Here is a 60,948-nt window from a genome sequence, read left to right as displayed (position 1 = left end):
GGCGAAGAGTGGGCGATAGCTATGCGAAATCAGCCGGCGAAAATTTTAAGCAAATTAGGGCATCTCCAACGCCGACCCTCAAACCGCTTACATACATCCAGACCGCATGGTCTGGACGCCGAAAGCCATCCAACACAGGCATGTATCGCTCCGCCGAGCGGTCCAGGCCACATTTTTTCCACAAACTGAAACCAAACATGGGGGGCTTTGCGGGAGTCCAGACACGAGACTAAGTCAGACTTTGACACCCATGACCCTCCCAAAAGGAAAGCGGAGCCCGCCCTTTTGTAGCTTCCCGCATTATTTCAGCGCCAAATCCCCCACTCTCTTCTTTAGTCCCGCCGCCTCCACCTAATTCCCGCCCTTTTCTCTCATTTTCTTCTTCGCTACCGCCGTCGACGCATGGAACTAGATGAGGACCTGGCGGAGATGGAGGTGGTAGAGGAGGCAGAGAAGGAGGTTGCATTCACGGCGACAACGACACCTTGAGCATTGAGAAGGCTCGAATTGCCGGTCCGCCAAGGCAGCACTCAATTTTTTGCACGGACTGATATTCTTCTGTGATTGGGCATGTAAGAACTTAAACATACTTGTCTCTTTTTGGTTGTGATCGAACATGTGATCCAACGCACGCTATGGATCAAACTTGTATTTGAATTTCAATGTGCCCTTTACTTGCTGATCCGTGTTTGAATTTCAATGTGCCCTTTACTTGCAAATCCGTGTTCACGGACTTTGTCCTCTGTCAAACGGCATCCAACCAGTCCGCATACGGATGCCGGAGTAAATTTGTGGGTCAGCGTTGGAGATGCTCTTACAGCATTTCCTTTCCGCTGTTGATCAATTTGGATTGCAGACATGGCAAAGCAAACCAACAAGGTACCAAAACCCCGTATATGATTAAATGAAGAAACAAGTAATCATCATCCCGTTTGTTCCTCAATCCATTGGCCTGATAACAGGGCAGGGGAGAGCTGAGACCTAGGATCAACAAACATTCTGTTGCTACAGAACAAGAAAAACATGCAGCTATGTCAAGCGACTGGTTATTACAGAAGAAGTGGATCAAAAAATTACAACACTGCAAAGACCTGGCAGGGCAGAGACATCTTGAGCCTCGGTGCCCGTCGACCCGACGGATTCTACCGCCAACGGAGTTCTCAATGCCAAAGAGAAGGAGAAGAGTGTGGGAAATTATCATCTGTCCCGCGCCGCGGAGCTCTACGCCTTCATCTTTCTCTTCCTCTTGCTCTTGCTCTTCTTCGACTGCGCCTTCGTCGGCTGGGTCTTCTTGTAGTCGGCCGCCTTGTACTCGGGCGTGTCGCGGAGCCCCAGCTTTGACAGGACGAGGCAGTATGAGTCCCAGTCGGTCCTGCGCAGGTACTTGAGGTACTTCTTCCTCCTCTGGACCATGTCCTGGAGCCCCTTTCGAGAGTGCTTATCCTGCATCACAGAAGAGTCGACGGGGTCACTTGATCAAACTGGAGTTTGTGCAATTCCAGAGGTGGTGCCAAGGTAAAACAGCAATACAACATCGGTACGCATAAGGTTATATTCAACATTGTGCATACCTTTTTGTGTAGAACGGATGACAAGTGCTTGATTTTTAGTGTCAGTTGGGCTACTGAAAAAACAAACGCGCAGCATATCAGTGGTGCAAACAGAGCCAGAATGGCATAAAATGCTCTACAGAAAACATCAGAACTGCTTACGACCTTAGCTCTAGACAAGTGAAGAAACATAGGAGTAGCAGGCATAATGATCTGTTAGTAAGCAAGACTTCCTAGCCAGACATCTTTTCAGACTAATCAATTACTAGCTACAGAAGAATATGAAGAAAAAAACATGCTACTGTCAAAAAATGAAACATTGAAGTTAACTGAGCCGTAGCTCCATTGTATTGGCTCACAGAGATACTAGGTGTTCAAATGCAAATACTGAATACTCTATACTGCAATCTCTAGCACAGGCTATATCAGCTCCTCAATCAAATTTTGTCTTTGGGTCAATCCTAACCGTCACATCAAAATCATGCAAGCCTTCATTGCCAAACACAATGGTGACTCAAAATTTAAAAATCGCTATTTATCAATATTACACTAGTCATGGAAAAGTCACAGGGCATTGAAACACTACATTTGCAAGTCAGTGTATTCTACTAGTATTATGCAAGTAAGGGATAAGATATTTACTTTGAACTCGTGCGGAACCACAGTCATTCTCGGACATCTTGAACTCATCCCTGACCTTCTGAAGCTCCAATTTCATCTTCTCTTCGCCTGACATGTGATCAGGATGGAAATACTGAAGACAGCAGGCACCGATAATCATCAGTCAATCACACTCTCACATCAGAAACAAACAGGGGAGAAGTCCTCCCACCAACAGAAAATAGACGAAAAAGCAAAAGGCCAATCTCACCCTCTCTAGCAACTCCTCCTGCGGCGGAAGATTGCTCAGCATGTACTCCGGCAGCGGCTTTCCACCGATGTTTGCAAATAGTGACATATGCTGGACTGCTCCCGATCAAGAACAATACAGCACAAGTTTGTCAGTTCCATTGCCCCTCGGAGGTAAAAGAGGTGAATGAAGAAAGAAAAACAAGCAATGCTGGGCGGGATTACCAGTGCTGACATGCTTCTTCTGCCCTTTCTGATCTTTATGGAGGCTCGTTAAGGTCTGCCGGAGCAAACCAAACTCGCCGCCATACCGCGGGTCAGCCTGGCCCCTCTCCTTCTCCGCGATCTTGGCGATCCGCCCCTGCAGCTCCTGGAGAGAGAACCACTCCTTCCCGTCCTTCCCTGCGTCCGCCGGCCGGAGCTCCCTGAGCATCTGCCCAAGCTGTTCGGGAGTGTATTCATTAGCGAGAAAAACGCCGGCGTCCTCGTCTTCCTTCCCCTCCCCGGGCTGCGGCTTCCCGGCCCTCTGGCGCATCTCCCTCCCGAAGATGTTGTCCGGGGTGTTGTTCAGGAACCGCAAAGGCGGCTGGCGCTGCCTCTCTTGCTGCGGGTCGATCTTGCGGATGCTCTCGCGGATGGACTCGAAGCTGAAGCTGAACGGCTTGCCGCCGCCGGCGTTGGGGGCTCCTCCTCCCTGGGGGCGACCCGCCGGGGAGGCGGCGCTGTTCTTGAGCAAGTCCTGGAACGACGGGTTGGCGCCTCCGCCGACACCGCCGCCAACGCCGGGGCCGGATAAGCGGGGGGAGCCGGCGCGGAAGGACTCGAGGCTGCGCTTGATGTCGTCGAGGCTGACGGAGGGGGCCGCGGGCGGCCCGCCGGGGCGGAGCGGGTTGGCCGGGATCCGGCGCGGCGGGGGCGGCGCCGGGGACGACTTGAGGCGCTCGCGGATGTCGAGGAAGATCGAGGACGCCGCCGGCCTCTGGGGGCCCTCGCCGTGGTTCGGGGGCGGGTGGCCGGGGTCGTCGGAGGGCGGCGGGGGAGGGGGAGGGAAGGGAGGGCTGTTGTTGGAGGAGGACGAGGAGGAGAAGGAGGAGGAGGAGGGGCGGGGCACGTGGAGGAGGGGCTTCCTGCTCGGGTTGATCAGCCGGAGCGCCATGGCGGCGGCGGCGGCGGCGGCGGGAGGTGGGGCTTCACTCCTTCCTCCTCCGCCTCCTCCTCGGTGGACGTGGAATAGGGTTTTGGGGGAGGGGAATGAATCAGTGGAGTGGTCGAGCGATCGCCCATTTGCGGCCTGCTGCGAACACACGTGCAGTGGGCTGACATCGGCCCAATACGGCCGCAGATAGATGCAAACCCACCGTGTCTGGGGGCCTAAGAAACCCACCGTGTCGGGCGGCCCAGCAGCAAACCCCTATTCAAGGCTCCGGAGGAATGTATGGTAGCATCGTAAAGGAGAAGATGCAAAGTTATGGCCGTTCACCATTTTCTCAAAAAAAAAAGTTATGGCTGTTCACCATGCATGAATCTTTACCACATGTGGATTTTACGTACATGGTTGTGACTTTGTGGGTGATATGGCACGCGCGTCGGAAATCAATCTACAAACACGTGTTCCAGCCACCCATGTCAACACAGCGCTTCATCGCAGAGCTTGAGGATCTTGCTCCAACATCATCAGCTGCCGGGCCTCCCAAGCCGGCGAGACAACCCTGGATTCGTCCACCTCCGGGAATCGCTAAACGTAACGTAGATGGAGCTACTTCTGTGCATGGAGACGGAGGAGCAGTTGCGGCTGTTTGTCGGAATGAATATGGAAAATATTCAGGGCAGGAATTGTTTAATGCTTAAAAAGATGCTGGTCTCATCGGATTGTTTTCAGGTAATTAATGATGTAAAGGCAAACACTGGAGGTGCACATCAGGCTATTATAAGGGAGATCAGAATTCGTGCACGAGATTTTGAGTTGTATCCCCATGAACGCTATTGTTGAATAAAGAAAGTATGTTTGGACTCAAAAAAAATATGGGAAGGTTTGTGGACGAGGCGAAGAAGGGCGCCAAATCAGTGACTAGTGATCACTCAAAAGAAATCAACGACTAGTGGTGGAGCGAGCGACGTGAACGTTTTGTCGCATCGCAACTTTTCCATCCAGTGCCTGATGCCGGCCGACCCCAATTACAGTGTGTGGACAGTAAGGATGAAGATTATTCTTCAAATCCTCCGAGCGAGGCAAGAAATCACGGGCGACGGCGTGGATGTGGAGTGCGCCAAAGGTGCCATGGCCGCCACAACCCAGTATCAGTCAGATTCCATGCTGGTGACATTGGCGGATATAGAAACAACAAGAGCGCTTGCAAAGCTAATGAGGATCGAAGAAGATCATGTCATGAAGGCTCGGGCAAGTGCCGAAGCGCCAATTTTCACAAGTTGCAGATGGAGGAAATTGAGTTGGTGAAGGAATACGCCATGCATCTCAGTACTTTGGTTGGGAAGATCCGTGCATTTGGCCCAAAACTTGAGGAAGTCGAGATTGTGGAGAAAATTTTCGGTTCGGTGACTGATAAAGTGACCAACTCCTATAATTGTGTGTAGGGAATGCGGGACGCTATGGAGGCTCGAGTCAAGCGAAGCGAGCGGATACATAAAAAAAGGCAAAGGAAAAGACAAGCCACAAGGTCGAGATAAGGCCGATCAAGCTATCAAGTGAAGCACCCAACTTGGATATTGTTTGGAGGCTAACAAATTGGAGATCAAAACAAATTTGGTTTAAGCAAGAAGACAAACGACTAGGTCTTTTGATGGTCCAAGTTTGTGATCTTGTCCGAGTGGTGGTTGTGAAACCAAACCGAAGGTGCTACTTTTTTTTGAGGGAAGGCCCATTACGGCTAGCTTTATTAATCTACGAAAGAAAGTACATCATCTACTAGACCAGAGACCAGACAACCCAGGGGCTCATCTGTCCAATTCATAGAAGTCTTATTAGAAAAGAAAAGTTAACTAGCACATGTGACGCTTGATTACTAGAACGATAGCAATGTCTAAAGACGATTTTCCCGAGCGACGAGGCCACATCCACACACTCCGCGAATAAAGCCGCTGTTGTATCCCACCATATGGACTGCCCATTACAGAAATTGATCATGTTTAGGGTATCTGATTCAGCTTCCACCGGAGGAAACCCTAGAGAATTTGCAAAGACATGGCCATTGTTTTAGCTGTCACCATATCTGCCACATGGGTGATGTACTTACATGTGCCGCTAGAAAGTTCCCTCTCTCGTCTCGGATAACTGTTAGAGTTAATTAATTGTGTTAATCTTGGGGTACATCTCCCCTTGTAATTGCCAGACGGTTAGCACCGTCGCATCTGTCTGGAACGGACGCATCCTCTGGTCGCGTCCCCCCAACTTGCATATAAGCATCACTATCAATGAAAGAGATAGACACTTCTATTCATTTTACTTTGATTTACAACACGTTATCAGCACGCTCTTCCTTGAGAGCATCTCCAACAGCCGCGCTATATAAGCGCCGCGCTGAAATATCAGTGTTTTTTTGTGCGCGCTACCGCTCCGGACGCTCTAGCGGAGGCGCAAAAACCGCGTGCGCGGCATATCTAGTTCAGCACGTGGGCCGAAACGCCATCGCGCGCCGCTTATTTGCTGCGCCCGCTCCCGCGTGCTGGACTCTCGAGAGCTCGCTCGCAACTCCACCTACCCTATACAGCCGCGGCGGCGCCGCTGCCCGCGCCACCCCATTTATTCCGGTGACCATTCTGGCGCTTCCCCGGCCTATCCCCGCACCGCGGCGACTTCCTCCGTCTCCCTCTAGTCACCGCCGCCCCTCGCGCGTGGCAGTCCTCCGACGAACAGTGCCCGGCCGCTCACTGCCGCTCGACGCCCGCAAGGTGTTCGACAAAACGCCCGCAAGGTGTCCATGAATTTGGTGCATGTTGATTGTAGCTTTTTATAGCCTAGTTTGTATTGAACATTGTAGATGAGTTCGTCGTATGATTCTTCCGAAGAATAATTTGATATGGAAGAGGAGGAGGATCTTGCAATGACCCTACCTATGCACATCAATAAAAAACCGAAGCACGGTTGTTCGGGTATGAGTCGGCAGAAAATTTGGAGGGATAGGATCGATGCCCACAACAGATTGATGAGGCACTATTTTGCGGAGAATCCCACATACCTGGAGTCGTACTTTGGTCGCCGGTTTAGGATGAGCACTGAGTTGTTCAGGCGCATTGCAGAGAAACTAGTGATCCATGACCGGTTTTTTCAGCAAAGGAGGAATGCCGCCGGAGAGCTTGGGCATAACACCTTTCGGAAGGTGACAGCCGCTTTGCGTATATTGGCATACGGTATCCCGGATGATCTAGTTGATGATCATTTGGCCATGGGTGAGAGCCAAGCCATCATGTGTGTCAAGCACTTCGCAGTCGAACTTGTGCAAGTGTTTGGCCAGGAGTATTTGAGATCTCCCAATGCTGAAGACGTCGCAAGGCTATTGGAGATGAAAAAAGCTCGCGGCTTCCCAGGTATGCTTGGCTCAATAGATTGCATGCATTGGAGTTGGAAGAATTGTCCAAAGGCATGGCATGGGCAATTTCACGGCAAAAAAAGGGTTCCACTATAATCCTTGAAGCGGTGGCCGATCAAGAAACTTGGATTTGGCATGCTTTCTTTGGAATGCCTGGATCTTTGAATGACATCAATGCTGTCAACCGGTCTTCACTGATGAATAAGATTGCAAATAGTGATTTGCCACCGGTGCAGTTTGTAGTAAATGGTCGTACATACAACTATGACTACTATCTTGCGGATGGCATCTACTCAAAGTGGCAAACATTTGTGAAGCCGTTGAAAAAACCGGAAGGTAAGAAAAATCTTGATTTCCACAATGCACAGGCGACGGCTAGAAAAGATGTGGAGAGAGCCTTTGGAATTTTGCAAGCCCAATTTGCTATTGTGAGAGGACCGGCTAGATTTTGGGATCAAAAGATGCTTTGGTACATCATGCACGCTTGTGTGATCATGCACAACATGATCATCGAAAATGAGCGTGACCAAGATGTAGACTACTCTCAGTATGAGCTCTTGGACATACCGTGCGAGTGCGGCGGATGGCTGAAAGGATGGCCCGTTTTGTTGCCTCCTATCATGCCATTCGACGTCCCGCAGCGCATGATGATCTTCAGAAGAATCTCATCGAGGAGTGGTGAGTTTGGAATGGCCGACAAAGGGTATCATGATTTGTGCGTTTGATGTTGATTGTTGAACTATTTGTTGTATTGTTGAATTATCTGTTATATTGAACGATAAACTATTTGTTTGAGTTGCAATAACGAAATTGAACTATTTTATTGTTGATTTATTGTAGTTGTGTTTGATCTTTGTGCTTGTGTTTGGAACGCATATATTGTTTGTGTGAGAGTCGCTCGTGCTATTGAAGCTATGCGCGCGCTGCATTTTAGCGCGGCTACTGAAGTCAGCGCTGCCTGCCACGTCAAACCAAACGATGAGCATGTGGCAAAATAGTTTTTAGCGTGTGATGTGTTGAGCGGCTGTTGGAGATAATGTGAGCGACTCAGGGAAGAGGAAAGCACTGGAAAGGGGACAGCCCTCGACCGGCGAAGCCACAGCCCGGCCCTGCGTGATTCCCGACGCGAAGTGAACAGGGCCTTGTTCACGCACAGGCCCGTTGCGGCCAGCGGCGGTTACCAATGCAGAAGAGTATCCAGCGCAGAAGGGATGGCGCATGGAACCGCTTCCGGCGAAACCCTCACTGGGCTTCCTTCCGAAGATTGCCGATCATGGCCAGATCGCTGGAGAAATCAGCCGCCCAGCGGAAATGCACCGCCGTTCAAGAGATCGATCAGGAGAAAGCAAATTTCTTGCCTTTTGTGATTAACATCAATGATCTAACAATTGATTTGATTGTTTTCTCTTCTTGGTTTACGCTATTCACTCACGTGAGTTACTTCCATCAAGTGCATACCGAAAGATCAAATCGAAGAAAGGAAATCATAGGTGTTCGACCAAAATCACAAAGATCATAGGTGTTCGTTCATCATCTCATGTCCCTCGGCGTCCCGTTGGCGAGCTCGCCGTCGAGCGGCCGCTCCGGCACATGGAGCCCAGCGGCGCTCGGCCTCACGAACGGTGCCGCAAATGGCGTCTCCACCGGCGTGGCTTCCAGACACGACCTCATTGGTGCTTCCTCTCCCGAGGAAGACGGTGTAGCACTTGGTCCCTCCACCCGTCGCCGGTGAACGACGTGGCTGCGTGGCGGCCATGGAACTAGTCCGGTGAGGATGGGGATTGAGTAATTGGGAATTTATTTCCTTGTCTCTCTCCTTATCTGTACTCGATTGACCAGACCGTGGACAGCCGCACATGCGTGTACTACTACGTGGCCTAACTGCATGCGGTTGAGTCATTAGCACTACCGTGATAGTATTTGCTTAATTGCTTTACTAGTTGAGTCATCAGGGCATCTCCAGCCGTTGCCCCCCCCGGACGCATAAAAATCGCCCCCTGGGGGTGAGCCGGCGATACAATCGGCGCTGGGGCGATTTTGCGCCCAGTCATCGCCCCAGGCGTCGAAATTGACCTACTTTGCAGCCCAATTTCGGCGAATAAAGGGTTCATATGAGCGAGAATAGGCCCATATTCGGCGTGGTTTCGCCGTGTTTCGGCGTTCAATTATCAACATAATTATTTCTTATCACATATTTCATCACAGAAAAATCAAATACTTCAACAAAATAGTACAACAACAAATAGTTCAATACAAATTATATAGTTCAACAAATAAAAACTCGTATTTCATCACACGGCGTCCCCCTTGAGCCTCCATAGGTGCTCAATCAGATTTTTCTGCAGTTGATGATGCACCTGTGGGTCTCGGATCTCCTGACGCATACTGAGATAGGCAGTCCAAGTTGCCGGTAGCTGGTGATCAACTTCGGCTAGAGGACCCTGCCTGTAGTATGGTTCAGTGTCAAACACTGAGTCTTCTTGCTCGCTCTCGATGATCATGTTGTGCAAGATGACACAACAAGTCATAATCTCCCACATTTGATCTTTGGACCAGGTCTGAGCGGGGTACCGAACAACAGCGAATCAAGATTGGAGCACACCAAATGCCCGCTCGACATCCTTCCTGCAAGCCTCCTGAACTTTCGCAAACCAGGCGTTCTTGCCTCCTGCCGCAGGGTTTGAGATCGTCTTCACAAATGTCGACCATTTCGGATAGATGCCATCTGCTAGGTAGTACCCCTTGTTGTATTGGTGCCCATTGATCTCGAAGTTCACCGAAGGAGAATGGCCCTTAACGAGCTTGGCAAAAACAGGAGAGCACTGCAGCACGTTGATGTCATTGTGAGTTCCTGGCATACCAAAGAAGGAGTGCCAAATCCAAAGGTCCTGTGTGGCTACCGCCTCAAGCACCACACTGCAACCGCCTTTGGCGCCTTTGTACATCCCCTGCCAACCAAATGGGCAATTCTTCCATTTCCAATGCATGCAGTCGATGCTTCCAAGCATCCCAGGAAATCCTCTTGATGCATTCTGGGCTAGGATCCGGGCAGTGTCTTCCGCATTGGGTGTTCTCAAGTATTGTGGCCCAAACACTGCCACCACTGCCCGACAGAACTTGTAGAAACACTCTATGCTGGTGGACTCGGCCATGCGCCCATAGTCGTCGAGTGAATCACTGGGAGCTCCATATGCAAGCATCCTCATCGCTGTCGTGCACTTCTGGATGGAGGTGAATCCAAGAGCGCCAGTGCAATCCATCTTGCACTCGAAGTAGTTGTCGAACTCCCGGATGGAATTCACAATCCTGAGGAAGAGCTTTTGGCTCATCCGATAACGGCGCCGAAATGTTCTCTCGCCATGAAGTGGAGCATCGGCGAAGTAGTCGGAGTAGAGCATGCAGTAGCCTTGGAGACGATGCTGGTTCTTTGCTTTCATCCGCCCCGGCACCGAGCCACCTCGCCGCGGCTTTTCATTGCTCGCCAGCAGCTGGCCGAGGGCGGCGAGCACCATGAGATGCTCTTCTTCCTGGACGTCGGCCGCGGCTTCCTCCTCCAGCAGCGCGTCGAGCTCTTCCTCCTCATCCGAGTCCATCGCTGAGGCAGGCAAAACGCCGAACACCTTGCGCTCGGTGGGCGTGTACCTGCCGTTAAACCGCGCCTCCGTGGCTGGAAACGGCGGCCGGAAACGCCCAGCTGCTGTGGGAAGGGCTGCCACGGCGAAGCGCTGCTATTTTCCGGCGGGGAATGGCTATCTAGCGGAGTAGGGCGGCGGCCGTCTCCGGGATATAGCTAGTGGTGGTCGAGGGCGCGGGGGGTGCGAGGCGAGTCGGGGGAAGAAAACCTTGACTTTTCCGCTGTCGGTGTGGGCCAGGCGTGCTTTTCCCTAGCGCCGGAGCCCAACTGCTCCCCAGCGCGCCGGGTTCGGCCTGTGACCGCCGGGCGGAAAAAAGGTCCGAACCGGCGATTTTCGGCGTCTTGGGGGCGCGACTGGGCCGTTTTTTCGGCGCCGGCGCCGAAAAAGTGGCCTGGGGGGGGGGCCTGTTGGGGGCGCGTCTGGAGATGCCCTCGGCACTCTTGTACTAGTATTTTCTTAACCTGAAATCTTAAAAGTGCACGCGCACTTTTTTATAGGAACGGGTGGCCGGCTTTGCCATTCACATGTGTGTCTTTTTTTTGTCAATTAGTGAATATTTTTTGTTAGTATTAAATGCATTCAGACTAGTCTGGGAAACAGATTAACGCACATTTATTTTGGGCTCTTAAATTTTGAAAAGTCATATCTTTTAAACCACAGGTCGGAATTCAGATCTGTTTTCATCGTTGGATTCATCACGACGAGATCTTCGAAACTAGATACCGCATGGGTATGTTTCGACGAATTTTTTGATGCCAACTTTGGTGTTATATGATGCAACTAAAGTACTGCATTGTGCAACTTCAGTACTACATGGTGCAACTTATTTTAAAACCAACTTTTGGGGCTGCATGATCTCACTTCATATGAGGTTGCAACCTACCAACCATAACAACTTGATGTGCAACCAGTCTAGTAGTTGATTGCAAGCCTTGTCCCTACTCGTGGATGTATAGTTTTTTTACAGTTGAAACACCCTGCCTCACCTCCGCTACTGGCGATATGTGCAACTTAATCTATTGTTCAGGCCAACTGCCTATTACTTGATGTTCAACTCCTTTCCCTCCCTACTTGTGAAAAAGTAGTTTCGGTTTGCGGGGTCAACAAACGGAGTTGCACAAAGTCTTCTAGGTAGTTGGCCGAAGTAACATATGAAGTTGCACATCTCACAAGCAGGGATAGTTGGATGATGAAATTCCACATACATGAGGGCAGTAAAAAATTACATATTCAAGGTAGTGAAAAGTTGCATATAAACAGGGCGCTAAAGTTGCACACCCCACTAGAGGGGTGGTTTGGACCGAGTGCTGCTAGGAAAATTACACATCCACGGGGTATGAGGGAAAGTTGCACATCATTGGTAGGCAGTTGGCCGTGGAAGTATCCGAAGTTGCACATCCACTGCTAGACAGTTAGCCGACGTAGCAAACAGTGAAAGCACAATCACTGGCAGGGGAAAAGTTGCACATCAACTACTGGGTAGTCGTCCTTGGCAGCACATGAATTTGCACATCTCACTAGAAGGAGGTAGTTTTGTGGGTGAATGTGCCATCATTGAAAACTGTACATCCACGGGGTAGGCGAAAAGTTGCACATCCACTCTCAGATAGTTGCACATTGGCTGCTAGTCAGTTGTAAATAACAGAGACGAAATTGCACAAAAAACTCATCGAAACATACCCATGTGGGATCTAGTTTCGAAGATCTTGTCACGATGAATCCAACGGTGAAAACGGATCTGAATTCCGCTACGCGGTTTGAAAGTTATGGCTTTTAGAAAAAAATGAAGTACAAATTAAACATGTTCACGCATCCAGGTTGTCACATTAATTACACTCTCTCGGAATGCATGCATGCATGCATGCGGAGTAGTTGGACCATGCGGTCATATGCATGCATGCAATTTATTAAACGGACACAAACTTTCCTAAAGTAGCAGGGAGACATAATCTTTCCTAATAAAGAAGGCTGCCACAGATCGCTAGCGGGCCGACGGCCGCCCGCTAGACGCGTCATTTGCTTAATTGCTTTACTGGTTTACTTTTTCTTTTCATAAAATTAGTTCTATCAACAACTTTTAATGGTGATTTTATCTCTGTTTTTAGTCTGTTATATTTCCACGTTTGTCATGTATTGAGATAAATTACATCTATTTGCAATTGAGATTTTTAATCTCTTGCAAAGATAAATTCAGTACCTCCACAGTACTGTTTCTCCATTGAGTACGATGTATTCAGAGGTATCTCTATGATGTATATATTTCCATGTTTAACACATGTTGAGATTAATACGTCTATTTGCAAATGAGATTTCCAATTTCTTGCAAATACATATGCAAAATTCAAGGTGGCATCCTTAGCAATTTGAGATTCAGACTAATGATTTCGAGCCACCTTCTTGAAATCTATCAATTTTGCAACATTAAGATGTATTTATATTACACAATCTGTAATATAAATAAATTACTGTTTTTTCACCGGAGATGATATGTTCTATGTGTTTACCACATTGTCATTCTTCATGAACATGTCACAGCGGTCGAGATTGATTTCTCCCGCACAACAAACTTGTAAATATTTGACAATAACATCTCCCTCATTATATTAGGAAAACACAAGGTAATGAGTTGGATCTACTGCCCATGTGCAGACTATCTCTATTACTGTGAGATCTATATGATCTTCAATGTGTTATATTCCCACAATTGAGGTTGAGCATTTTCATGTTATACACTTGAGTCAAAATTTTGCATTCTTATTACAAAACCATGATGGTTTTTAGTTTACTTCTTGTAAATTAATTATCTCTGGCTTGCCTCTATAAGTAATCGATGGCTAACAATTTGAGACTCTTGCCCTCAATGGCCACAACTTACTTAAGCGGGCCATGGACATCAAGATCAGTCTTGCATCCCATGGAATAGCGCGTGCAATCCAAGCCACGCCATCGGGACGCGAAGGACCTCAAGGGTAATGGTTTGAAACTCACTTCAAACCCTCAACATGACACCATCAAGCTGTCACGAGACCCTCTGAGCATGGAGAGCATGATGGTTGAATATGCATCAACCGACATGTTTGGAGACTATACATTTAGTCCCTTAGTCTTCTTAGTGATCTATTTATTTATGTCCATTTATGATGTTCTAATAAGAATATGATTATTGTTGTCATCATATATTGTATATCACAATATATCGTATCAGCACTTTGATATAAATACATTTGTATGTATTCTATATATCTGACATTGATTTTCATATTGAGAATCTTCATGTATATATATATATATATATAGATTTCTACGGGAGTCAATATGATAAAAATGATATGTACCTTGTGGACATATGCACCACAAACTTTATACTCAGGGAAGTCCAATGTTTCCACTCTCGTTGAGAGAAAGGAGATATTTAAATCGCTAGACGCGATGAGGTATTTGTTGGCTCAACTCGAGTCATATTTACTATCCCTATGGGTACCCGAGTAACATCGGGATGCTTTATGCTTCCCAGGTTTAACTCGTACCCTACTAAACTATGAATGTATCCGTTAAAACAGTTTCCGTAGCGAAACTTATGATGACAACAAAGAGAAATAACTTCTCTTTACCATATGCAACGGATATGGCAAGCACATTCTCTGTGTATGATCTAGATTGTACTACACATACGACACAACCCGTAGCACATGTTGTGTACGAGATAGTTTTCCAGAGTGTCATGTACATGACAAACTTGGCATACTCGCCTTGGTCATCGAGACATTGGGTTGAAACCGAAACTAACAGCAATTCCAAATAGTTTATGATTATTATGATGCTAAATTCTAATAACATTTGGATTTTATGTGCACTACAAGTCACACAAGGAAGCTAATTTTAAGGCTCGCACAACTTAAAGTCTACGCCGAACCACTCAGACTCCTCGAATGCATCAAGTCGAGGTAAGTGGCTCTTCCCAGCCATTGAGTAGACTATTCAGGTATTCCATGGTTCTAAAAGACATATCTACATGATGGTATTAAGTATGTGCTTTATTCACACGAAACCATTGGCTCATTATCCTGACATCGACTTCAAGCAAATCGAATAGATAACATTGCAGAATTCTCCCCGAGGGCCTTCTCTATGGCATTTGGATTGAAGTTTAGCAATTTGTCCTAATGTCTAGACTCAAAATGGGTTGGTAGAATCCTATCCAAAGAGTTAAGCTCGTTGCACTATATTTACTTTGGAATTGCAACTTACCAACTTTACGTTGGATTCATGCAATTTTACACGCTCATGACAGAACTGCATAATATTATTCCCCTCTATCTTTGATATGTGGATATCTACCAAGTATTTCCTATCTGCAGTAATTCGGTTGCATACTGATATCATCACCCGACATACATCATTGGCCCCTCAACATATAGTTGGGATCTATGTGAGGAATAACTGTATTTCCGTCAATATCTCAAGCCCCTCGCACAGGGAGTTATTCAAGGCCATTATGCTAATTCAATGAGGAACATTTCCAGACATTAAGGGGAGATTTCAAGTACCATAAAGAATGCCAGGAAATTAGTGGAATGTTCAACACATTTATTCCTCAAATCCATGTACTCAAAGATCTGAACCATGCGTTCAAAAGATTTGCAACACATTGCAAATAACTTGCCAGATTTATTTACTGACTATAAAGGTGTCACACAATCCTACAATCCCGCAAAAGTACGCCTGAAAAAGTGGAGGTGCCAGCAAAATCCACTCCACTCCCCATTCAAAACAACAGGGGGAGATGTATGGCAGAAATACATCAGGATTAGCAAGGATATCAAGGCATGTGAATCAATAAATGCAAGTCAACTTCACGTTGACAAACACCTAATGGGTAGTATACACCCAGTGGACGGGAAACCTCCACCAACCCAGGTCATAGTGCACACAATGACCGGGACATCGGAATACCCGACTCAATCGCATTGGGAAATTGCGAGCAGTCACGATGGGTAACGATATTTCCATCAACTATATATTGATATATAGATTCTGGAGAAACATATAACTGGAAGTCTACAATTGTCGACATACATTTCTCAACTAGATTGAAAAAATCTTTCAAGTGATTCAGATCCAAAGACCATGGCCATGGCAAAGTGTGAACAATATTCAGACTGAACTCAAGCAAAGGGTATAATCTAGGTAGAAATAATATTGCTCAATAAAGGGAAGGTATTCATAAGCAATACGTAAACCAGCTTTCTTCTGGAAACGGAATTGAGAACAATGAGGTGGTGAAACATAGAGCAAGTAATGTAGCACAAGGGTTCACACAGATACCCAACTATTCTCCAGAGGTGGAATCTCTTTCCGATAACTTATATCATTGGCAGTACAAAATCATCTATTTCTGCAGTTGATAGATGTAGTGATTACATATCCATGTGCATCACTAGATTCAGACATATATGATTGATTCCCGATGGAATCTCAATTCTGAATCGAAATACAAAATGCAACATGCATTGTGTAAAATCAGTAAGTCACCATACAACTTATTATTGTCGGTACATATGGTACAACTGACATAGTGAGATCCTTATACACAAGGATTACTCCTACAATGATGATTATCCATGTTTATGTGTCTGCAATGACGACACATGTAATCATCTAAATGATGGAGTTTAAAATGAAGGATTTGGGTAAACCAAAACACCGCTCGTTACTACAACTTGAGCACCTTCATTCATACATTATGGTACACCATGTTGTCTATATCCAAAATATATTGGAGAAATCCATCCATAACTCTCATGGTAGTTCATTCTCTAGACATAGAGAAAGATCTATTTAGACCAAGAGATGATGGAAATGAGATTTGGGACTCAATGTTCCATAATGCCATTGGATTCACCAAACACAATTGGTTGGTACTCAAGAATATCTTTCGATATCTCCAAGGCATCAAACATCTTGTTCTGGTTTTTCAGTTTCACAGGAATGTGAACACCGATATCATTGGATACATCGATCAGATCCCCACTATGTCGGATCGTAGACAAGCGTGTCCCTACTAGGTGTGGTAGCGCTCTCATGGAGAGTCTTCGAAACAGACCTCATGGCTACATCCACCAACCATTATCTTAACGATAATGTTTCTTGTGTTGCCCGGATGCGAACAGACTACATATTCAGCAATATCGCTATTTGCATATCTTGCAAGTCAAACCATACGACTGATTTGTTCACGAAGTCTCTACCAACTTCTACATTCCAGATATATGTTCTTGGAATTGGTGTGTGACAGCTTCGAAATTTGCAAGAATCAGGGGTGGTATCTTCCTGAATTGTTCCTGTTCAATGCATCATATTATACTCTTTCCCCTTCATGAGTTTACTATACATGTTCTCATAAAGGTTTTTAATGAGGTAATATCAACATAAGATCATATGTCATATTTTCAGTTTTCCCCACCGGGGTTTTTAGGAAAGTATATAAGACATATTTATTGTTCTGTAAATTCTATGAGTTACTCATATTAAGTTAAAAGAGACAATAATCATTATATGTTGCATCATTTTTTCTCCTTATTTTTCCCACCGGGTTTGAAGGGGTTTTAGCAACATATCAAACACTATACTCCTCACATATTTTCCCACAGGTTCTTTGGAGGAGGCTCTTCAAGATAATGATGCTATATGAACAAGTGTAGATTAGGGGGAGTGTTAGAGTTAATTAATTGTGTTAATCTTGGGGTAAATATCCCCTTGTAACTGCCAGACGGTTAGCACCGTCGCAACTGTCTGGAACAGAGACATCCTCTGGTTGCGTCCCCCCAACTTGTATATAAGCATCACTATCAATGAAAGAGATAGACACTTCTATTCATTTTACTTTGATTTCCAACAATAACAACTGATGTAGCTCCCACACCTTCCTCTTCACACACCTGGGTTCTGGTTTGCACCATCTTTGCACTTTGGTATATCTTTCTTTATTGTTAGCCTCATGGTAATTATTTGTAATTGCTAATACTGACATATGCCATCTCATAGGGGTGGTGGAGTGCCATCATGGGAAGAAAGTAATACCGAGATTATCGTGAAACCATGGGTAAAATTCAATGATGGTTCAGCTGTGGAGATTTGCGGGCAATGTTCTGTCCTCTTTCGAGTGTCTCACAGGCGAACAATACAAGACAAGCTTAAGGGTGAAACTGGACCAGATTCGAACAGATAATACACATACTATATCATATTTTGTTTATTTTGAAACGCAGAAATGAATACGGAATATGCCTATCAGGAACAAACACGGTACAGTAACGGAGAGGCAAACATTATATCAGACAATACAAGAAAAACAACCACATCTCAACATGACAAATGGTAATAAAAGGTTCTGCCTTGTCAGCCAAGGACAGATTAACTGGAATCAAGACGAATGGTTAGACCAGCGATCAAGGAAGTCTTTTATATATTCGATCTCGTGAGCCATACTCGAGTAAACAAGGGACGTACAACATGATGTGATCTGTAGTACGATGGCATTAGTCATTGGAGATCACAAGAGGAGATAAGTCTGGACAATATATATGAGTACAAAATCGTGAGATGCCAAGAGCTTGAGTAGAGGCCACACAAGATTTTTGTCGGATTTCGGGTTCCGGCAGACCCTTGAGGTTCGAACACCGGGGTGCACGCGAAGATCTCTCCCCTACCGATCTACGTCCAATCTCCTCGCGTGATCTAGCTGAAAACAACGAACAACATAAGGGACACAAGGTTTATACTGGTTCGGGCCACCCTTGTGGTGTAATACCCTACTCCAGTGTGTGGTGTGGTGGATTGCCTCAGGGGCTGATGATGAACAGTACAAGGGAAGAACAGCCTCGCGAGAGGTGTTGTTGAGCTGGTGCGATGAACTGCTTGGGTGAGTTCAATCGCCTCTCTCTCTCTATCTCTCTTTTTCGGTCCCTTCCTATCTGCTCTCTACTCTGTGGTGGCTAGCTCTATTTATAGAGGCCCTGGGCCTCTCCCCAAATAATGAGCGGGAAGGGCGCCAACAATTGGCCATTTTGAAGGGGAACATCTAGTACAAGTTATCCTGACCAAAGCACTGGTGATGACGCCGTCTTGGGCTCCACGGTGACCTTCGTCCTGCCGCTCGGTTGGTCTTGGTCTCGTTGCAGCGGAATGGTAACCTTTGCCCGGTGCCTTGGCCTGTGCTTGCCCCCTTTGCACCAAAGGGAGAACAAGGACACTGCGCAGGCCGACGCCCGCCTGGCGCCCGCCTGGTCTCGATCGTCATGGCTTGCGTCACGGGCTCCTCATGAGGTACCCCTGCCTTGATCTCTTCGCCTCCTCGCGAGCCTGCCTGATGAGGCTACCTCTGAGGAAGCTTCCGGTCGTCTGCCCCGCGAGGCTTGGCCCCTCGCGAGGGTCTTGAGCTTGAGCTGATGAAGATGGGCCGCGCTGGGCCCCCACTTGAGCCACGCCGCAGGCAGGCAAGTCTGGGGACCCCCGTTCCCAGAACGCCGACAGTAGCCCCCGGGCCCAAGGCGCGCATGGGCTTGGCCTAGCAGGGAAGCGAAGGGGCGAGCGCGAAGCGCCACGGGCCCCAACAGCTTGCGGCCTTGGGCGCCGTGTGGCGATTGATTGGTCGTGAGAGCATGCGCTTCCCCACGACGCCTCGGCAACCGCACGACTTGACAAGCCCCTGCATGCAAAGAAACCGGTCATGATTACCTGCGATCGTGGTGCTCGGCGGTTGGCCTTCTCCAGCTATAAGTACGGGGCTGCGCGAGCCTCTTCAGTCCATCCCTTCCTGCTGCTCCTTTCCTTCTTCTTCCTCGTTCTTGCTTCTCCTTACGCCAATGGCACCAATCCGCCGGTTCTCTGCAAAAGAGAAGGGAAAGGCCCCCCGAGAGGGTCCTGACCCACTTCCGCCGAAGAAGCGGCTGGTCCTCTACCACCGAGATGAGGGTGCTCATCAGGAGGTATCGAGGCCCTGGGTGACGCTGCGGCTGCCAAGGCTCGCTGCGAGGCGCTGGAGACCGAGCTGCAAGGCCTGCGCGACGAGCTCGCCAAGGAGGTCCACGGCCGCCAGGAGAAGGAGGAGATGAAGGCTCGGGAGGCTGCCGTCAAGGACCGGGACGCCAAGCTTGATGACCGCCACGGCAAATTGGAGACGCTGGAGCGGTCGGTAAAGGCGGAGAGGACCAAGCTTGACGCAAGGCGAAGGTCCTGGCGGAGGATCGGGTGGCCTTCGCGAGGATGGAGGAGAAGGATCGTGCCGCGCTGAAGACGCTTTACGAGAGCAGCTTGGAGGAGCCGTTGGCCGGTGCGGAGGACGGCCCCGCCAAGCTGCTTCCCTTCCTAGTTCGTGCGCTTGAAGATGTCGTAGACGGCCTTGGCCCCACGGCCGAGGCCAAGGCGCGCGCCCTGTCTTCTGCGGCGCTGACGCATGTCCTCAGCCACGTCTACCTGCGTGACCCTAACGTTGACTTCGACAGCCTGCTGGAACCCGTGAGTGGCGACCTTGCCGCCGCTGCCGCTGAGGACGTGAAAGGCCGAGCCGAAGCTTTGCTGGGGAGGTTCCGCGCCTTCAGCGTCTTGCCTGGGCGCGGTGCCGCCAGCTCCGTGGCTCCGAGAGGCGGAGCCATCCAGCATGACTCCACCACGGGCGGCGGCGCCACTGGAGAGTGATCCCTTCGCGGCTTCTGTCCTGTTTTTATTCCTGCAACATGCACCATGCCTCGTGGAGGCATTTAAACTTGTGTTTAGCGTTGTGAAACAATCTATGGCTTGTAATATTTTCTTTGAATTTCCTGGAGTTTGCATTTTTCTCCCCTACTTGCTCGCGCTCTACGTCGGCAGGGCCCGACCCCGCGCACACCGCACCCAGCGTTAGCCCCGACCGGAAACCAGGACGGGACTAAGGAGCGAGGGGCTACGTGGAAAGTTAGGCTCCTGAGTCGCGATGCTCAGGAGCCCCCCTTGACCCGCAAGCAACAAGTAGGAAAAAGGGGGGAACGAGGAGTGGATTGATCGTTCTGCATCGGTAGGGCCCGGCCCCGTGCATACCTCACCTAGCGTTAGCCCCGACCGGAAACCAGGACGGGACTAAGGAGCGAGGGGCTACGGGGCAAGTTAGGCTCCTGAGTCGCGATGCTCAGGAGTCCCCCTTGACGTTCAAACGGGTTTCCATACCTTGGCTCCGCTCGGGGAGGGGCGCGTGACAACCAGGTCCGAGGGACCTGGCTGGGTGGCGTGTGCTCGGGCGAGGCCCGGGCGTAGCCCCCGTGTCCAGCCCCCTCGTGCGGCGCTCCTGAGGGGAGGCATTGCGATGGTGCCAGACACTGAGCTCTGGGCTCACTGAGGTTGGTACGACCGTAGGCCGCCCTCAGTTGTTTATCACCAGCGCGGAGCATAGCGCTTCCGTATGTGTACGGGCATAGCCGCTCCTCGGCACTGTCGTCAGCCAGCGCGGAGCATGGTGCTTCCACTGGTACGTGGGAGGGGGCTCCCCTTCGGAAGGAGCCCCCGGGGCGTGTACAGCCCCGCCCTGACACGTGGTCGGCACGGTAGGGCTAGGAGAGGTGTATCTGGGCACTCGTGAGCCAGCACGGGATCACGAGGCCCTACCTCGAGGCGGGTTGCGCCTGGCTCTGGGCCTTTATCAATGGTGTGTTCCTGCAGGGTGGTTAGAATGCAAATGCTCTACGTCCTCAGGTCCCGGCCCTCGAGCTAGCTCGGCCACCGCTGGTATGACAGGTCGCAATGCCATGGGTCAAGGCCAGGGGGTGAGGGCTGGAGAGCCAGTAGGAGCCCATGAGTCGCGATGCTCAGGTACCCCCCCTTTTAACGTGCAAGCGCTTTGCATGAAAGCGGAGAAGTCCGCGATAAGCAGCAGGTGACAATTAAGCGCGAAAGAGCAAATTCATTTAAATAGACGCGAGAAAAGCAAACGCCGTTGGGCCAGGCCCGAGCAGCTCGGGGATGATGCAGCCCGAGGGGCGCCCCCAACAAGGTAAGTAAAGAGCATAAGCAAAACGGGTACATGCCGCAGGGACGGACCCACACGACCTGGGAACAACGCGTCCCTGTGGGCGCTCCCAGCTAAAAACGGTACTTAGAAAGATGTCACCTGGTGCCATTGAAGATGAAGTGATGTTGAAGAAGCGGGCGATGCGCGATGAAGACGTCGATCCTCATGAGCCCCCAGGCCCAGGAGCCTCGGGAGGCTCCGAGGGCGCAGGTGGGTCTCCGAGGGCCATCTCCATCTCCACCAAGACCGCACGATGCCTGACCTCCTGAGCCTCCAGAATGCTCCTCAGCAGGCACTGATGAGCGGCGACCGCGTTCGGCAGGCCGAGAGGCATGCGAACGTAGCTGTGAGGTGGACCCTCGCAATGCCCCATGCGCGAAGGCCAGAGGCGCTCCTGAGACGCGGCTCAGTTGAGCCCTGGCACGTTGATGCATATGCGCAGCCCACCATCCTCGCCTGGATGTGGGGCTACAGTGGGCAAGCGGCGGCTGCCGCGCATGACTCTCGACTCCTGTAGCTTCTGGGTGTTTCTTGCGATGAACTCCTGAGGGTTTGGTCTTCCTTGCCTTGTATCTTCATGAGGGAAACGTACCTGGAAGCACCCCTCCAAGTGGTGCCCGAGCGCCTCCCTCGCGACCTTGGCAAAGTCAGTGGCTCTCCAAGAAAGAGCCCCCGAGCCCTGCCTGAGGAGGGCGCCGGGCGCGTCTTCCTATGCAAGAGAGGGTGGCGCTTCCTGATTGGGCGCAGATCCTGACGCAACACCTCCGGAGGCGCCTGCCTCCTTATGGCTTGGGTCAGGCGAAACCTTCTTCTTCTTAAGGGTCGCCTTGGGAAGCCTTCCGTTCCTGTGATCCGGGTCTTCGATTGCTGTGGCTTGGAACGCGCGCTCGAGTGAACACACTGCGTCCCTTTCTTCACAGGGTACGGTGATGACTCCACCGCTTCCTGGCATCTTGAGGACAATGTATCCATGGTGAGTCACCGCCATGAAATTGGCCAGGGCTAGGTACCCGAGGATGGCGTTGTATGGCAGGCGGATGTGGGCGACGTCGAAGTCGATGAGCTCTGTGCGGTAGTTGTTGCGATGTCCGAAGGTGACTTGAAGGCGAACCTGCCCTATGGGAACAGTGGAACCGTCAGTGACTCCTGAGAAGGGCTTGGTCGGCTGGAGCTGATCGTATGGCACTTGGAGATTGTCGAATGTCTCAACGGATAGGACGTTGAGTCCTGCTCCACCATTAATGAGGGTCCTGGTGACCTGCACATTGCTGATGACTGGGAAGCAAAGCATTGGGAGGACTCCGGTCGTTGCCACGCACTTGAGCTGATCCGCTGAGCTGAACGTGATAGCGCATGCAGACCACCTGAGAGGGCGTGTGGCCTCAAGCTTGGGGAGGACTGCATTCACCTCGTGAGCAAACTGCTTAAAGATGCGCTGAGAGGCTGGGGCCTGCGCTCCACCCAAGATGCAAGCGATTGCGCGCAGCTCCTAGAAGCCCTCAGGCCCCTCGTCTTGATGTTGGTCTTCGTTCCTCCTTGGCGGTGGCGGCAGAGGAGGAAGGCCTGCGTTGCCGTACGGGCGATCCTCACAAGGCTAATCTCTCCAGCCTCCCTCATGAGGCTGGTCCTGCCAGCGATCCTCGCGAGGTCGGTCACGCCACCCTTAGCGAGGGCCACGGTCTTCCCATCGTCCGCCACCTCTTCCTCCTCCTCGGCCATAGCCCCTGTCGTTGCGCTCGGGGCGCTGGCCGACACGTTCACCCCTGAGCTCTTGACATTTGTTGGTGTTGTGGGTGTGGAGGTCGTGGTACACGCAGTACCGGCTGCCCTTGGATGACTCAGGCTGATCTCTGCCTCGCTTGGTGTCTGGTTCCGCTGCAAGCACGGCAGCCCCCTTGCGCTTCACGTCCTTGGCCTTGGGTTTCTTCTCTTCTGGGTCGACAGCCGGGAGTTCGAGGAGGGAAAGGCGCCCTTCCTCAGCCCTGGCGCACTTGGTCGCCAAGTTGAACAGCTCCAGGGATGTGCACAAGTCTTCATGGATTGCTAGCTCCTCCTTCATCTTGATGTCGCGTACGCCATCGGAGAAGGCCGAGATGATGGCTTCTTCAGTCACCTTGGGGATCTTGAGGCGAGCGTTGTTGAAGCGCTGGATGTATTTCTGCAGGGTTTCCCCTTGTTGCTGCTTGATGCTTGATGTCTACTACACAACCTTCTTCTTATAGACGTTGTTGGGCCTCCAAGTGCAGAGGTTTGTAGGACAGTAGCAAATTTCCCTCAAGTGGATGACCTAAGGTTTATCAATCCGTAGGAGGCGTAGGATGAAGATGGTCTCTCTCAAGCAACCCTGCAACCAAATAACAAAGAGTCTCTTGTGTCCCCAACACACCCAATACAATGGTAAATTGTATAGGTGCACTAGTTCGGCGAAGAGATGGTGATACAAGTGCAATATGGATGGTAGATAAAGGTATTTGTAATCTGAAAATATAAAAACAGCAAGGTAACTAATGATAAAAGTGAGCGTAAACGGTATTGCAATGATAGGAAATAAGGCCTAGGGTTCATACTTTCACTAGTGTAAGTCCTCTCAACAATACTAACATAATTGGATCATAAAATTATCCCTCAACATGCAACAAAGAGTCACTCCAAAGTCACTAATAGCGGAGAACGAACGAAGAGATTATGGTAGGGTACGAAACCACCTCAAAGTTATTCTTTCCAATCAATCCGTTGGGCTATTCCTATAAGTGTCACAAACAGCCCTAGAGTTTGTACTAGAATAACACCTTAAGATACAAATCAACCAAAACCCTAATGTCACCTAGATACTTCAATGTCACCTCAAGTATCCGTGGGCATGATTATACGATATGCATCACACAATCTCAATTCATCTATTCAACCAACACAAAGAACCTCAAAGAGTGCCCCAAAGTTTCTACCGGAGAATCACGACGAAAACGTGTGCCAACCCCTATGCATAGGTTCCCAATGTCACGAAACCCGCAAGTTGGTCACCAAAACGTACATCAAGTGGCACGTGGTATCCCATTGTCACCACAGATATCCACGGCAAGACATACATCAAGTGTTCTCAAGTCTTTAAAGACTCAATCCGATAAGATTACTTCAAAGGGGAAACTCGATTCATTTCAAGAGAGAAGAGGCGGGAAGAAACATCATAGGATCCAAATATAATAGCAAAGCTCGCGATACATCAAGATCGTATCATCTCAAGAACACGAGAGAGAGAGAGAGAGAGAGAGATCAAACACATAGCTACTGGTACATACCCTCAGCCCCGAGGGAGAACTACTCCCTCCTCGTCATGGAGAGCACCGAGATGATGAAGATGGCCACCGGAGAAGGATTGCCCCCTCCGGCAGGGTGCCGGAACGGGTCTAGATTGAGTTTCGGTGGCTACGGAGGCTTCTGGCGGCGGAACTCCCGATCTATGTTGCTCCCGGATGTTTTTAGGGTATATGGAGATATATAGGCGGAAGAAGTACGTTAGGGGGGCCACGAGGGGCTCACGAGGGTGGAGGGCGCGCCCAGGGGGGTGGGCGCGCCCCCCTGCCTCGTGACCTCCTCGTAGGTTCCCCGACGTGCACTCCAAGTCTTCTGGGCTTCTTTCCTTCCAAAAATGAGTTCCGTGAAGTTTCGGGTCAATTGGACTCCATTTGATTTTCCTTTTCTTCAAAACCCTAAAACAGGGTAAAAACAAAAACTAGCACTGGGCTCTGGGTTAATAGGTTGGTCCCAAAAATGATATAAAAGTGTATAATAAAGCCCAAAAACATTCAAAATAGTAGATAATATAGCATGGAGCAATCAAAAATTATAGATATGTTGGAGACGTATCAGCATCCCCAAGCTTAATTCCTGCTCGTCCTCGGGTAGGTAAATGATAAAATAGAATTTTTGATGTGGAATGCTAGTTGGCATAATTTCAATGTGATTCTTGTTAATTGTGGTATGAATATTCAGATCCATAAGATTCAAGACAAAAGTTCATATTGACATAAAAATGATAATACTTCAATCATACTAACTAAGCAATTATGTCTTCTCAAAATAACATGGACAAAGAAAGTTCATCCCTACAAAATCATATAGTTTAGTCATGTTTCATTTTCGTCACACAATAATGCTCTCATCATGCACAACCCCGATGACAAGCCAAGCAATCGTTTCATACTTTAGTAATCTCAAACCTATAAACTTTTACGCAATACATGAGCGCGAGCCATGGATATAGCACTATGGGTGGAATAGAATATAATGAGGGGGTTATGTGGAGAAGACAAAAAGGAGAAAGTCTCACATCAACGAGGCTAATCAATGGGCTATGGAGATGCCCATTGATTGATGTTAATGCAAGGATTAGGGATTGCCATGCAACGGATGCACTAGAGCTATAAATGTATAAAAGCTCAACAAAAGAAACTAAGTGGGTGTGCATCCAACTTGCTTGCTCACGAAGACCTAGGGCACTTGAGGAGGCCCATTGTTGGAATATACAAGCCAAGTTCTATAATGAAAAATTCCCACTAGTATATGAAAGTGATAACATGAGAGACTCTCTACTATGAAGATTATGGTGCTACTTTGAAGCACAAGTGTGGTAAAAGTATAGTAACATTGTCCCTTCTCTCTTTTTCTCTCATTTTTTATTTGGCCTTCTCTTTTTTATGGCCTTTCTCTTTTTTGGGGGCCTTCTCTTTTTATGGCCTTTCTCTTTTTCTGGGCCTTCTCTTTTTATGGCCTTTCTCTTTTTTTATTGCTCACTTGGGACAATGCACTAATAATGATGATCATCACACTTCTATTTATTTACAACTCAATGATTACAACTCGATACTAGAACAAAGTATGACTCTATATGAATGCCTCCGGCGGTGTACCGGGATTGCGATGAATCAAGTGTGACATGTATGAAAAATTATGAACGATGGCTTTGCCACAAATACGATGTCAACTACATGATCATGCAAAGCAATATGACAATGATGAATGTGTCATGATGAACGGAATGATGGAAAGTTGCATGGCAATATATCTCGGAATGGCTATGGAAATGCCATAATAGGTAGGTATGGTGGCTGTATTGAGGAATATATAAGGAGGTTTATGTGTGACAGAGCGTATCATATCACGGGGTTTGGATGCACCGGCGAAGTTTGCGCCAACTCTCAATGTGAGAAAGGGCAATGCACGGTACCGAAGAGGCTAGCAAATGGCGGAAAGGTAAAAGTGTGTATAATCCATGGACTCAACATTAGTCAAAAGAACTCATATACTTATTGCAAAAATTTAGAAGTCATCAAAAATCAAGTACTACGCGCATGCTCCTAGGGGGATAGATTGGTAGGAAAAGACCATCGCTCGTCCCCGACCGCCACTCATAAGGATGCACAAGCCAGGTACACTTCATGTTTCAAATTTGTTACACAACTTTAACCATACGTGCATGCTACGGGACTTGCTAACTTCAACACAAGTATTTCTCAAATTCACAACTACTCAACTAGCACGACTATGATATTATCACCTCCATATCTCAAAACAATTATCAAGCATCAAACTTATCTTAGTATTCAACCCACTAAAAAGAAAGTTTCACATATCTTGAATACCAAGTATATTAACATTAAGCAAATTACCATGCTATTAACGACTCTCGAAATAATCTAAGTGAAGCATGAGAGATCAAGTTTCTTTAAAACAATCCACCACCGTGCTCTAAAATATCTAAATGAAGCACTAGAGCAAAAATTATCACGCTCAAAAAGATATAAGTGAAGCACATAGAGTAAACTATCAAGCTCAAAAGATATAAGTGAAGCACATAGAGTATTCTAACAAATTTCAATTCATACATGGCTCTCTAAAAAGGTGTGTACAACATGGATTATTGTGGTAGACTAACAATCAAAGACACAAATAATACAAGACGCTCTAAGCAAAACACATATCATGTGGTGAATAAAAATATAGCTCCAAGTAAATTACCGATGGAAGTGGACGAAAGAGGAGATGCCTTCCGGGGCATCCCCAAGCTTAGGCTCTTGGTTGTCCTTGAATATTACCTTGGGGTGCCTCGGGCATCCCCAAGCTTAGGCTCTTGCTACTCCTTATTCCATAGTCCATCAAATCCTTACCCAAAACTTGAAAACTTCACAACACAAAACTTAACAGAAAACTCGTAAGCTCCGTTAGCGAAAGAAAACAAAACACTACTTCAAGGTACTGTAATGAACTCATTCTTTATTTATATTGGTGTTAAAACTACTGTATTCCAACTTCTCTATGGTTTATAAACTATTTTACTAGCCATAGATTCATCAAAATAAGTAAACAACACATGAAAAACAGAATCTGTCAAAAACAGAACAGTCTGTAGTAATCTGGATCAAACGTATACTTCTAGAACTCATAAAATTCTCAAATAAATTGCTGGACCTGAGTAATTTATCTATTAATCATCTGAAAAAATAATTAACTAAATATCACTCTCCACTAAAAAATGGCAGCAATTCTCGTGAGCGCTAAAGTTTCTGTTTTTGATAGCATGATCAACAAGACTTCCCCCAAGTCTTCCCAAAGGTTCTACTTGGCACAAACACTAATTAAACACATAAAACCACATCTAAACATAGGCTAGATGAATTATTTATTACTAAACAGGAGAAAAAAGCAAGGAACTAAAATAAAATTGGGTTGCCTCCCAACAAGCGCTATCGTTTAACACCCCTAGCTAGGCATGATGATTTCAATGATGCTCACATAAAAGATAAGAATTGTAACATAAAGAGAGCATCATTAAGAATATGACTAGCACATTTAAGTCTAACCCACTTACTATGCATAGGTATTTTGTGAGAAAACAACTTGTGGGGACAAGAATCAACTTGCATAGGAAGGTAAAACAAGCATAACTTCAAAATTTTAAGCACATAGAGAGGAAACTTGATATTATTGCAATTTCTACAAGCATATGTTCCTCCCTCATAATAATTTTCAGTAGCATCATGAATGAATTCAACAATATAACCAGCACCTAAAGCATTCTTTTCATGATCTACAAGCATAGAAAATTTATTACTCTCCACATAGGCAAAATTCTTCTCATTCGGAATAGTGGGAGTATCATAGGAAAGTCGAATACTATAAATTGTTTCCATATTAAAAGAGTAATGTTTAGAGAAGGGGTAATCATAATCATGACAAGTTTTATAAATATAATCATCACTACTTTTTATAGCATAAGTTTCATCACAATAATCATCATAAGTAGCAACTTTGTTCTCATCATAATCACTTTGCATATCAAAACATGGAAGGCTAAAAATATCATCATTATTAAACATAGAATCCCCAAGCTTGGGACAGACATTAATTGCAGCAAATATATTCTCAAATATGTCATCATCATCAAACATAGCTTCCCCAAGCTTGGGCCTTTTCGTATCATAAGCATAATCACTCTCATCATTAATAGCATGGATAGCACCAATAGTATAGCAATTATTATATTCTTCCAAGCATGTGCCAAAAAGATTTTCAAGATCATAAGAAGTATCATTATCTTCCCAATCATAATCATCACAACAAGCAATAGGCATAACGAGATCATCATCAAGTGCATCATCTTCATTTTCATGAGGCACAGCAATAATAGGAGCAACTTTATTTGGGAGAGATACCTTTTTACCTCTCTTCATTTTTCTTTTCTTCTTCTTTACCACATCATGTGTGGGTTCAATCCTCTTTTTGGAGCTCCTTATTAATGAGATTGGTTGAATGGGAGGCTCCTCCTCATTGCCCGATTCATCATAAGAGATAATAGGAGGATATTGGGAAGTCTCTTCCCTTTCATTAGTATTCTCTTCATCTTCTATTTGTTTCCTTTTCTTTATGTAGTTGGCAATATAAGGATTTTCAATGCAATTCACCGCACAATACATATAAATATTCTCTAGATCAAAATCAAGAACTCTATCAAGATTAAACTTTGGAATACCCTCAGTTATACGTTTCATTTCTTCATAACCCAAAAGAAGGCTAAGCTCTTTATGAGGCTCAAGGGTAATCAAATTATCACAATGTTTGGACACGACTTGATCATGAAACAAATAGCATTGGAGCTTTAAATGAACATGTTCATTGCAAAGTTCACAAGGGGCACGAAAAATATTGAATCTTTCAGCACATTCATCTAGACTTTCTTGCAGCAATTTAGTTTCTAAGTACTTATGCCTCTTACAATATCTATCTTCCCTATTCGGTGTGTACTTGCAAACCCAATCTACTCCACAAAAATTGACATGTTTATAGGAGGTATTTTCATCATAACTAGTGCAATCATCATTAGCATCATGGATATTCAAAGAATTCGTACTAACAATATTGCAATCATGCTCATCATTCAAATATTTAATGCCAAACATTTTATAGATTTCTTCTTCTAGCACTTGAGCACAATTATCCTTTCCATCATACTCACGAAAGATATTAAAAAGGTGAAGCGTATGAGACAAACTCAATTCCATTTTTTTACAGTTTTCTTTTATAAACTAAACTAGTGATAAAACAAGAAACTAAAAGAATCAATTTCAAGATCTAAAGATATACCTTCAAGCACTCACCTCCCCGGCAACGGCGCCAGAAAAGAGCTTGATGTCTACTACACAACCTTCTTCTTGTAGACGTTGTTGGGCCTCCAAGTGCAGAGGTTTGTGGGATAGTAGCAAATTTCCCTCAAGTGGATGACCTAAGGTTTATCAATCCGTAGGAGGCGTAGGATGAAGATGGTCTCTCTCAAGCAACCCTGCAACCAAATAACAAAGAGTCTCTTGTGTCCCCAACACACCCAATACAATGGTAAATTGTATAGGTGCACTAGTTCGGCGAAGAGATGGTGGTACAAGTGCAATATGGATGGTAGATAAAGGTATTTGTAATCTGAAAATATAAAAACAGCAAGGTAACTAATGATAAAAGTGAGCGTAAACGGTATTGCAATGATAGGAAATAAGGCCTAGGGTTCATACTTTCACTAGTGTAAGTCCTCTCAACAATACTAACATAATTGGATCATAAAATTATCCCTCAACATGCAACAAAGAGTCACTCCAAAGTCACTAATAGCGGAGAACGAACGAAGAGATTATGGTAGGGTACGAAACCACCTCAAAGTTATTCTTTCCAATCAATCCGTTGGGCTATTCCTATAAGTGTCACAAACAGCCCTAGAGTTTGTACTAGAATAACACCTTAAGATACAAATCAACCAAAACCCTAATGTCACCTAGATACTTCAATGTCACCTCAAGTATCCGTGGGCATGATTATACGATATGCATCACACAATCTCAATTCATCTATTCAACCAACACAAAGAACCTCAAAGAGTGCCCCAAAGTTTCTACCGGAGAATCACGACGAAAACGTGTGCCAACCCCTATGCATAGGTTCCCAATGTCACGAAACCCGCAAGTTGGTCACCAAAACATACATCAAGTGGCACGTGGTATCCCATTGTCACCACAGATATCCACGGCAAGACATACATCAAGTGTTCTCAAGTCTTTAAAGACTCAATCCGATAAGATTACTTCAAAGGGGAAACTCGATTCATTACAAGAGAGAAGAGGCGGGAAGAAACATCATAGGATCCAAATATAATAGCAAAGCTCGCGATACATCAAGATCGTATCATCTCAAGAACACGAGAGAGAGAGAGAGAGAGATCAAACACATAGCTACTGGTACATACCCTCAGCCCCGAGGGAGAACTACTCCCTCCTCGTCATGGAGAGCACCGGGATGATGAAGATGGCCACCGGAGAAGGATTGCCCCCTCCGGCAGGGTGCCGGAATGGGTCTAGATTGAGTTTCGGTGGCTACGGAGGCTTCTGGCGGCGGAACTCCCGATCTATGTTGCTCCCGGATGTTTTTAGGGTATATGGAGATATATAGGCGGAAGAAGTACGTTAGGGGGGCCACGAGGGGCTCACGAGGGTGGAGGGCGCGCCCAGGGGGGTGGGCGCGCCCCCCTGCCTCGTGACCTCCTCGTAGGTTCCCCGACATGCACTCCAAGTCTTCTGGGCTTCTTTCCTTCCAAAAATGAGTTCCGTGAAGTTTCGGGTCAATTGGACTCCATTTGATTTTCCTTTTCTTCGAAACCCTAAAACAGGGTAAAAACAAAAACTAGCACTGGGCTCTGGGTTAATAGGTTGGTCCCAAAAATGATATAAAAGTGTATAATAAAGCCCATAAACATTCAAAATAGTAGATAATATAGCATGGAGCAATAAAAAATTATAGATACGTCGGAGACGTATCAATGCGGCGTAGATCGCTCACGGTCGGGGGCCGGTCGCGAGTGCCCTGGAAGTTGGCGATGAAGCGAGTGTGCATCTCGTCCCAGGAGGAGATTGTGCCAGGAGCCAGGTGCGGGCCCCGTCCTTGAGCGCCATGGGAAACCAGTTCGCCATGACCCTTTCGTCTCCGTTGGCGGCTTCGATGCGTAGCTCGTAGAGCTGTAGGAACTCAGCGGGGTCCGCCGTGCCATCGTAGCGAGGGGGCAGGTCAGGCTTGAACTTGCCTGGCCATGCGACGCCGCATAGCTCGGGGGTGAGGGCACGGCAGCCTGCTTTGGCCACCGGTGCCTTTTGCTGGTGCTGGGCTTGTTCCTGGGGATTACCGCGTGCCGCCGCTTGGAGCAGCGTGGGGTCTTGGCGTGGAGGTGCAGGGACACGATCTTGGCGCGCCGGCGCTGGGAGCGCGCAAGCACATTCTTGGGGATGAGGGATCTCTTGGCAGCTCCTTTCTTGCTACGCAGGCGCCGGACGCGGAGGATCTCGCCCTGGGGCTGCACGCCTTGGAGCCAGGGCGCCTTCTTGGGGAGGAGGTGGCGGAGGCACCTCCTGATCCTCGCCTCCTGAACGGAATGGAGGGCGAGGCAGCGAGAGGGACGGCAAGGGGGAGCCCCCCTGCGGCGCTGACGAGCTCGGTGATGCAGGCGAGCCAGTCCTCGTAGAGGTCGTCGACGGGACGGTAGTGCAAGAGCTCTCTTGCCAGGAGCAACGCGGCGTGCGCGTCCGTGGGGGCGCGACGGGTGTGGGACGACGAAGCGGCTGGAGTCAGCAACGGTGTGGCGGTGCAGCCCTCCCGCCGCACCGAAGGATGCTGGGAGGAGGCCTGCTGCTCGTTCCCCGCCGGGCCAGTGGCGGCGTTGTTGGGGAACGTAGTAATTTCAAAAATTTCCTACGCACACGCAGGATCATGGTGATGCATAGCAACGAGAGGGGAGAGTGTTGTCTACGTACCCTCGTAGACCGTTCGCGGAAGCGTTATGTCAACGTGGTTGATGTAGTCGTACGTCTTCACGATCCGACCGATCCAAGTACCGAAAGCACAGCACCTCCGAGTTCTGCACACGTTCGGCTCAGTGACGTCCTCGCCTTCTCGATCCAGCAAGAGGGGCAAAGTAGTAGATGAGTTCCGGCAGCATGACGGCGTGGTGACGGTGTTGGTGAAGAACAATCTCCGCAGGGCTTCGCCTAAGCACTACGAAAATATGATGGAGGATAAACTAGAGGGGACGGGGTTGCCGGCACACGTCTTGGGGTTTCTTGATGTGTCTTGGGTGCTAGCCCTACCCCTCTATTTATATCTTGAGCCTTGGGGTCTAAACTTGGAGTAAAAGCCTCCACAAAGTCGGTTTCACCCGAAAGGCAAGAGTCCTTCTCGGACTCCAGGGCCAGACGCCAGGGTTCCCGGCGTCTGGACCCAGACGCCAGGGACCCTGGCGTCTGGCCCCTGGACTCCGCAAAACTTCCTTTTGTGCTTTCCAAAAACCTTGTGGGCTTTCCCCTTTGGCCCAAATAAAGTGTTCTCGTACCCAAATATTTCGGGAAACATCCGGAACCCCTTCTGCTGAATTCCGGAACCCTTCCGGTGACCAAACACTATTATCCCATATATCAAACTTTATCTCCGGACCATTCCGGAGTTCCTCGTCATGTCCGTGATCTCATCCCGGACTCTGAACAACATTCGGTCACCAACATACATAACTCATATAGTACTATATCGTCAACGGACGTTAAGCGTGCGGACCCTACGGGTTCGAGAACTATGTAGACATGACCGAGACACTTCTCTGGTCAATAACCAATAGCGGGACCTGGATGCCCATATTGGCTCCTACATATTCTATGAAGATCTTTATCGGTCAGACCGCATAACAACATACGTTGTTCCCTTTGTCATCGGTATGTTACTTGGCCGAGATTCAATTGTCGGTATCTCAATACCTAGTTCAATCTCGTTACCGGCAAGTCTCTTTACTCGTTCCGTAATACATCATCCCGCAACTAACTCATTAGTTGCAATGCTTGCAAGGCTTAAGTGATGTGCATTACCGAGAGGGCCCAGACATACCTCTCCGACAATCGGAGTGACAAATCCTAATCTCGAAATACGCCAACCCAACAAGTACCTTTGGAGACACCTGTAGAGCACCTTTATAATCACCCAGTTACGTTGTGACGTTTGGTGGCACACAAAGTGTTCCTCCGGTAAACGGGAGTTGCATAATCTCATAGTCATAGGAACATGTATAAGTCATGAATAAAGCAATAACAACAAACTAAACGATCAAGTGCTAAGCTAATGAAATGGGTCAAGTCAATCACATCATTCTCCTAATGATGTGATCCCGTTAATCAAGTGACAACTCATGTCTATGGTTAGGAAACATAACCATCTTTGATCAACGAGCTAGTCAAGTAGAGGCATACTAGTGACACTCTGTTTGTCTATGTATTCACACATGTATTATGTTTCCGGTTAATACAATTCTAGCATGAATAATAAACATTTATCATGATATAAGGAAATAAATAATAACTTTATTATTGCCTCTAGGGCATATTTCCTTCAGTCTCCCACTTGCACTAGAGTCAACAATCTAGTTCACATCGCCATGTGATTTAATACCAATAGTTCACATCACCATGTGATTAACACCCATAGTTCACATCGACATGTGACAAACACCCAAAGGGTTTACTAGAGTCAATAATCTAGTTCACATCGCTATGTGATTAACACCCAAAGAGTACTAAGGTGTGATCATGTTTTGCTTGTGAGAGAAGTTTAGTCAACGGGTCTGCCACATTCAGATCCGTAAGTATTTTGCAAATTTCTATGTCAACAATGCTCTGCACGGAGCTACTCTAGCTAATTGCTCCCACTTTCAATATGTATCCAGATAGAGATTTAGAGTCATCTGGATCAGTGTCAAAATTTGCATTGACGTAACCCTTTACGACAAACCTTTTTGTCACCTCGATAATCGAGAAACATATCCTTATTCCACTAAGGATAATTTTAACCGCTGTCCAGTGATCTACTCCTAGATCACTATTGTACTCCCTTGCCAAAAACAGTGTAGGGGATACAATAGATTTGGTACACAGCATAGCATATTTTATAGAACCTATGGCCAAGGCATAGGGAATGACTTTCATTCTCTTTCTATCTTCTATCGTGGTCGGGCTTTGAGTCTTACTCAGTTTCACACCTTGTAACACAGGCAAGAACTTTTTCTTCGACTGTTCCATTTTGAACTACTTCAAAATCTTGTCAAGGTATGTACTCATTGAAAAAACTTATCAAGTGTCCTGATCTATCTCTATAGATCTTGATGCTCAATATGTAAGCAGCTTCACCGAGGTCTTTCTTTGAAAAACTCCTTTCAAACACTCCTTTATGCTTTGCAGAATAATTCTACATTATCTCTGATCAACAATATGTCATTCACATATACTTATCAGAAATGCTGTAGTGCTCCCACTCACTTTCTTGTAAATACAGACTTCACCGCAAGTCTGTATAAAACTATATGCTTTGATCAACTTATCAAAGCGTATATTCCAACTCCGAGATGCTTGCACCAGTCCATAGATGGATCGCTGGAGCTTGCATATTTTGTTAGTACCTTTAGGATTGACAAAACTTTCTTGTTGCATCATATACAACTCTTCTTTAATAGATCCATTAAGGAATGCAGTTTTGTTTATCCATTTGCCAGATTTCATAAAATGCAGCAATTGCTAACATGATTCGAACAGACTTAAGCATAGATACGAGTGAGAAACTCTCATCGTAGTCAACACCTTGAACTTGTCGAAAACCTTTTTGCGACAATTCTAGCTTTGTAGATAGTAACGCTACTATCAGCGTCTGTCTTCCTCTTGAAGATCCATTTAATCTCAATGGTTCGTCGATCATTGGGCAAGTCAATCAAAGTCCATACTTTGTTCTCATACATGGATTTCATCTCAGATTTCATGGCCTCAAGCCATTTCACGGAATCTGGGCTCATCATCGCTTCCTCGTAGTTCGTAGGCTCGTCATGGTCAAGTAACATGACCTCTAGAACAGGATTACCGTACCACTCTGGTGCAGATCTCACTCTGGTTTACCTACGAGGTTTCGGTAGTAACTTGATCTGAAGTTACATGACCATCATCATTAGCTTCCTCACTAATTGGTGTAGTAGTCACAAGAACAAATTTCTGTGATGAACTACTTTCCAATAAGGGAGCAGGTACAGTTACCTCATCAGGTTCTACTTTCCTCCCACTCACTTCTTTCGAGAGAAACTCCTTCTTTAGAAAGGATCCATTCTCATCAATGAATAACTTGCCTTCGGATCTGTGATAGAAGGTGTACCCAACCTTTTCTTTTGGGTATCCTATGAAGACACACTTCTCCGATTTGGGTTTGAGCTTATCAGGTTGAAATTTTTTCACATAAGCATTGCAACCTCAAACTTTAAGAAACAACAGCTTAGGTTTCTTGCCAAACCATAGTTCATACGGTGTCGTCTCAACGGATTTAGATGGTGCCCTATTTAACGTGAATGTAGCTGTCTCTAATGCATAACCCCAAAACGATAGTGGTAAATCGGTAAGAGACATCATAGATCGCACCATATCTAATAAAGTACGGTTACGATGTTCGGACACACCATTACACTGTGGTGTTCCAGGTGGCGTGAGTAGTGAAACTATTTCACATTGTTTTAACTGAAGGCCAAACTCGTAACTAAAAGATTTTACTTCTATGATCATATCGTAGAAACTTTTATTTTTGTTACGATGATTCTCCACTTCACTCTGAAATTCTTTGAACTTTTCAAATGTTTCAGACTTGTGTTTCATCAAGTAGATATACTCATATCTGCTCAAATCATCTGTGAAGATCAGAAAATAATGATACCTGTCGCGAGCCTAAATATTCATCGGACCACATACATCAGTATGTATGATTTCCAACAAATTTGTTGCTCGCTCCATTGTTCCGGAGAACAGAGTCTTAGTCATCTTGCCCATGAGGCATGGTTCGCAAGCATCAACTGATTCATAATCAAGTGATTCCAAAGGCCCATCAGCATGGATTTTCTTCATGCGCTTTACACCAATAAGACCTAAACGGCAGTGCCACAAATAAGTTGCACTATCATTATTAACTTTGCATCTTTTGGCTTCAATATTATGAAAATGTGTATCACCACGATCGAGATCCAACAAACCATTTTCATTGGGTGTATGACCATAGAAGGTTTTATTCATGTAAATAGAACAACAATTATTCTCTAACTTAAATGAATAACCTTATTGCAATAAACATGGTCAAATCATATTCATGCTCAACGCAAACACCAAATAACACTTATTTAGGTTCAACACTAATCCCGAAAGTATAGGGAGTGTGCGATGATGATCATATCAATGTTGGAACTACTTCCAACACACATCGTCACTTCACCCTTAGCTAGCTTCTGTTTATTCTGCAACTCCCGTTTCGAGTTACTACTCTTAGCAACTGAACCAGTATCAAATACCGAGGGGTTGCTACGAACACTAGTAATATACACATCAATAATTTGTATATCAAATATACCTTTGTTCACTTTGCCATCCTTCTTATCCGCCAAATACTTGGGGTAGTTCCGCTTCCAGTGACTAGTTCCTTTGCAGTAGAAGCACTTAGTCTCAGGGTTAGGTCCAGACTTGGGCTTCTTCACTTGAGCAGCAACTTGCTTGCCGTTCTTCTTGAAGTTCCCCTTCTTCCCTTTGCCCTTTTCTTGGTCTTGTTAACCATCAACACTTGATGCTTTTCCTGATTTCTACCTTCGTCGATTTCAGCATCACGAAGAGCTTGGGAATCGTTTCTGTTATCCCTTGCATATTATAGTTCATCACGAAGTTCTAGCAACTTGGTGATAGTGACTAGAGAACTCTGTCAATCACTATCTTATCTGGAAGATTAACTCCCACTTGATTCAAGTGATTGTAGTACTCAGACATTCTGAGAACATGCTCACTAGCTGAGCAATTCTCCTCCATCTTGTAGGCAAAGTAATGTCAGAGGTCTCATACCTCTCGACACGGGCATGAGTATGAAATACCAATTTCAACTCTTAGAACATCTTATATGCTCTTTGGCGTTCAAAACATTTTTGAGGTCCCTGTTCTAAGCCGTAAAGCATGGTGCACTAAACTATCAAGTAGTCATCATACCGAGCTTTTGTCAAACGTTCATAACGTCTGCATCTGCTCCTGCAATAGGTCTGTCACCTAGCGGTGCATCAAGGACATAATACTTCTGTGCAGCAATAAGGTTAATCCTCAGATCACGGATCCAATCCGCATCATTGCTACTAACATTTTTCAACATAGTTTTCTCGAGGAATATATAAAAATTAAACGGGGAGGAAATTCGCGAGCTATTGATCTACAACATAGATATGCTAATACTATCAGGACTAAATTCATGATAAATTAAAGTTCAGTTAATCATATTACTTAAGAACTCCCACTTAGATAGACATCCCTCTAATCCTCTAAGTGATCACGTGATCCATATCAACTAAACCATGTCCGATCATCACGTGAGATGGAGTAGTTTCAATGGTGAACATCACTATGTTGATCATATCTACTATATGATTCACGCTCGACCTTTCGGTCTCAGTGTTCCGAGGCCATATCTGTTATATGCTAGGCTCGTCAAGTTTAACCTGAGTATTCCACGTGTGCAACTGTTTTGCACCCGTTGTATTTGAACGTAGAGCCTATCACACCCGATCATCACGTGGTGTCTCAGCACGAAGAACTTTCGCAATGGTGCATACTCAGGGAGAACACTTGTACCTTGATAATTAGTGAGAGATCATCTTATAAAGCTACCGTCGAACTAAGCAAAATAAGATGTATAAAATATAAACATCACATGCAACCAAAATATGTGACATGATATGGCCATCATCATCTTGTGCCTTTGATCTCCATCTCCAAAGCATCGTCATGATTTCCATCGTCACCGGCATGACACCATGATCTCCATCATCTTGATCTATATCAATGTGTCGTCACATGGTCGTCTCGCCAACTATTGCTCTTGCAAGTATTGCTATCGCATAGCGATAAAGTAAAGCAATTATTTGGCGCTTGCATCTTATGAAATAAAGAGACAACCATAAGGGTTCTGCCAGTTGCCGATAACTTCAACAAAACATGATCATCTTATACAACAACTTATATCTCATCATGTCTTGACCATATCACATCACAACATGCCCTACAAAAACAAGCTAGACATCCTCTACTTTGTTGTTGCATGTTTTACGTGGCTGCTACGGGCTGAGCAAGAAACGTTCTTACCTACGCATCAAAACCACAACGATAGTTTGTCAAGTTGGTGCTGTTTTAACCTTAGCAAGGACCTGGCGTAGCCACACTCGGTTCAACTAAAGTTGGAGAAACTGACACCCGCCAGCCACCTGTGTGCAAAGCACGTCGGTAGAACCAGTCTCGCGTAACTATACGCGTAATGTCGGTCCGGACCGCTTCATCCAACAATACCGCCGAACCAAAGTATGACATGCTGGTAAGTAGTATGACTTATATCGCCCACAACTCACTTGTGTTCTACTCGTGCATATGACATCTACGAATAAAACCTGGCTCGGATGCCACTGTTGGGGAACGTAGTAATTTCAAAAATTTCCTACGCACACGCAGGATCATGGTGATGCATAGCAACAAGAGGGGAGAGTGTTGTCTACGTACCCTCGTAGACCGTTCGCGGAAGCGTTATATCAACGTGGTTGATGTAGTCGTACGTCTTCACGATCCGACCGATCCAAGTACCGAAAGCACGGCACCTCCGAGTTCTGCACACGTTAGGCTCGGTGACGTCCTCGCCTTCTCGATCCAGCAAGAGGGGCGAAGTAGTAGATGAGTTCCGGCAGCACGACGGCGTGGTGATGGTGTTGGTGAAGAACAATCTCCGCAGGGCTTCGCCTAAGCACTACGAAAATATGACGGAGGATAAACTAGAGGGGACGGGGTTGCCGGTACATGGCTTGGTGTTTCTTGATGTGTCTTGGGTGCTAGCCCTAACCCTCTATTTATATGTTGAGCCTTGGGGTCAAAACTTGGAGTAAAAGCCTCCACAAAGTCGGTTTCACCCGAAAGGCAAGAGTCCTTCTCGGACTCCAGGGCCAGACGCCAGGGTTCCCGGCGTCTGGACCCAGACGCCAGGGACCCTGGCGTCTGGCCCCTGGACTCCGCAAAACATCCTTTTGCGCTTTCCAAAAACCTTGTGGGCTTTCCCCTTTGGCCCAAATAAAGTGTTCTCGTACCCAAATATTTCGGGAAACATCTGGAACCCCTTCCGGTGAATTCCGGAACCCTTCCGGTGACCAAACACTATTATCCCATATATCAAACTTTATCTCCGGACCATTCCGGAGTTCCTCGTCATGTCCGTGATCTCATCCCGGACTCTGAACAACATTCGTTCACAAACATACATAACTCATATAGTACTATATCGTCAACGAACGTTAAGCGTGCGGACCCTACGGGTTCGAGAACTATGTAGACATGACCGATACACCTCTCTGGTCAATAACCAATAGCGGGACCTGGATGCCCATATTGGCTCCTACATATTCTACGAAGATCTTTATCGGTCAGACCGCATAACAACATACGTTGTTCCATTTGTCATCGGTATGTTACTTGGCCGAGATTCGATCATCGGTATCTCAATACCTAGTTCAATCTCGTTACTAGCAAGTCTCTTTACTCGTTCCGTAATACATCATCCCGCAACTAACTCATTAGTTGCAATGCTTGCAAGGCTTAAGTGATGTGCATTACCGAGAGGGCCCAGAGATACCTCTCCGACAATCGGAGTGACAAATCCTAATCTCGAAATACGCCAACCCAACAAGTACCTTCGAAGACACCTGTACAACACCTTTATAATCACCCAGTTACGTTGTGACGTTTGGTGGCACACAAAGTGTTCCTCCGGTAAACGGGAGTTGCATAATCTCATAGTCATAGGAACATGTATAAGTCATGACTAAAGCAATAGCAACAAACTAAATGATCAGGTGCTAAGCTAATGAAATGGGTCAAGTCAATCACATCATTCTCCTAATGATGTGATCCCGTTAATCAAATGACAACTCATGTCTATGGTTAGGAAACATAACCATCTTTGATCAACGAGCTAGTCAAGTAGAGGCATACTAGTGACACTCTGTTTGTCTATGTATTCACACATGTATTATGTTTCCGGTTAATACAATTCTAGCATGAATAATAAACATTTATCATGATATAAGGAAATAAATAATAACTTTATTATTGCCTCTAGGGCATATTTCCTTCAGGCGTTGGCGGCAGGCAACGGGGAGCGACGAGGGCGTCCGCCGACGGGTGCCGTCTGGGCGACGCAGGTGGCGAGAGCAGCCCGGCGCTCGGCGCGAGCCCGACGAGCGTCAGCCATGGACACGACGGAAGATCACACACGAACAGCGGAAGAAAGATTCCGGTGCACCCCTACCTGGCGCGCCAAATGTTGGATTTCGGGTTCCGGCAGACCCTTGAGGTTCGAACACTGATGTATGTTTTGGTGATCAACTTGCGGGTTCCGCCCATGAACCTATGCATAGGGGTTGGCATACGTTTTCGTCGTGATTCTCCGGTAGAACTTGGGGGCACTCTTTGAGGTCCTTTGTGTTGGTTGAATAGATGAATCTGAGATTGTGTGATGCATATCGTATAATCATACCCACGGATACTTGAGGTGACATTGGTGTATCTAGGTGACATTAGGGTTTTGATTGATTTGTGTCTTAAGGTGTTATTCTAGTACGAACTCTAGGACTGTTTGTGACACTTATAGGAATAGCCCAACAGATTGATTGGAAAGAATAACTTTGAGGTGGTTTCATACCAAACCATAATCTCTTCGTTCGTTCTCCGCTATTAGTGACTTTGGAGTGACTCTTTGTTGCATGTTGAGGGATAGTTATGTGATCCAATTATGTTAGTATCGTCGAGGGAACTTACACTAGCGAAAGTATGAACCCTAGGCCTTGTTTCCTACCATTGCAATACCGTTTACGCTCACTTTTATCATTAGTTACCTTGCTGTTTTTATAATTTCAGATTATAAATACCTTTATCTACCATCCATATACCACTTGCATCACCATCTCTTCGCCGAACTAGTGCACCTATACAATTTACCATTGTATTGGGTGTGTTGGGGACACAAGAGACTCTTTGTTATTTGGTTGCAGGGTTGCTTGAGAGAGACCATCTTCATCCTACGCCTCCTACGGATTGATAAACCTTAGGTCATCCACTTGAGGGAAATTTGCTACTGTCCTACAAACCTCTGCACTTGGAGGCCCAACAACGTCTACAAGAAGAAGGTTGTGTAGTAGACATCAAGCTCTTTTCTGGCGCCGTTGCCAGGGAGGCGAGGAAAGCGACACTAACACCCCATCAACTAAGCTCTTTTCTGGCGCCGTTGCCGAGGAGGTGAGTGCTTGAAGGTATATCTTTACATCTTGCAATCGAGTCTTTTAGTTTCTTGTTTTTATCACTAGTTTAGTTTATAAAAGAAAACTATAAAAAATGGAATTGAGTTTGTCTCATACGCTTCACCTTTTTAATATCTTTCGTAAGTATGATGGAAAGGAAAATTGTGCTCAAATGCTAGAAGAAGAAATCTATAAAATGTTTGGCACTAAATATTTGAATGATGAGCATGATTGCAATGTTGTTAGTATGAATTCCTTGAATATCCATGATGCTAATGATATGCCAAGCCACAAGCTTGGGGAAGCTATGTTTGATGAAGATGATATTTTTTGTCCCCCAAGTTTTGATGAGCAAATTTATTATGATGAAAGCATGCCTCCTATCTATGATGATTATTGTGATGACACTTATGCTTTAAAGAATAATGATAACCATGAAACTTGTCATCTTGATCTTAATTTTTAATCACTTGATAGTTATTTTCTTGAGTTTGCTCCCACTATTATTCATGATAAGAATTTTGCTTGTGTGGAGAGTAGTAAATTTTCTATGCTTGTAGATCATGAAAAGAATGCTTTAGGTGCTGGTTATATTGTTGAATTCATTCATGATGCTACTGAAAATTATTATGAGGGAGGAACATATGATTGTAGGAATTGCAATAATATCAAGTTTCCTCTCTATGTGCTTAAAGTTTTGAAGTTATGCTTGTTTTGCCTTCCTATGCTAGTTGATTATTATTCCCATAAGTTGTTTGCCCACAAAATCCCTATGCATAGGAAGTGGGTTAGGCTTAAATTTGCTAGTCATATTCTTTATGATGCTCTCTTTATATTTCAATTCTTATCTTTTATGTGAGCATCATTGAAATCATCATGCCTAGCTAGGGGCGTTAAACGATAGCGCTTGTTGGGAGGCAACCCAACTTTATTTTTGTTCCTTGCTTTTTGTTCCTGTTTAATAATAAATAATTCATCTAGCCTCTGTTTAGATGTGGTTCTATGCTTTTAATTAGTGTTTGTGTCAAGTAGAACCTTTGGGAAGACTTTGGGAAAGTCTTGTTGATCATGCTGTAAAAAACAGAAACTTTAGTGCTCACGAGAATTTCTGCCATTTTTTATTGGAGAGAGATATTTAGCTAATTCTTTTTGCACATGATTAATAGATAAATTCCTCAGGTCCAGCAATTTATTTTACAATTTTATGAGTTCCATAAGTATATGTTTGATCCAGATTACTACAGACTGTTCTGTTTTTGACAGATTCTGTTTTTCGTGTGTTGTTTGCTTATTTTGATGAATCTATGGCTAGTAAAATAGTTTATAAACCATAGAGAAGTTGGAATACAGTAGGTTTAACACCAATATAAATAAATAATTAGTTCATTACAGTACCTTGAAGTGGTGATTTATTTTCTTATACTAACGGAGCTTACGAGTTTTCTGTTAAGTTTTGTGTTGTGAAGTTTTCAAGTTTTGGGTAAGGATTCGATGGACTATGGAATAAGGAGTGGCAAGAGCCTAAGATTGGGGATGCCCAAGGAACCCCAAGGTAATATTCAAGGATAGCCAAGAGCCTAAGTTTGGGGATGCCCCGGAAGGCATCCCCTCTTTCGTCTTCGTTCATCGGTAACTTTACTTGGAGCTATATTTTTATTCACCACATGATATGTGTTTTGCTTGGAGCGTCAATTTATTTTGTTAGGATTTGCTTGCTGTTATTTAGAACAATGTTTTGCATCTTTTATTTCAATAAAAGTGGCATTGATAGTCTTTACTATGCCTATGTTACAAGTCTTCATGTTGCTGTTTGAAAACAGAAAGTTTACCGCTGTTGCAATAATTCCCTAGAAAAGTAAGAATGTGATAAAATGTTGAAACCTTTTGCATATTAAGATCTGATAAATTTACTACAGTGGGAATTTTATTTCATAATTTTTGGAGCTAGGGAAGTATGGATGTTGTAGCATTCTCTACAGACTATCCTGTTTAGGCAGATTGCTGTTATGTTTGCATTGTCTGCATATGTTTGCTTCTTTAATGATTCTATTTGAGGATAGGAATATTAAAAATGCAGAGGCATTTAGTATGCAATGTTGAATAATAATTTTAGTAATTTTCCACAGTAGAGTATGATAAGGTTTTTGCAATGGTTTATACTAACTTATCTCACGAGTCCTTGTTGAGTTTTGTGTGGATGAAGCTTTTGAGATTTAGGGAGACCGTGATATGAGAGGAATTAAGGAGACACAAAAGCTCAAGCTTGGGGATGCCCAAGGCACCCCAAGATAATATTTCAAGAAGTCTCAAGCATCTAAGCTTGGGGATGCCCCGGTTGGCATCCCACCTTTCTTCTTCAACAACTATCGGTTAGTACCGGTTGATCCTAAGTTTTTGCTTCCTCACATGATGTTTGCTATTATTAGATGTCATTTTATTTTGCTTTGATTTCTGTTTGAATAAAGTATCAAGGTCTGAAATTATTGAATGGGAGAGTCTTCACATAGTTGCACAATTATTCGACTAGTCATTGATCTTCACTTATATCTTTCGGAGTAGTTTGTCATTTGCTCTAGTGCTTCACTTATATCTTTTAGAGCATGGTGGTAGTTTTATTTTGAAGAAATAGATGAACTCTAATGCTTCACTTAGATTATTTTGAGAGTCTTAATAGCATGGTAATTTGCTTAAAATCCTAATATGATAGGTATACAAGATTAATAATAAAACTTTCTTATGAGTGTGTTGAATACTAAGAGAAGTTTGATGCTTGATGATTGTTTTGAGATATGGAGGTAATAATATCAGAGTCATGCTAGTTGAGTAGTTGTGGATTTGAGAAATACTTGTGTTGAAGCTTGTGATTCCCGTAGCATGCACGTATGGTGAACCGTTATGTGATGAAGTCGGAGCATGATTTATTTATTGATTGTCTTCCTTATGAGTGGCGGTCGGGGACGAGCGATGGTGTTTTCCTACCAATCTATCCCCCTAGGAGCATGCGCGTAGTACTTTGTTTCGATAACTAATAGATTCTTGCAATAAGTATGTGAGTTCTTTATGACTAATGTTGAGTCCACGGATTATACGCACTCTCACCCTTCCACCTTTGCTAGCCTCTCTAGTACCGCGCACCTTTCGCCGGTATCATACACCCACCATATACCTTCCTCAAAACAGCCACCATACCTACCTATTATGGCATTTCCATAGCCATTCCGAGATATATTGCCATGCAACTTTCCACCATCCAGTTTATCATGACACATTCATCATTGTCATATTGCTTAGCATGATCATGTAGTTGACATAGTATTTGTGGCAAAGCCACCGTTCATAATTTTTTCATACATGTCACTCATGAGTCATTGCACATCCCGGTACACCGCCGGAGGCATTCATATAGAGTCATATCTTGTTCTAAGTATCGAGTTGTAACTCTTGAGTTATAATTAAATAAAAGTGTGATGATCTTCATTATTAGGGAATTGTCCCAGTGAGGAAAGGATGATGGAGACTATGATTCCCCCACAAGTCGGGATGAGACTCCGGATGAAAATAAAAAAATAAAAGAGGCCAAAGAAGCCCAAATAAAAAAGGAGAAAAGAGGCCATAAAAAAGAGAAGGCCCAAATATAAGTAATAAAAAATAAAAAAATGAGAGAAAAAGAGAGAAGGGACAGTGTTACTATCCTTTTACCACACTTGTGCTTCAAAGTAGCACCATGATCTTCATAGTAGAGAGTCTCCCATGTTATCACTTTCATATACTAGTGGGAATCTTTCATTATAGAACTTGGCTTGTATATTCCAATGGTGGGATTCCTCAAATTGCCCTAGGTCTTCATGAGCAAGCAAGTTGGATGCACACCCACTTAGTTTCTTTTTTGAGCTTTCATACACTTATAGCTCTTGTGCATCCGTTGCATGGCAATCCCTACTCACTCACATTGATATCTATTGATGGGCATCTCCATAGCCCGTTGATACGCCTAGTTGATGTGAGACTATCTTCTCCTTTTTGTCTTCTCCACAACCACCATTCTATTCCACCTATAGTGCTATGTCCATGGCTCACGCTCATGTATTGCGTGAAGATTGAAAAAGTTTGAGAACATCAAAAGTATGAAACAATTGCTTGGCTTGTCATCGGGGTTGTGCATGATTTAAATATTTTGTGTGGTTAAGATAAAGCATAGCCAGACTATATGATTTTGTAGGGATAGCTTTCTTGGGCCATGTTATTTTGAGAATACATAATTGCTTTGTTAGTATGCTTGAAGTATTATTATTTCTATGTCAATATATGAACTTTTATCTTGAGTCTTTTGGATCTGAATATTCATGCCACAATTAAGAAGAATTACATTGAAATTATGCCAAGTAGCACTCCGCATCAAAAATTCTGTTTTTATCATTTACCTACTCGAGGACGAGCAGGAATTAAGCTTGGGGATGCTGATACGTCTCCAACGTATCTATAATTTTTGATTGCTCCATGCTATATTATCTACTATTTTGAATGTTTATGGGCTTTATTATGCACTTTTATATCATTTTTGGGACTAACCTATTAACCCAGAGCCCAATGCCAGTTTCTGTTTTTACCCTGTTTTAGGGTTTCGAAGAAAAGGAAAATCAAACGGAGTCCAATTGACCTGAAACTTCACGGAACTCATTTTTGGAAGGAAAGAAGCCCAGAAGACTTGGAGTGCACATCGGGGGATCTGCGAGGTCACGAGGCAGGGGGCGCGCCCACCCCCCTAGCGCGCCCTCCACCCTTGTGAGCCCCTCATGGCCCCCCTGACGTACTTCTTACGCCTATATATCTCCATATACCCTAAAAACATCTGGACGCACAATAGATCGGGAGTTCCGCCACCAGAAGCCTCCGTAGCCACCGAAAACCAATCTAGACCCGTTCCGGCACCCTGCCGGAGGGGGCAATCCTTCTCCGGTGGCCATCTTCATCATCTCGGTGCTCTCCATGACGAGGAGGGAGTAGTTCTCCCTCGGGGCTAAGGGTATGTACCAGTAGCTATGTGTTTGATCTTTCTCTCTCTCTCTCTCGTGTTCTTGATTTGGCACGATCTTGATGTACCGCGAGCTTTGCTATTATAGTTGGATCTTATGTTTCTCCTCCCCCTCTTCTCTCTTGTAATGAATTGAGTTTCCCCTTTGAAGTAATCTTATCGGATTGAGTCTTTACAGATTTGAGAACACTTGATGTATGTCTTGCCGTGCGTATCTGTGGTGACAATGGGATATCACGTGATTCACTTGATGTATGTTTTGGTGATCAACTTGCGGGTTCCGCCCATGAATCTATTCATAGGGGTAGGCACACGTTTTCGTCGTGATTCTCCGGTAGAACTTTGGGGCACTCTTTGAGGTCCTTTGTGTTGGTTGAATAGATGAATTTGAGATTGTGTGATGCATATCGTATAATCATACCCACGGATACTTGAGGTGACATTGGAGTATCTAGGTGACATTAGGGTTTTGATTGATTTGTGTCTTAAGGTGTTATTCTAGTACGAACTCTAGGGCTGTTTGTGACACTTATAGGAATAGCCCAACGGATTGATTGGAAAGAATAACTTTGAGGTGGTTTCGTACCCTACCATAATCTCTTCGTTCGTTCTCCGCTATTAGTGACTTTGGAGTGACTCTTTGTTGCATGTTGAGGGATAGTTATGTGATCCAATTATGTTAGTATCGTCGAGGGAACTTACACTAGCGAAAGTATGAACCCTAGGCCTTGTTTCCTACCATTGCAATACCGTTTACGCTCACTTTTATCATTAGTTACCTTGCTGTTTTTATAATTCAGATTATAAATACCTTTATCTACCATCCATATACCACTTGCATCACCATCTCTTCGCCGAACTAGTGCACCTATACAATTTACCATTGTATTGGGTGTGTTGGGGACACAAGAGACTCTTTGTTATTTGGTTGCAGGGTTGCTTGAGAGAGACCATCTTCATCCTACGCCTACTACGGATTGATAAACCTTAGGTCATCCACTTGAGGGAAATTTGCTACTGTCCTACAAACCTCTGCACTTGGAGGCCCAATAACGTCTACAAGAAGAAGGTTGTGTAGTAGACATCAGTGGTGCGGGGAGGCTCTGGGGTCATCGGAGGGCGGCGGCGGGGGAGGGAAGGGAGGGCTGATTTTGTTGGAGGCGGAGGAGCATAAGGGGCAGGGCACCCGGAGGAGGGGCTTCCTGCTCGGGTTGATCAGCCGGAGCGCCATGACGGTGGCGGCGGCGGCGGTGTGAGGTTTCCTGTGCCTCCTCCTCGGCGAAAGAAGTGGTTTGGTAGAAGGGAATGAATGTCTGGATTGAGTGTTAGGCCAACTCCACCGCGCGACCCTATCCTGTCCGCCCACGTCCGTTTGGGGTAAAACGGACAAACAAGACGGCCCAGTGCGCGGGCGTTCACAGACTTTTGTCCGCTTTGTGTCCGCTTTCGACCCATCCCCGGCAGAAGTTTGCGCCAGTTTTGGGGCGAAACGGACAGCGCGCGGACGGACGGGACGCGCGCGCTTGTCCTCCCCTGGCCCGCCTGTCGGTGGGAGAAACCAAAACCCCCCACGTCCATTTGCCGCCATTTCCCCCAAACCCTTCCACGTCCCTCCCGCCGCCCCTCTCTCCCCCGGCCATGGCCGACGCCCCGCCGAGTTCCGGCGGCCTGGCTGTCGACCCGCCCGCCAAGGTGAACAAGAAGGCGCCAAGGAAGCCGCGGTCGGAGTGCACGCCGGAGGAGATCGCCAAGTTGGACGCGGAATCGGCGAAGAGGAGGGAACGGAGAGCGGCCGTCAAGGTCAATGCCGCCGCGGCCAAGTTCGCCGCCCAGCGCGAGGAGCTGGAGGCCGCGCGGCGCAAGGCCGCTGCCGACGAGAATGAGGACCTCGTCAACAAAGCGCACGCCATCCTCATGCTTGGCATGGGCCATCCGGCCGGGTTCCATGCAGCGGCCGTCTGCCCGGCGAGCATAGGCTCGTCGGTCGCCCGGCCTACGCACAGCAAGTCGCCGATGTCGCGCGCCGAGCTCATGTCAAACAAAGAAGCTTGAGATGGAAGAGGCGGCCAAGAGGAGGAAGATCAACATGAAGAGGCGGCCCGGCAAAGACAGCTCGACATCGAGGCCGACAACGTCAAGGCCAGGCAGAGGCAGCTCGACATCGAGGCCACGAACGCCGCCACCAAAGCGAAGGAGGTGGCCCTTGCGATCATGAGTGTGGACTTGTCGAAGATGAGCGACAAGACGAGGGCCTGGTTCGAGGCCAAGCAGAAGGAGATGCTCGAAGCCGAAGGCTTGAACTAGGTCATCCGGTCGGCCATGGCTGTTCTTTTTGAGGCTGGCTTGGGTGCCGCCCGCCCGCTGGCCGCTGGCTGTGTGCCGGCGAGAAAACATTCATTTTGGTGGCCGGCTGTGTTGCCGGCGAGGACAACTATTCATTTTGGAGGCTGGCTGTGTTGCCGGCCGCTGGCTGATGCCGGCGATGGACGTGTAGGCCACTGGTTCTGTTGCCGGCATGATGAACCGGGGCCGCTGGCCTGAACTAGGGCTTGGAATTTGAAACGTTGCTTCTGCTTTTTTAAATAGACGCGGACATGATGGGGCAAATGGATGCGGCCGCGCGCTGGGCGCACGGCCACCGCATCCCAGGACACGCTCGGACATGACCCCAAATCGCTACCCAAACGGACAGAATCCGGACAAAACGGACGTCCGTTTGGGATCGCGCGTGGAGTTGGCCTTAAATGTGTGCACGGAGGCCTAGTCCGATCCAATCCTACTTTCTAGGATCTCGCAACGCTCGTGCCGGCGTGCGTGCCGCCTTTGTAGGAGCGATTGCCTTCTCCCTCACCCCACGTTTCTAATAAATATACAAGTCCAAACAGAGATTTTAATATGAACAACGTATGGATGTATATGAACATATTTTATAACACATATTCATTCATTTTGCTTTGTATGTAGTCATACTAAAATCTCTAAAAGATCTTTTATTCAGGAACGACGGGAGTACATTATAGCCGAAATCAATTAAGGACATAACATTTCTATCTAACTTGGTAATTGGTATCAGATACTGAAGGAAATATGCCCTAGAGGCAATAATAAAGTTATTATTTATTTCCTTATATCATGATAAATGTTTATTATTCATGCTAGAATTGTATTAACCGGAAACATAATACATGTGTGAATACATAGACAAACAGAGTGTCACAAGTATGCCTCTACTTGACTAGCTCGTTGATCAAAGATGGTTATGTTTCCTAACCATAGACATGAGTTGTCATTTGCTTAACGGGATCACATCATTAGGAGAATGATGCGATTGACTTGACCCATTCCGTTAGCTTAGCACTTGATTGTTTAGTTTGTTGCTATTGCTTTCTTCATGACTTATACTGAAGGAAATATGCCCTAGAGGCAATAATAAAGTTATTATTTATTTCCTTATATCATGATAAATGTTTATTATTCATGCTAGAATTGTATTAACCGGAAACATAATACATGTGTGAATACATAGACAAACAGAGTGTCACTAGTATGCCTCTACTTGACTAGCTCGTTAATCAAAGATGGTTATGTTTCCTAACCATAGACAAAAGAGTTGTTATTTGATTAACGAGGTCACATCATTAGTTGAATGATCTGATTGACATGACCCATTCCATTAGCTTAGCACCCGATCGTTTAGTATGTTGCTATTGCTTTTCTTCATGACTTATACATGTTCCTATGACTATGAGATTATGCAACTCCCGTTTGCCGGAGGAACACTTTGGGTGCTACCAAACGTCACAACGTAACTGGGTGATTATAAAGGAGCATTACAGGTGTCTCCAAAGGTAGATGTTGGGTTGGCGTATTTCGAGATTAGGATTTGTCACTCCGATTGTCGGAGAGGTATCTCTGGGCCCTCTCGGTAATACACATCACATAAGCCTTGCAAGCATTACAACTAATATGTTAGTTGTGAGATGATGTATTACGGAACGAGTAAAGAGACTTGCCGGTAACGAGATTGAACTAGGTATTGGATACCGATGATCGAATCTCAGGCAAGTAACATACCGATGACAAAGGGAACAACGTATGTTGTTATGCGGTCTGACCGATAAAGATCTTCGCAGAATATGTAGGAGCCAATATGGGCATCCAGGTCCCGCTATTGGTTATTGACCGGGGACGTGTCTCGGTCATGTCTACATTGTTCTCGAACCCGTAGGGTCCGCACGCTTAAGGTTACGATGACAGTTATATTATGAGTTTATGCATTTTGATGTACCGAAGGTTGTTCGGAGTCCCGGATGTGATCACAGACATGACGAGGAGTCTCGAAATGGTCGAGACGTAAAGATTGATATATTGGAAGCCTATATTTGGACATCGGAAGTGTTCCGGGTGAAATCGGGATTTTACCGGGTTACCGGGAGGTTACCGGAACCCCCCGGGAGCTATATGGGCCATAGTGGGCCTTAGTGGAAAAGAGAAGGGGCTGCCCTAGATGGGCTGCGCGCCTCCCCCATCCCCTAGTCCTATTAGGACTAGGAGAGGTGGCCGGCCCCTCCTCCTCTTTTCCCCCTCCGAGGAATCCTAGTTGGACTAGGATTGGGGGGGGGGAATCCTACTCCCAGAGGGAGTAGGACTCTCCTGCGCCCTCCTCCTTGGCCGGCCAGCCCTCCCCCTTGGCTCCTTTATATACGGAGGCAGGGGACACCTCGAGACACAAGTTGATCCACGTGATCTATTCCTTAGCCGTGTGCGGTGCCTCCTGCCACCATATTCCTCGATAATACGGTAGCGGAGTTTAGGCGAAGCCCTGCTGCTGTAGTACATCAAGATCGTCACCACGCCGTCGTGCTGACGGAACTCTTCCCCGACACTTTGCTGGATCGGAGTCCGGGGATCATCATCGAGCTGAACGTGTGCTCAAACTCGGAGGTGCCGTAGTTTCGGTACTTGATCGGTTGGATCGTGAAGACGCACGACTACTTCCTCTACGTCGTGTCAGCGCTTCCGCAGTCGGTCTGCATTGGGTACGTAGACAACACTCTCCCCTCTCGTTGCTATGCATCACATGATCTTGCGTGTGCGTAGGAATTTTTTTGAAATTACTACGTTCCCCAACAGTGGCATCCGAGCCTAGGTTATTTATGTTGATGTTATATGCACGAGTAGAACACAAGTGAGTTGTGGACGATACAAGTCATACTGCCTACCAGCATGTCATACTTTGGTTCGGCGGTATTGTTAGACGAGACGACCCGGACCAACCTTACGCGTACGCTTACGCGAGACCGGTTCCCTCGACGTGCTTTGCACATAGATGGCTTGCGGGCGACTGTCTCTCCAACTTTAGTTGAACCAAGTATGGCTACGCCCGGTCCTTGCGAAGGTTAAAACGGAGTCTATTTGACAAACTATCATTGTGGTTTTGATGCGTAGGTGAGATTGGTTCTTGCTTAAAGCCCGTAGCAGCCACGTAAAACTTGCAACAACAAAGTAGAGGACGTCTAACTTGTTTTTGCAGGGCATGTTGTGATGTGATATGGTCAAGGCATGATGCTAAATTTTATTGTATGAGATGATCATGTTTTGTAACCAAGTTATCGGCAACTGGCAGGAGCCATATGGTTGTCGCTTTATTGTATGCAATGCAATCGCGATGTAATGCTTTACTTTATTACTAAGCGGTAGTGATAGTCGTAGAAGCATAAGATTTGCGAGACGACAATGATGCTACGATGGAGATCAAGGTGTCGCGCCGGTGACGATGGTGATCATGACGGTGCTTCGGAGATGGAGATCACAGGCACAATATGATGATGGCCATATCATATCACTTATATTGATTGCATGTGATGTTTATCTTTTATGCATCTTATCTTGCTTTGATTGACGGTAGCATTATAAGATGATCTCTCACTAAATTATCAAGAAGTGTTCTCCCTGAGTATGCACCGTTGCGAAAGTTCTTCGTGCTGAGACACCACGTGATGATCGGGTGTGATAGGCTCTACGTTCAAATACAACGGGCGCAAAACAGTTGCGCACGCGGAATACTCATGTTATACTTGACGAGCCAAGCATATACAGATATGGCCTCGGAACACGGAGACCGAAAGGTCGAGCGTGAATCATATAGTAGATATGATCAACATAGTGATGTTCACCAATGAAACTACTCCATCTCACGTGATGATCGGACATGGATTAGTTGATTTGGATCACGTGATCACTTAGAGGATTAGAGGGATGTCTATCTAAGTGGGAGTTCTTAAGTAATATGATTAAATTGAACTTAAATTTATCATGAACTTAGTCCTGGTAGTATTTTGCACATCATGTTGTAGATTAATAGCTCGCGTTGTTGCTTCCCTGTGTTTATTTTGATATGTTCCTAGAGAAAATTGTGTTGAAAGATGTTAGTAGCAAAGATGCGGATTGGATCCATGATCTGAGGTTTATCCTCATTGCTGCACAGAAGAATTATGTCCTTGATACACCGCTAGGTGACGGACCTATTGCAGGAGCAGATGCAGACGTTATGAACGTTTGGCTAGCTCAATATGATGACTACTTGATAGTTTAAGTGCACCATGCTTAACGGCTTAGAATCGGGACTTCAAAGACGTTTTGAACGTCATGGACCATATGAGATGTTCCAGGAGTTGAAGCTAATATTTCAAGCAAATAACCGAGTTGAGAGATATGAAGTCTCCAACAAGTTCTATAGCTAAAAGATGGAGGAGAATCGCTCAACTAGTGAGCATGTGCTCAGATTGTCTGGGTACTACAATCGCTTGAATCAAGTGGGAGTTAATCTTCCAGATAAGATAGTGATTGACAGAATTCTCTAGTCACCATCACCAAGTTAGTAGAACTTCGTGATGAACTATGATATGCAAGGGATAACGGAAACGATTCCCAAGCTCTTCGTAATGCGGAAATTGACGAAGGTAGAAATCGAGAAAAACATCAAGTGTTGATGGTAGACAAGACCACTAGTTTCAAGAAAAGGGCAGAGGGAAGAAGGGGAACTTCAAGTAGAACGGCAAGCAAGTTGCTGCTCAAGTGAAGAAGCCCAAGTCTGGTCCTAAGCCTGAGACTAAGTGTTTCTACTGCAAAGGGACTGGTCACTGGAAGCGGAACTACCCCAAGTGATTGGCAGATAAGAAGGATGGCAAAGTGAACATAAGTATATTTGATATACATGTTATTGATGTGTACTTTACTAGTGTTTATAGCAACCCCTCAGTATTTGATACTAGTTCAGTTGCTAAGATTAGTAACTCGAAACGGGAGTTGCAGAATAAACAGAGACTGGTTAAGGGTGAAGTGACGATGTGTGTTGGAAGTGGTTCCAAGATTGATATGATCATCGTCGCACACTCCCTATACTTTCGGGATTAGTGTTGAACCTGAATAAGTGTTATTTGGTGTTTGCGTTGAGCATGGATATGATTTGATCATGTTTATTGTAATACGGTTATTCATTTAAGTAAGAGAATAAATTGTTGTTCTGTTTACATGAATAAAACCTTATATGGTTACACACCCAATGAAAATAGTTCGTTGGATCTCGATCGTAGTGATACACATAATCATAATATTGAAACCAAAAGATGCAAAGTTAATAATGATAAGTGCAACTTGTTTGTAGCACTGCCGTTTAGGTCATATTGGTGTAAAGCGCATGAAGAAACTCAATACTGATGGGCTTTTGGAATCACTTGATTATGAATCAGTTGATGCTTGCGAACCATGCCTCATGGGCAAGATGACTAAGACTCTGTTCTTCGGAACAATGAAGCGAGCAACAGATTTGTTGGAAATCATACATACTGATGTATGTGGTCCGATGAATATTGAGGCTCGCGACAGGTATCATTATTTTCTGATCTTCACAGATGATTTGAGCAGATATGAGTATATCTACTTGATGAAACATAAATCTGAAACATTTGAAAAGTTTAAAGAATTTCAGAGTGAAGTGAAAAATCATCATAACAAGAAAATAAAGTTTCTACGATCTGATCGTAGAGAAGAGTATTTGAGTTATGAGTTTGGCCTTCAGTTGAAAACAATGTGAAATAGTTTCACTACTCATGCCACCTGGAACACCACAATGTAATGGTGTGTCCGAACGTCATAACCGTACTTTATTAGATATGGTGCGATCTATGATGTCTCTTACCGATCTACCACTATCGTTTTGGGGTTATGCATTAGAGACAGCTGCATTCACGTTAAATAGGGCACCATCAAAATCCGTTGAGACGACGCCTTATGAACTATGGTTTGGCAAGAAACCAAAGTTGTCGTTTCTGAAAGTTTGGGGCTGCGATGCTTATGTGAAAAAGCTTCAACCTGATAAGCTCGAACCCAAATCGGAGAAATGTGTCTTCATAGGATATCCAAAGGAAACTATTGGATACACCATCTATCACAGATCCGAAGGCAAGACTTTTGTTGCTAAATTCGGAAACTTTCTTGAGAAGGAGTTTCTCTCGAAAGAAGTGAGTGGGAGGAAAGTAGAACTTGACGAGGTAACTGTACCTGCTCCCTTATTGGAAAGTAGTACATCACAGAAAACTGTTTCTGTGACACCTACACCAGTTAGTGAGGAAGCTAATGATGATGATCATGAAACTTCAGAACAAGATACTACTGAACCTCGTAGATCAACCAGAGTAAGATCCGCGCCAGAGTGGTACGGTAATCCTGTTCTGGAAGTCATGCTACTAGATCATGATGAACCTACGAACTATGAAGAAGCGATGATGAGCCCAGATTCCGCGAAATGGTTTGAGGCCATGAAATCTGAGATATGATCCATGTATGAGAACAAAGTTTGGACTTTGGTTGACTTGCCCGATGATCAGCAAGCAATTGAGAATAAATGGATCTTCAAGAGGAAGACGGACGCTGATAGTAGTGTTACTATCTACAAAGCTAGAATTGTCGCAAAAGGTTTTTGACAAGTTCAAGGTGTTGACTACGATGAGATTTTCTCACTCGTATCTATGCTTAAGTCTGTCCGAATCATGTTAGCAATTGCCGCATTTTATAAAATCTGGCAAATGGATAAACAAAACTGCATTCCTTAATGGATTTACTAAGAAGAGTTGTATACGATGCAACTAGAAGGTTTTGTCAATCCTAAAGGTGCTAACAAAATATTCAAGCTCCAGCGATCCATCTATGGACTGGTGCAAGAATCTCGGAGTTGGAATATACGCTTTGATGAGTTGATCAAAGCATATAGTTTTATACAGACTTGCGGTGAAGCCTGTATTTACGAGAAAGTGAGTGGGAGCACTACAGCATTTCTGATAAGTATATGTGAATAACATATTGTTGATCGGAAATAATGTAGAATTATTCTGTAAAGCATAAAAGGAGTGTTTGAAAGGAGTTTTTCAAAGAAAGACTTCGGTGAAGCTGCTTACATATTGAGCTTCAAGATCTATAGAGATAGATCAAGACGCTTGATAAGTTTTTTCAATGAGTACATACCTTGACGAGATTTTGAAGTAGTTCAAAATGGAACAGTCAAAGAAAGAGTTCTTGCCTGTGTTACAAGGTGTGAAGTTGAGTAAGACTCAAAGCCCGACCACGGCAGAAAATAGAAAGAGAATGAAAGTCATTCCCTATGCCTCAGTCATAGGTTCTATAAAGTATGCCATGCTGTATACCAGATCTATTGTATGCCCTACCACTGAGTTTGGCAAGGGAGTACAATAGTGATCTAGGAGTAGATCACTGGACAGCGGTCAAAATTGTCCTTAGTGAAATAAGGATATGTTTCTCGATTATGGAAGTGAAAAAAAAGGTTCGTCGTAAAGGGTTATGCCGATGCAAGTTTGACACTAATCTAGATGACTCTAAGTCTCGATCTAGATACATATTGAAAGTGGGAGCAATTAGCTAGAGTAGCTCCATGCAGAGCATTGTTTACATAGAAATTTGCAAAATACATGAGGATCTGAATGTGGCAGACCCGTTGACTAAGATTCTCTCACAAGCAAAACATGATCACACCTTAGTACTCCTTGGGTGTTAATCACATAGCGATGTGAACTAGATTACTGAATCTAGTAAACCCTTTGGGTGTTGGTCACATAGCGATGTGAACTATGGGTGTTAATCACATGGTGATGTGAACTATTGCTGTTAAATCACATGGCGATGTGAACTAGATTATTGACTCTAGTGCAAGTGGGAGACCGAAGGAAATATGCCCTAGAGGCAATAATAAAGTTATTATTTATTTCCTTATATCATGATAAATGTTTATTATTCATGCTAGAATTGTATTAACCGGAAACATAATACATGTGTGAATACATAGACAAACAGAGTGTCACTAGTATGCCTCTACTTGACTAGCTCGTTAATCAAAGATGGTTATGTTTCCTAACCATAGACAAAAGAGTTGTTATTTGATTAACGAGGTCACATCATTAGTTGAATGATCTGATTGACATGACCCATTCCATTAGCTTAGCACCCGATCGTTTAGTATGTTGCTATTGCTTTTCTTCATGACTTATACATGTTCCTATGACTATGAGATTATGCAACTCCCGTTTGCCGGAGGAACACTTTGGGTGCTACCAAACGTCACAACGTAACTGGGTGATTATAAAGGAGCATTACAGGTGTCTCCAAAGGTAGATGTTGGGTTGGCGTATTTCGAGATTAGGATTTGTCACTCTGATTGTCGGAGAGGTATCTCTGGGCCCTCTCGGTAATACACATCACATAAGCCTTGCAAGCATTACAACTAATATGTTAGTTGTGAGATGATGTATTACGGAACGAGTAAAGAGACTTGCCGGTAACGAGATTGAACTAGGTATTGGATACCGACGATCGAATCTCGGGCAAGTAACATACCGATGACAAAGGGAACAACGTATGTTGTTATGCGGTCTGACCGATAAAGATCTTCGTAGAATATGTAGGAGCCAATATGGGCATCCAGGTCCCGCTATTGGTTATTGACCGGGGACGTGTCTCGGTCATGTCTACATTGTTCTCGAACCCGTAGGGTCCGCACGCTTAAGGTTACGATGACAGTTATATTATGAGTTTATGCATTTTGATGTACCAAAGGTTGTTCGGAGTCCCGGATGTGATCACGGACATGATGAGGAGTCTCGAAATGGTCGAGACGTAAAGATTGATATATTGGAAGCCTATGTTTGGACATCGGAAGTGTTCCGGGTGAAATCGGGATTTTACCGGGTTACCGGGAGGTTACCGGAACCCCCCGGGAGCTATATGGGCCATAGTGGGCCTTAGTGGAAAAGAGAAGGGGCTGCCCTAGATGGGCTGCGCGCCTCCCCCTTCCCCTAGTCCTATTAGGACTAGGAGAGGTGGCCGGCCCCTCCTCCTCTTTTCCCCCTCCGAGGAATCCTAGTTGGACTAGGATTGGGGGGGGGGGAATCCTACTCCCAGAGGGAGTAGGACTCTCCTGCGCCCTCCTCCCTGGCCGGCCAGCCCTCCCCCTTGGCTCCTTTATATACGGAGGCAGGGGACACCTCGAGACACAAGTTGATCCACGTGATCTATTCCTTAGCCGTGTGCGGTGCCCCCTGCCACCATATTCCTCGATAATACTGTAGCGGAGTTTAGGCGAAGCCCTGCTGCTGTAGTACATCAAGATCGTCACCACGCCGTCGTGCTGACGGAACTCTTCCCCGACACTTTGCTGGATCGGAGTCCGGGGATCGTTATCGAGCTGAACGTGTGCTCGAACTCGGAGGTGCCCTAGTTTCGGTACTTGATCGGTTGGATCGTGAAGACGCACGACTACTTCCTCTACGTCGTGTCAGCGCTTCCGCAGTCGGTCTGCGTTGGGTACGTAGACAACACTCTCCCCTCTCATTGCTATGCATCACATGATCTTGCGTGTGCGTAGGAAATTTTTTGAAATTACTACGTTCCCCAACATATACATGTTCCTATGACTATGAGATTATGCAACTCCCGTTTATCGGAGGAACACTTTGTGTGCTACCAAACGTCACAACGTAACTGGGTGATTATAAAGGTGTTGTACAGGTGTCTCCGAAGGTACTTGTTGGGTTGGCGTATTTCGAGATTAGGATTTGTCACTCCGATTGTCGGAGACATATCTCTGGGCCCTCTCGGTAATACACATCACCTAAGCCTTGCAAGCATTGCAACTAATGAGTTAGTTGCGAGATGATGTATTACGGAACGAGTAAAGAGACTTGCCGGTAACGAGATTGAACTAGGTATTGAGATGCCGATGATCGAATCTCGGGCAAGTAACATACCGATGACAAAGGGAACAACGTATGTTGTTATGCGACCTGACCGATAAAGATCTTCGTAGAATATGTAGGAGCCAATATGGGCATCCAGGTTCCGCTATTGGTTATTGACCTGAGACGTGTCCCGGTCATGTCTACATAGTTCTCGAACCCGTAGGGTCCGCACGCTTAACGCTACAATGACAGTTATATTATGAGTTTATATGTTTTGATGTACCGAAGGAGTTCGGAGTCCCGGATGAGATCGGGGACATGATGAGGAGTCTCGAAATAGTCGAGACGTAAAGATCGATATATTGGACGACTATATTCAGACTTCGGAAAGGTTCCGAGTAATTCGGGTATTTTTCGGAGTACCGGAGAGTTACGGGAATTCGCCGGGGAGTATATGGGCCTTATTGGGCCATACGGGAATAGAGGAGATAGGCCAAAAGGAAGGCGGCCTGCGCCCCCCCTCTGGTCCGAATTGGACAAGGGGTGCAGCCCCCTTTTCCTTCTCCCTCTCCTCCTCTTTCCTTCACTCCTACTCCAACAAGGAAAGAAGGAGTCCTACTCCCGGTGGGAGTAGGACCCCCCCCTTGGCGCGCCCTCCTCCTAGGCCGGCCGCCTCCCCCCTTGCTCATTTATATACAGGGGCAGGGGGGCACCTCTAGACACACAAGTTGATCAAGTTGATCGTCTATTAGCCGTGTGCGGTGCCCCCCTCCACCATAGTCCACCTCGATAATACTGTATCGGTGCTTAGGCGAAGCCCTGCGTCGGTAGGACATCAACATCGTCACCACGCCGTCGTGCTGACGAAACTCTCCCTCAACACTTGGCTGGATCGGAGTTAGAGGGACGTCATCGGGTTGAACGTGTGCTGAACTCGGAGGTGTTGTGCGTTCGGTACTTGATCGGTCGGATCGTGAAGACGTACGACTACATCAAACGCGTTGTGCTAACGCTTCTGCTTTTGGTCTACAAGGGTACATGGACAACACTCTCCCCTCTCGTTGCTATGCATCACCATGATCTTGCGTGTGTGTAGGAATTTTTTTGAAATTACTTCGTT

The 60,948-nt window shown here is 45.7% G+C and overlaps 1 protein-coding gene across 1 annotated transcript; it reads right to left on the bottom strand.

Annotated features, from left to right (window-relative positions):
• Positions 1 to 880: 880 nt before the first annotated feature.
• LOC125515217 (uncharacterized) lies at positions 881 to 3,659 on the bottom strand. Its single transcript, XM_048680655.2, has 5 exons — positions 2,625 to 3,659; positions 2,422 to 2,516; positions 2,193 to 2,304; positions 1,572 to 1,624; positions 881 to 1,443 (listed from the first exon to the last, which is right to left on the bottom strand). Exons 1-5 carry the CDS (start codon positions 3,553 to 3,555, stop codon positions 1,222 to 1,224), a joined length of 1,413 nt encoding a protein of 470 aa, XP_048536612.1. The 5' UTR covers positions 3,556 to 3,659; the 3' UTR covers positions 881 to 1,221.
• Between the last annotated feature and the right edge of the window lie 57,289 nt (positions 3,660 to 60,948).

The sequence above is a fragment of the Triticum urartu genome, chromosome 6A (assembly GCF_056163025.1).
Source record: "Triticum urartu cultivar PI428250 chromosome 6A, HENAU_Tu73, whole genome shotgun sequence".
Lineage (NCBI taxonomy): Eukaryota > Viridiplantae > Streptophyta > Magnoliopsida > Poales > Poaceae > Triticum > Triticum urartu.
The sequence above is the reverse complement of the archived record's forward strand: the minus strand, read 5'-3'. Positions and strand labels throughout refer to the sequence as shown.

What these genes read in the sequence shown, in the direction of transcription:
- LOC125515217 (XM_048680655.2), bottom strand. Translation starts at nt 3,555, where the DNA reads ATGGCGCTCCGGCTGATCAACCCGAGCAGGAAGCCCCTCCTCCACGTG. An exon ending in GAAGAAGCATGTCAGCACTG is followed by an intron (nt 2,517 to 2,624) that starts GTAATCCCGCCC and finishes GATCGGGAGCAG; the next exon opens with TCCAGCATATGTCACTATTT. An exon ending in AGGAGGAGTTGCTAGAGAGG is followed by an intron (nt 2,305 to 2,421) that starts GTGAGATTGGCC and finishes TGCTGTCTTCAG; the next exon opens with TATTTCCATCCTGATCACAT.